Raw genomic sequence first — 70,695 nt, 5'->3', positions numbered from 1 at the left:
GCTCGACTTATTCCTGGTTTTTCTTAGCAGTCGATACAGAAGCATTGGAATTATTTGGGGCATGGGCCTTCCACACATCTACACTTCCTCTACATTCTCCCAGTCATAGAGTTTATAGAATCATAGAGTTGGAAGGGCCTTACAGACCATCTAGTCGAGCTCCCTGCCCAATGCAGGAACAGCCTAAAGCAGCCCTGACAAGTATTCGTCCAGCCGCTCCTTAAAGACTGCCAATGAGGAGGAACCCACCATATTCTTTTAACGTAAAGTTTTTCCTAATATCCAGCTGGTTCCTTCTCTCTTGTAGTTTAAACCATTCTTGTGAGTCCTATCCTCTGTTGCCAACAGGAACAGCTCCTTTCCCTCCCCTGACAGACTTTTAAATGCTTAAAGAGAGCAATCCTGTCTCCACTCAAGCTCCTTTTCTCCTAACTGAACATTCCCAGGTCCCTCCGTCTTTCCTCGTAGGGCTTGGTCTCCTGGACCCTGATCATCCTGGAGCAGAACTACAAGTGACAAAAGGCACAGGTTGGACACTTGTCAGCTTCCCTCAAGTTTTGGCGGGAAATGTAGGCATCCTAGTCTTGCAGCTTGGCTCTCCAACTGCTGCCCAACGGACTTTTCAACTGTCACTTGTCCAACATTCCGCCAAGCTGCCTACATTTCCCGCCAAAACTTGAGGGAAGCTGACAAGTGTCCAACCTGTGTCAGGCGTCACTTGTAGTTCTGCTCCTGGTTGCTCTTCTCAGCGCCCGTTCCAATTTGTCCACATCATTTTTGAAACGAGCCCTCCAGAACTGTGCACAGTACTCCAGGTGGGGCCTGACCGATGTGACATATAGCAGCACGATGACATCTTGTGATTTGGATGTTGGTATATTTTCTTCCCGACATGCCTTAAATAATCAGGATTTTTGACAGAGGGTCCTGTCATCGTCAGCAGCATCATAGCACCAACCTTTTTTGTTTATATTTGCACATGTGCTATATCGATAGAAGGGCTCTCCCCACTCTATACCCTGCCCTCTTCATCTCTTCTGATTTGCTGATTGGACTGTTGTCTTCCAGGCCTTGCTGTTCTGAATTTACTTCTGATTCCTGGATTGGTCATAGAACCAATAAATGGGCATGTACAAGATTCACTCTTTGACCCCAGAGAAAACAGAGAGCAGTAGAAAACAAGCAGTGCACATGCATAAGAATCGCCATTTGACCCCACAAAGAAAGTGACATCATATCACAATCACAAATAACAAGCACAGATTTTTTAAGATGGGAGAGAGGATAATGAACAGGCTCTCGGGAACATTTGAACTCAGTCAACTAGCAAGATGGCTTGAGTGAGGGGAGGGGGAAGCCTGTGTGCCTTGACCTCAGGGGAGGGGCTGGCCGCGGTTCAGGGTAAGATCCTCTCCTGAGCATACAAAAGTTCCAGATTCAATTGCTGGCATATCTCATTAAAAAGACCAAGCAGAAAATAAAGTGAAAAACTTCAGTCTCACACTCTGTTGAGCCGCTGCCGGTCTGAGTAGATAATACTGATGATCAGGGCTTTTTTTCTGGGAAAAGAGGTGGTGGAACTCAGTGGGTTGCCAGCACAGGGGGCAACTCCTGGCAGGAGGTGGTGCCCCTGGTACCACATGTGCGTGCCCAAAGTGGGCCAATGACATCACTTTGGGACAGCGGGAACAAGGGGGGAGTTTTTAAAAGTTTAAATCACCCTAGGCAAAAATGGTCATATGGCTGGTGGCCCTGCCCCCTGATCTCCAGACAGAGGGGAGTTTAGATTGCCCTCCACGCTGCAGCGCAGAGGGCAATCTAAACTCCCCTCTGTCTGGAGATTAGGGGGCGGGGCCACCAGCCATGTGACCATTTTCAAGAGGTTCTGGAACTCCATTCCACCGTGTTCCAGCTGAAAAAAAAGCCCTTGCTGATGATGGACCCGTGGCCTGATTCAGTATACAACAGGTTAATGTATGAGACCAGTAAAACTCCCCCTTTCCTCCTTCCCTCAAATGGAATAACTACTGCTAGATTTCAGCAAGAAACAAGTTGGAAGCTTAGCTGGGTGACCTTGGGTCAGTCACAGCTCTTCAGAGCTCTCTCAGCCCCACCCACCTCATAGGGTGATTGTTGTGGGGATAATAATGACATACTTTGTAAACCGCTCTGAGTAGATGTTTAGTTCTCCTGAATGGTGGCATATAAATTGAATGTTGTTGTTGTTGTTGTTGTTGGACGGACTCATGGTTAGGCATCCTAAGCAAAACCCTAGAAGTGACACCAGCCTCCTGCCATGGGGGGGGGGTGTATCTCCCCGACTCTGTATCTATCTGGAACTGGCCATCCTGCCCCACAGGTTTGTCTAGGCGGAATCGGTGGTGTAATATGTGAGCAGCTGTTTTATATGTTTTATAGATTATATTGTTACTGTTGAATTTCATTTATGCTGCCAAGTTTTACTATTGTATATTTTATACTGTTGTTATCTGCTCTGTGCCCGCTGGCAGGGAGAGCGGAATACAAATTTAAATCAATCAATCGGCAACTAGGCCAGCTGTGTCCTCGTTCCCAGCCATATTGCTTATGCAAATCTTGCACTAATCAGTGGCACATGACCGTGCAAACACTTTCCAAGTGTTGCTCAGGAGATGGAAAGGGGCTTTGCTGCCTTTGGGAGCAGAACAGATGTGAAGGAGGGGGAATATATTTTCTCTTCCCTGTGATCCGTCAAAAGGTATTGAGGCACCCAAGCAATTGGTGCTAATTGGCCAGAGAGCTTCCCCCTCGTCACCACCTCTCCACACACACAAATGAGCCGGGTATTGTGTGGCCGCAAACCCCATAAAGTGCAAGACATACCCTGCGAAGTCAAAGAGGCTCTTCTTCCTTTACGCCACGGAAGGAGTATGTAGAGAAACAAGCAAGAGCACCCTGAACAGACAGCAAAAGGCCGCTTTGAGGATTTAATTCAGCTGTGCATTTTTTAAAAGGAAGTGGGCTTCTCCCAACAAAACTGAGCAGAATATGCCAGAGTTCTCAGGTGGGAGAGGAGGACTATGGTTCAAATTATGATGCAAACATTAGTATGCATGTTCAGAATAAATTGCATTTTATAGGGGGGGGGAATTGCCAAGGGGAAATCGAAGATGGTAACACCCCCCACCTGATCAAAGCCATTTTAACCAAAAGATGCCAAAACTGACTGTTCAAGATGGTACATCTCGTGATCACAGCCCATGAAACTGCTGCAAAGGATGGAGATTTTTTAATTTAACCTTGTTAAACTTGTTAAGGTCGTATGTATCAGGAACATTTTAACAGTATGTTCATCTCAAATAGTGAAACAGCTTCTAATCCAGGTATGTACAGCTTCATAATACCATGCAGGCAAGACCACTATGGAAGCCCACCTCTCCCTCTGAGTTGGTCTTGCAGTCACATTCTATAAGCTTCTGCAGCTTTCCACTACAAGGGGAAGCGCTGATGACATGGTTCATCACAGTTCATTTTGCTTTCTCCGTTCCCAATTAGCCGAATTAGGATACTATTGGCCAGACTTGTATTATTCCTCGAGACGAAGTGTGCTTCAGGTATTGTAATGGAGCATCCCATACCAATGGAATGTCAGCATGCAATCTCTGTTCACAGGCAAACCACTGTTATCTAATCACCTGTACAGGACTTGTCGTAAGTCATTACTGCAACTGCTCTCCAAGATGCTGAGGTCTTCGTTTTCCATTCTTGCTGTATTATGTCTGAGTTTTGCAAACCCATCTGAAACATCACCACACGTTTAGGATGAGTTTGCCAGACATTTTCTCTTTGCCATTAAACGAGGAGGCAATACTGCAACTACTGAAAGCATGGAAGAAAGGCAGTCTTCTTACTTCTCAGTTCCTATTACAGCAACATTGTCATGCACTGGAATCTGTCAGAAAACCCAAATACTCTGAAGTCTCTGTGTTGGATCCAACCCATTTTTATGCCACCAAAAGAGGAAGACGGGTGTCCCCTGCAACCACCAAAAGGCTAGACTGGGATTCATAGGTTTGCATAAACAAAAGCCATGCAAGATGGCAGCTGTAGTAAGGAGGGGGATGAGGAAAGAATTAGTGGGAAAGGTGACTGGATCCAACCCTATGTGCTTTAAAGGTAGATATAAAATACAGACCTACGTACATCACCCTGAACTCCTTGCTGAAAAAATGGGATAAAAATCACAGTGACACACAGTTTTGGAGAGTGCGTTGTGTTTTAGCTTTTTAATATGTGTATATTTAGAAGTACATATGCATATTCACAATGGGGCAAGAAGCACTCCCCATTTTGGACTGAGAAAATGGCTTGCGGTGAGCTTTCAAACCCTTCTCCCCAGGTGGGTCCCAAGGGTTCCCATATAATGCTGGGAAACCAGAACTCCCAGTGTAGTGTGTAGTGAAGTCATAAGTGACGGCAGCAGGAAAGGAAGCAAAGACAGCTGGTGGGAAAAGGGGTCAGCGAAGGGCCCTACCTGGCACCCTTAACTAGGCAGGACAGTCAGTGGCAGAGTGCGGTGCTGTTAGACTGATCAGGCAAATCAACTGAAGCGATGCTGGTGGAATGGCTGCTTCAACACTCCCCTCATTAAAAGGAAGGCGAGTCGCATTTCAGTATGTCATTTTTCTATACACCATTTCAGCTGCTTAGGCTAGGTGAACTGCTTCACAAAATTAAGACGCTTGACAGAAAGCCCCGCCTACATCTTTCTGAAGGCAATAACCACGCAGCTTGTCCTTTCCTAGGAGCGTCAGCCATGTGGGAAAGTAACTTATTTTTCCAACCTTGGTGAGTTTACATACCACTCTTCTACACCTAGTACTCCAAATAATCCCTACAGCCTGAGTATCCCCAGGATAGTATCTTTCCATGATTGACGTGTTTCAGTTATGCAAGGGAGAAGTTCAGAAAAAGACCAGCGGTTGCATTTCTTTGCCATGTTTTCCGCTGAGTATTGTCTTCATGTGCTATGGCATACAAATTGTCTTGTACAAGGTTACCCAAGACAGTGGGATGGAGCATCTGTGTCCCTGTGCTGCAACATTTTCTGTGCACAGCTTTGATGAGAAGCACCAACACTAACGGCACATTGGTTTAATCTCCCATTCTGTTTCTCCACATTGCCTGCCTGAAATGGGAGATCCTCTCTCACATATTTTAGATATATGTGGCTTTAGCTATTGATCACTGCTTCTCTTGCTCTTCCTTGGGAAGTCCCCTGGGACTCTTTATAGCCTTGTTCACTTGGTATTGTTCAACAGGAATCCACAGCTTTGATGACATTTTGCAGCGTTTCTTCTCAACATCTTTTCCAGGCCACCACCTTCATCCAGCCTCCTTGGAGCAAGTCTTATGGGCAACGTATTGAATGTGTGAGAGAGGCTTAAGGCTTGCTACAATTTGCTTTCTTTTATTTTTTTCCCTAAAAAATAAAAGGGATACAAAACAAAAAAAGCAACAGGAATACAAATTACACTAAAGGAAAATTAAGATACCCATTACAAAGATTGTCTAGAGTACAATAACCATATATCATTTAAATATCATGTGCTGGTTTATTACAACCATTCTTGGAAATAATCAAACCATTTTTAATATTAACTATATTATATTATACTGTACCAAATTATGCTAATTATCAATCAAATTAATTAATATATGTTTCTATTTCAGAAAATTTGAAACTTAAAATAAACAACATTTCTATAATCTCTGTTAGTCAAGGCTCATGTCCTAATTTACATTGTTAGTTCATATCTTTTATTTCTCATCTTTATCTATAATAGGCAAAGTCATTTTCCCATTAGGCTTGCTGCAATTTGTGATAGCTGTCTGCTTGTAAATGGTAGGATCCTTGTGAAAGAACGAAGCTCTTGAATTGCCATATTAACATAGGCAACGTGATCTCATCGGCCCGCCTTGTGGAAATGCCAGGGGTGGACTCCAGGGGCTGGTTTACCTGATCAGTTGTTTAAACCAGGATATTTTTGTACATATAAAACTGGAAAAAATTAACACTATAAAATTAAGGTGATTGCTGTGACTGGCGAATTAGGAAAGGCAGTCAAGAAATAGACAGCATCTTGGATTTTTTAAGCGGCTAACTTTATTTTCAGAAACCACACAACGGTAATATCCAAGCCGAATGTAATGCCTCGTCTCAGAATCCAATCAGTTCTCATGAGTTTTTATATTTCTCTGCCCCACTCTCTGTGTTATAAATGCCCTAAACCCTCAGGAGTGTTTAGCTGGTGTTTCTTTCCACAAGAAATGTTTGGCAAGGCAATTATTGTCTTTCCCTTTGCAGAATGATTGGTTCCCCCATCTGCCTGTGCTGCCTCCCAGGCTAAGAGGAATCACGCAGCACAGCAGGGAGAGGCCTGTGTTATACTGCATCCCAATTTGCTACGCATTTTCACACCATTTGCTTCCCTTTCTCTCTCCTGTGCTGGCAAGACATTCGCTGCCCAGGGAGTCTTCAGTGACCAAGGAGTTGGATGCTCAGTCCAGAAAAGCTGCCTGTCGGGGGACCAGCTGGAGTTTTGCTCCAGGTGTTCCTATGGTTACCCAAAGGCCACAAGAACGAAGGGAGTCCCTGGCCGTCTGATTCATGGAGATTCCAAAGCCATACATCCATAGTTTTCTTACTGCAGTGCACACTCCAATAGGCTAGTGGAACGGAGAACGGGTCTGGCATTTGCCATCAACAGGGACACGGTAGCCCTCTTGTCATACTTGAATGGGAATAGAAAAAACTACAAGCATACATTAGGAATTGTAGAAACATTACTCCAGTTACTCCAGTAGCACATATAGGTAAAGGTAGTCCCCTGTGCAAGCACCGAGTCATTACTGACCCATGGGGGGACATCGCATCACGATGTTTTCTTAGCAGACTTTTTGTTACGAGGTGGTGCCTTCCCCAGTCATCTACACTTTACTCGCAGGAAACTGGGTACTCATTTTACCGATCTCGGATGGATGGAAGGCTGAGTCAACCTTGAGCCGGCTACTTGAACCTGGCTTCCGCTAGGATCAAAGGTTATGAGCAGAGCTTGGGCTGCAGTACTGCAGTTTACCACTCTGCACCACAGGGCTCCTAGTAGCACCTATAAGACAAATTTTGTTAGTAGCACCTATAAGACTAACAAAATTTGTGGGAGGGGTATGAGCTTCTGTGAGCCACAGCTCACTTCTTCAGATACCCTGCCACAAATTTTGTTAGCCTTATAGGTGCTACTGGACTCTTGCTCTTTTCTACTGCTACAGACAGACTAACCCAGCTAACCATCTTGATCTATTCAGAAGTGTGTTACTCTCCATTAAAATGTTTATTCATTCTAACTGGCTGGCAAAGGACACACGTTGCCACTTAATAGAACAACGCTAAACATATTTGATCAGGAATCAGTCTCAGGTTTTGAAGGAGTTTCTCCCAAGAACATATGCCTTTTTTCCTCAAACATAAAGAGAATTCTTGTGGACTCCAGTCCACAAAATTTTATGTCCCCCCCCCCCACACCCCCAACAGTGCAATCCTACAAATACTTCTCTGGGCATAAGCCCCATAAAATTGACTTGAATAAGGTTCCTGCTTAGGATTGCGCTGTAAACCTGTTCACCTTTATGGTGCCACAAGACCCCGTTTTTTTCCCCTAGCACATGCTAATATAGCTGTTGTTGTTTTTCCCCCTTCACCCCAGATATTGGTATGCTGCCTCTGCCCAGAAAGCAAGCCTTTCTTGCTTCTACATCCTCTACATTTCCTCATCTGCACAGGCTAGAAGAAAACTGGACCCATCCTCCCAGGGCTTTTTTTCTGGGAAAAGAGTTGGTGGAACTCAATGAAGTCACTTTGGGTCAGCTGGAACAAGGGGGGAGTTTTTTAAAGTTTAAATTGCCTCAATGAAAATGGTCACATGGTCGGTGGCCCCACCCCCTGATCTCCAGACAGAGGGGAGTTTAGATTGCCCTCCGCGCCACTTGGCACGGAGGGCAATCTAAACCCCTCTTTGTCTGGAGATCAGGGGGTGGGGCCACCAACCATGTGACCATTTTTAAGAGGTGCCAGAACTCTGTTCCACCGCGTTCCCACTTGAAAAAAACTCTGCATGCTCCTATCCAGCTAGCTCATTATCCAACTAAAAACTTCAAGAAAACAGAAAGGGCAATTAAGGCATTGTCCCTGCTTGTATCCCTCTCCTCAGTTTCAACAGCTGGGTAGGGGCCTACGTACTATCCAGCCTCAGAGTTGCTAAAAGCCCTTTCATCATTCTCTGAATCACATCAACACTGATTTCTTCTGACCTTTGAAGGCAACATAATAAACAAGCAAGACTTGAAGTGAATTGCCCTCCCCCTGAAAAGACCAGAGTTTTATGTTATTTGGCCAGTTAGAATCCTGTAATGGGCAGAAAGTTGGACTTTGATAGAAAATACCCAGGTCCAAATCTCTTCTCATCCATAAGGCTTGCTGCATATTCTTGGGCAAATCACTACCTCGGCTTAACTTATTTTGCACAATTGTTAGGAGGATAAAAAGAGATGATCATGGGTATACCACTCTGAGTTCCTTGAAGGAACAACACAATACAGATGTGTGCTCAGTGAATTGCAATAGTTCCGCTTATGGGCCCATTCTGACATTACCTCTAGGTGCACAGGAGCTGCTGAAATATGATTCTTTCCACTGAGAGAGAAAATGAGTGAGTGCAAGCTGAGTGGGGCTGGGCTCCAAAGGAACGTAAGCTGCTTGGAGTTCATTTCTGCTTTAAAGAAATACCTGGAGATTTTTGGGGAAAGGGGCCTGAGGGGTGGATGGTGCCTTTTGACACAGTTCCGGTGATGTCAGGGGGTGTGGCATATGCTAATGAGATATGCTAATGAGTTCCTGCCATTCTTTTTCTAGGAAATGACCCCTGCTTTCCAGTATCACTTAATCCTGACAACAAAGTGCTAAGTGAAACAGTTCCATGAGGTATTGGTAACCCTGGTTCTAGGCATGCATTCCCAATATTGTCATTTCTTGCATATGAGTGATATGTGAGGCTGCAACTGGAAGAGGTGGCAACTACTAGCTGGCTGCTTTTGTTAGGCTCAGGTACTGGAGCGTCCCAGGAAGCCTCTCTGGGTCACCTTCTGCTCTGTGGCTTCCTCTCGGGAGAACTGCAGCCACCTTCTTCTCAGCCCAATAGCTCCTTCTGAGGCCCTATTCCTCAACCATGGAAATCTTTTCTACATCTCCAACACAGTTGGGAGGCAGCCAACCTGCCCACAGCGGTGCCGCATCGTCTTCCGTTTGGTTGTATTTACTTCTGGCTGAGCCAATCCTGTTCCAGAGCTGCTGTCCAACTTCCCTGCCCCCTCTAACAATTGCACCCAGCACAACGCGTACTTTAACGCAACTGCTTTAGAGGAGGGGTTACTGTATCTGCCGTGACTTCAGATGTTACAGAGCAGCGCAGGAGGAATCACACGGCAGCAACTCCCCCAGCCGACTGTCACATTCAAAAGTTCTCCCCCTGCCACAACTTCAGAAGGACAAGCTTGTCCATGGGAGGCATTTAGACTTCCTAAGTATGGATTGTTACAGTTCTTCTGTATTTCTCTTTGGAAAACATGGTGGAACAAACCTTGATGAGGGATATGTTCTCCAGACCCCCAAGCTGGAGCTGTTTGTGTCTAGGTGGTGTTTCCGTTCACCTTTGTCTCACAGTCCTCCTAGTTTTGGCAGGCCAGGAGTGACAATCTAGCCAGTTCTCGGCGTCTTAACTTTTGACAGCCTGCAAAAGACTAGACAGTATGTAGAGATTTAAGCAGGGATCATGTCATAGAAAAAGAGCTGGAGGAACTCATTAGGATAATTTATTAGCATATGCCACGCCCCTTGCCATCGCTGGAAGTGTGTCATTGGCATAACTGATTTGCATATGCCACACCCCCTGGCATCACCTATCCTGGCCGTTTTGGACCCAATCCTGGCCATTCAGGGCCAAAATTGGGCCCAAAATGGCAAAAAGGGGCTGGAAATGGCTGAAAAGGGGCCCAAAATGGTCAGGATCGGGCCACTGCTGAGTGGGAGAGTGATCCACCACCTGTTAGAGGCCCAATCTGGGCCGTTTCAGCCCCAATCCAGGCTGAAACGGGCCCAAAATGGCTGAGAGTCATGTGACCTCCTTGGGGAACAGCTGAAACTGTGCATTCCCCCTTGAAATGAGCCCTGGATTGAAGTAATGCAACAGAGCAAGTGTGGCATAGTAGGTTAGAGTGTTTGATCATCATCTGGGAGACTTTGGCTATGAAGCTTACTGGGTAACCTTGAGCAACTCTAAGAGAGACAGATAGACCGACCTCACAGGAGCACTTACAAGACTAACAAAATTTGGGGTAGGGTATGAGCTTTCATGAGTCACAGCTCACTTCTTCAGGTATCTGTGACTCATGAAAGCTCATACTAGACTCTTGCTCTTTTCTAGTGCTACAGACTATCACAGCTACCCATCTTGATCTACCTAACAGGGCTGTTGTGTGAATGAAGTGGGGAAGGAAGAACCATGTATGCTGCCTTGATTCCCTTGGAGGAAAAATAAGACAAAAACATACTCAACAGATTGAACAAAGGTGGCAGTCACAGCACCTGCGCAGCCCCTGCCCTCTGCGGTCTCTGGGTTCCAGTAGAAAAAACAAAGTAAAGCCCTTGCTGAGTAACCAGAGGATTGCTTGGCTGTACTGGGCAAGAAGCACAAACGGCTTAGGCTCCTGTCTGAAAAGTGTAATTAATCTCATAATAAATACTCAAGTCTCTCTCCATCCCACACAAAACACCTCATGCCTGGCTACTTAAAAACATCACCAGCACTGTGTTGCTTCAGTGACATACAGCACAAAACATCTCAAGACTTTCTGGAATACCCGGGTAGGAGTAGAAAATTATGTACCTCCAGATGAGTCGAGAGATCTCATTTTTAAAATGCCAAAGGCTTTTTTTGGTGGTTGCCAAGCAAGGAAGTCCTCAGGAATTATCTCATTCTTCCCCCGCTGCGGAGGCGTTGTAGTCAGAGACCAAGCTAGAGGCCCAAATCTAAAACATCATGTTGCCTCTGGAAAAACCTCTGGCTAGCTCAACAAACCACAGGGAGGAGGTTGAATAAGCCAACCTAATAAGCAACCAGAAGAAGCATCACTTCATGGATGGTCCCCCTGCCCTCGTCACATATCAGGATGACACAAATTTGGGCACCTTGTTACTCAGAGATACCGACTGTGCTCAGACATAGCGGGTCTGTGAATACTTGAACCTCCTATCCAGGGCTTTTTTTTCTGGGAAAAGAGGTGGTGGAACTCAGGGCCGCACAATGACGTCACTTTGGACTTTGGTCAGCTGGAACAAGGGGGCAGTTTTTTAAAGTTTAAATCTCTGTCAGCGAAAATGGTCACATAGCTGTGTCCCCACCCCCTGATCTCCAGACAGAGGGGAGTTTAGATTGCCCTCCACGCCGGCAATACTCCCCTCTGTCTGGAGATCAGGCGGCGAGGCCACCGGCCATGTGAGCATTTTCAAGAGGTGCTGGAACTCCGTTCCACCGCATTCCCACTGGAAAAAAAGCCCTGCTCCTATCCATTATTTAGGCCCTTTTACAACAATCTAAAGTAGCCTTAACATGCAGCCACCCGGTTTTGTAGCAATATCCATCCAATACCTGTTTTGGTGGTTAACACAACCGCAGTGTCTATGCGTAAATACTATTGCTACCTGATTTGCTATCCCAGGGCCACTTTATTGCAGAGCTGATGGCCTGATACAGAACCTGAACTCCAATTCTCTCTTAACTCTTGGTTCAGATTTGACAGCAATTTAACAGAAAAGCCATTAGGCAGTGCTTTTCATTTTCCTAGAAACATCCCAGAGTCCATTGCTAATGTATCAGGTGGCGTTTAATTTGGTGAGAAAGAATTCCAAAATAATAGTTTGTGGGAGGGGGAGGAATGTTTGGGAAAGGGGGGGGAAGTGGCTTAGGCTTTTAACATCAAAAGAAAAATTATAGTTGGAAGCTCTGACAATGCTTGGAAGCTGTGGCCAAAGTTTGCAACTCTAACACTACAATCCTCAACAGAGTTACTCCAGACTAAGCCCACTGATTTCAATGAACTTAGACTGGAGTAACTCTGCTTAGGATTGCACTGTAAAACATGATTTACCAAAGAGAGCAAATGCTTATTTGGAAAGAGCCTTACAAGTGCCTTACAAGAGCCCCACACATGGTACGTTTCTGCTTCAAACTGTCTCTTTAACAGGAATTGGCAACCTGAAATGTATGCACACATTTGCATGTGTGCATATAAGCCCCAATGAACACAGTGGGATTTATATCTGAATAAACCTGAATAAAATTTGGGCTGCAAGGACAATATTTTACTCATGGAATAAACCCTAGCACTGTTAGCTACTTTAAGAAACATGTTCACCCACTATGTATTTACACGTATACCCCAACCTTTTACACACACACACACACCTTCCATTCCTCTCCTTTAGTAAGAGGTGCATAATGCCTTTCCCCAAATCCACGCCATCCCCTGTATCATTGTATTTTCAAACAAAGACCATAATTAGTTCTTTTCTGTTTAAAAGATTCTTTTCTGTTTTAGGAACTTGGAAACTTTGGTTTATGCCTCCAGCCATTAGTAGTACTCTATTTAGACCATTAGACTGCAAATGCAAGTTTAAAAGCCCCTGCTGTAATGAGGAAGGAAGGGTGCTCAGACTTCATATCATTCACATTTGTGGTCAACAGATGTTTGTTTCTACTTCCTAAGGATATCTGGAATTTAATATTTGATAAGGTGGTGTCAGCAGCCCTGAATGAGGTTCATTGTGCATGTATGACAATTCTTGATAGATAGCTGTTTTAGTCTATAGCAGCAAAATAAATTAGGACTCCAGTGTTAATTTCAGGAAGGTGGAGGATTGCCAACTTTTGATCCGGTCCGTCAGCTGTCCCTGTCATATCAGTTTGATTTGCGCCAATCATCTGGTGATGTTATTTCGCTCCATGGAAATCTTCAGGTGGCCGTTTCTGCACATTAAATGTCTCTGATTTTCCTGGCCAGCTGACAATGCTCATCGGAAGTGATGAAGAGTTCTGATTTATGAAAATATATGCTGAAGTTAAGTTCTGTCCATTTTTAAGGTGTGTGTGGATGCTCATTTTATTTCTGTTTGAACACATCTCTTGCCATCCAAGAATCAGGTCTGACTAAGAAGTCTGTTGACAGAATATATCAGCCTGAGTTTGTAACACATCCTAGGATTTTCTTAATTTAAAAACGGCGGTTTTTCACACATCTGTAAACTCCAGAAAATCATGCAAAACTCACGGCACAAAGTGTCTTCCTAGCGCAATTTCCCATCATGATCCGGTTTAATGGTGAGATTTCTGACGTCATCGCGCTAGGAAGACGCTTCATGCTGTGAGTTTTGCGCGATTTTCCGGAACATTACGGGGGCGTGTGAAAACGTCCAATCTAAACTTAAGGTGACCAAGGAAGTAGAATTATCTGTGTCACCATATTTTGCTTTCTGTTGTATGATGTACTAGTTAAAGCGTCAAATTAGGATCTGGAAGACCCACCTCCCATTCTCCACTCTTCCCTGTAATCTCGTACAGTGACCATGCAAGCTTACGTACTCTTAGCTTTACTTATCTCCAGGGCTTTTTTCCTAGGAAAAGAGGTGGTGGAACTCAGGACCGCACAATGGGTCAGCTGGAACAAGGGGGGAGTTTTTTTAAAGTTTAAATCGCCCTCGGCAAAAAAGGTCACATGGCTGGTGGCCCCGCCCCCTGTTCTCCAGACAGAGGGCGATCTAAACTCCCCTCTGTCTGGAGATCAGGGGGCGGGGCCACTGGCCATGTGACCATTTTCAAGAGGTGCTGGAACTCCGTTCCACCGTGTTCCAGCTGAAAAAAAGCCCTGCTTATCTCACAATGTTGTTGTGAGGATAAAATGGAGGAAAGCAGAATGACAGAAGCCTCTTTGGGAAGAAAACCCAGGTATAAATGAAGTAAATAAAATAAACCACCCATTTAAAATGTGCAGGTCTTTCAGGTAGTTGGGTCATGATGCTGAGATTATGTCAGAAAAGAAAGGCCTAAACGGTTTAAGAAGCAATAGAAAAGATGTCCACGATATCAATCATAAAGAATCTGGTCGGACGAAGCCATCATATCCTGTGCTTCCCCCACCCCAAACCCACATTAGACTCGGAGCCAAAGTATGCACGCACAAGCGCGCGTGTGCACACACACAGGCACAATGTAGGTTTGATCGCATTCATTAGCACCTGGTGCCAGCGGTCAACATGGAATGCTGTAACACTTTCCTCCTTATGTTCCAACACTGGCCCCATTCATGAATGTTAACAGAAGGCTCAAACAATGACAAGCGTGCCACATGTTCCCAGACCACAGCCAGCAATTATAAACTCAATATTAGGAGGAAGGAAGAGTGATCCGAGAATCTCATCTGTCAGAAAGTTTCTTTTTTCCTTCCTCAGCAGTACTGTAATGTTAACCTGTTACTTTTTATTAACATACTCATTTGTTATAAGCCTAAAAATTGTCATGCTCAATCAAACCAAGATCAACAGAATGGTGGACTAGATGGGCCAGCCAGATAGCTCCTGATTCACATCAGCCAATGGTCTTCACTCATTTATTCATAGCATTTGCCCTTGAGAGGTATACTGTCTCTGTACATAGAAGTTCCATTAAGCTATCATCGCCAATAGCGACCAGTCAATCTACCCTTCATTAACTGAATTTCAGATAAAATTCTCTTAAGAAGCTAGCACTGCGGAATACAACTTGCACCACTTCTGACTCAAAAGTCTTAAATGCCCAAGACAATAAAACAAGAAAGTGTCCATTTCCATCCTGAAATTTGATTTAACTTTTCTCCCCACTCCACTTACAACTTTATCCCCTCTTCCATTTAATCCTCACAAGAAGCCTGTGAGATAGGTTAGGCTGAGTGCCTGATTTGCTCAGAATCCCAGCACCCTCGTTCTCCCAGACCCTAGTCTGGCTCTCTGCAATTGAGTGAAGCTACATAAAAATAAAACTATAGACATACTATTACGACTGCAAGCCTAAGAACACTTTCCCAGGAGTAAGCCCCATCGAATGAGACTTACTTCTGAGCAGACTTAACATTGCTCTCATTACCTCAGCTATCCCTTAAAAGGTATTATTCCATATAGGTGGATTAATAAGAGGGATAATGATTTGACTTAAAGCCACAACTGAGTTCAAGGGGGAGAGCCTAGTCAGTATTCTCCAGCTCACATCTTACCCCTACATTTTACTCCTTCCAACTCCTTTTCCCCCAATAGTTAATCCACACAACCCCCACTTCCGAAAAGGAAAAAAAAAGTTTTTAATGTGCGAACGGCTTAAAAATATTAATAATCGAAATCCCTCCTTAACAGGTCGGCGATCTTTATTATCTCCGGATGGCTCTATCTTATGGGTAGGGCTTTTTTTCAGCTGGAACACTGTGGAACAGAGTTCTTGCACCTCTTGAAAATGGTCACATGGCCAGTGACCCCCGCCCCCTGATCTCGAGAGATCTCTGTCTGGAGATCAGGGGGCGGGGCCACCAGCCATATGACCATTTTCGCTGACAGAGATTTAAACTTTAAAAAACTTCCCCCTTGTTCCAGCTGACCCAAAGTGAGGTAATTGTGTGGTCCAGGAAGCTGAGTTCCACCACCTCTTTTCTCATAAAAAAAGCCCTGCTTATGGGGAATGATCAAGATGGGTCTGTAGCAGATGTTTGTCTGTAGCAGTAGGAAAGAGCAAGAGTCCAGGAGTACCTATAAGACTGACAAAATTTGTGGGAGGGGATGAGCTTTCGTGAGCCACAGCTCATTTCCTCAGAAGAAGTTAGTCTTCTAAGTGCCACTGGACTCTTGCTCTTTTCTACTGCTCTGAGGAAAGGTTTATGACGGCAACAACAGCATTCGGTGACGCCCCGCTGGACGACAAGCCCGGCCAAGCGACGTTCTCTAGGTCAACACTCCGAATTAAAGCGGAGCACTTTCTCTCAAAGCTCACCCCGTGTATGAAAGGAAGGCTCCGCCTCCCAAAGCCCAGACCCTCAAACGTCTCTCAACTTCAGCCCAACTTCGCGCTCCGCCAACACGAGCGCGGCACTTATTCGGCAATGGGTTTTCCAGGAGGCGCGAAGGGCGCGCAGTAGGAACGTGGCCCCCTTCCCCTCAGGGCTGAGCCGCCCCAGAAATTCATGCCCTCGCCGACCCAACTCCTTCAAAGCGAGTCGTCGGGGCCGCCGCCGCCGGAGACAATAGCGGCCGCCCGGCTCTGCTTTCTCGCCCCCCCCTCGGCCCGCTCCCAGTCCCCGCCCCCTGGCTTCTCATTGGCCGGTGGGAATTTGGGGAGCCCCGGAGCTGGGCGTGGGCAGGCGGAGCCGGCTGCGCGCGCGTCGCATTGTGTGCGCCAGCAGCGGAGCTCGGGGTCGGCGAGGCGCGCGCTTGCTCCTGGCGCGGGGTAGCGGGCGAGGAGCCGCGCGCGTGCACGCGCGCTCCCGGGGCCTCGCGCCTTGTGCAGGCACAACGCTGGCTCCGCTACAGGCAAGTCAGAGGCGGCGGCGGAGGAGGAAGAGGCGGAGGGAGCCCAGCCGGCGCCATGGAGGAGCTGAGCAGCGTGGGAGAGCAGGTCTTCGCCGCCGAGTGCATCCTCAGCAAGCGGCTCCGCAAGGTGGGCGGGCGGCCAGGCTGGCTGGCCGGCCGGGACGAGCCTGCCCGCAGCCCGGCAGCCGCCCGGCTCCTCGCTAACGCGCCTCTTTCTTTCCCTTTCCCCGCAGGGCAAGCTGGAGTATCTGGTGAAGTGGCGCGGCTGGTCCTCCAAGTGAGTCCGGACAATGAAGCCAGCAGCTGAGCGGCCGCCAGCCGTTGAGCTGGAGGGGCGGGGGGGGGTCCAGGGGCGTGGCTTGGGGGCTGCCGGGTCCGGGGCGAGCGGAGAGTTTGGGGGGACGGGGCGGAGGAGCTGGGCGCGGGAGGGGGCGGCGGCGGGCTCTCGCACTTCGGGGGCGCTGCAACTTTCGTGCCTGTGGCGCTGCTCTGCGCCGGGGAGGGGGGGAGGTAGGGAGAGCGGCGCTGCCTCCCCCTGGACTTCCTTTTGTTTACCAGCAATTTGTGGTTGCCCTCCTCTTCCCTCCCCCCCCAACTCTTTCCCCTCTGCAGTTTGCCTCCCTTCCCATGTGTTGCATGTTTTGTCCTCCTCCTGCTAAACAGACTGCCCATGCCCCTTTGGAGGAGGGGGCACCGGGGGAGCAGCAGCAGCAGCAGCTCGGAGTGTGCCCTGAAGCTCCCCAGCCTCCAGCCCCTGTTGTCTGCGGAGTCCCTCCTGAAACCTGAGATGCCAATTGACGCGTGGTGGGGCGGGGGCGTAAGCCTAAGAGGGGGGAACCTTCTCTGTTTACTCCTCTTGCCAGCTGCCCCTGCACATCAATGGCTTGTCCTTTGCTTCCTTGCCTTCTCCCTTAGTCCCCCAAACACAAGTCTTGGCAAGGTGAAAAGAGCAAGAGTCCAGGAGCACCTAGAAGACTTAACAAAATTTGGGGGTAGGGGGATGAGCTTTAGCGAGCCACAGCTCACTTCTTCCAATACCGAGGTTATCGGTCATTTTCAAGGCATCAGTTACCTAGCCCAGGCTTTGCATCTATCCAGTAAATAATCTGATTGCTTCTCTTGTCCGTTAAGCAAAGGGAACCTGCCCTGTTGCGTGCTGTTAAATTCCGTCTAAAAGATTTACGGTTCTAAAATTCTGTCTCCCAGATCGTTTTTAATCAAATGTAAAAATGAAGCGTAGTCGTTGAAATAGTCTGTCAGTATAACCGACAGTCGCTCCAAATAGTGCTCAGGAATTATCTAGAAAATGAAAAGATTCAAGTCCAGTAGCTGTTTAAAGGCCAACAAGATTTTCAAGGTATAAGCTTTCAAAAGTCAAAGCTCACTTTGCGTATATGTGCTACTGAACTCTGATCTTGGTGTTCATTGTAGACGGGCTACTCACCTCAAACTAGGTAATAAAACTACTTTTTGCATTAGTTGTGGCATATTTGGGGAAGGAGACATCAGTAGTAACCATGTAGTTCTTAATGCAATTTAATTTACCAGCTACTTACTTTACGCAATTAGTTCTTGCAGTCACCTGTTACTTTTTTCCAGGCATAACAGCTGGGAACCCGAAGAGAATATTCTCGATCCCAGACTTCTGCTTGCCTTTCAGAAGAAGTGAGTAAACAATATATACTGGTGGGAGGTTCCTTCAGGTTGGCCAGCTGGGATTATGGAAACATAATAGCTCATTGTATGTTTGTTGTTTCCCCGCTAAACTGTAGCCTTTTCTTAGTTCGCTATCATAAAGGTTTTAAGAGGTTGTAATTGGCTTGAACGTAATTGTGCACGGTGGCTTTTCACACAGGGCTTCTGTCTTGCTGTCCCCAATTGGGTACTGTACATTTCGGCTACAATTAAAATACCTTTCCCAATTTTTCTTGCATTAGCAATATTCTCATAAGTGACTGTGCGAGAGGCTAGTGTGATATGAAAAAGTACCTAATGCGTAGTCAACCACTGCCTGTCATTAATAGGACACAATGCATACTTCAACTTGTAGGAGTAAAATGAGAACTTATGGGAAGGTATACAAGCTTAAATCATGGCCTGTTACTAGGTGGATTGTAGTAGCCACTGCAGCCAGTGCATAACAAGGATATCACTCAAAGAGCTGTAGAGCCATCCTCAGCCAAAGAGAGCCAGTTTGGTGTAGTGGTTAAGAGTGCGGGATTCTAATCTGAAGAGCCGGGTTTGATTCCCCGCTCCTCCACTTGAAGCCAGCTGAGCTGGGTGACCTTGGGCTAGTCACAGCTCTCAGAGGTCTCTCAGCCCCACCCACCTCACAGGGTGTTTGTTGTGAGGATAATAACAACATACTTTTTAAACCACTCTGAGTGGGCATTAAGTTGTCCTGAAGGGCGGTATATAAATCGAATGTTGTTGTTGTTGTTGTTGTTGTTGGTAAGATCTAGATTCTAGAGCAGATTGCGGAGATCTCCAAAAGGACCTCTCTAGACATGACCAGTTAAGCAACAGAATACTGCATATATACGAAAACAAAAAACCTGATTACACATATATCAGGTTCAAAAACTATCAGAAAAGAGATGCAGGTCCATTGGAAATCTTAGTGTCTTGCAACAGTAGAAGCCACCACAATATTAAAAAATGACGCACGCCTAAACATGCAGAAGGGAACTTGAGCAGGTATAAGTCTTTTCAGGACTGGCCTACCTGCTCTTGGAGGCAGAGGGAGAAATATATATACCTGTCTCCTCTTCCCCCCCCCCATTCCTGTAGAATCAAATCACATTTTTACTCAGCATGCCTAGCATTCTTCACAAGCTTGGAGTTCAAGATGTAAGGAAATATATCCCTACATAGTACCTTCTTCTGATGGGGTCCAGAAATGGCCTCTGCTCATTTGAACAGCTTTCCACGTTTGAGTGGATTTCTGCCAGTTGGGGTGGCTCTAGTTTCTTGCATGATTTTTTCCAGCTCTCAGAACTGCTTTCCCAAACACAAAATCATTTTGAAGGGAAGTGATTTTCTAACTAAATGGTTTCCGTTTTTTGAATATTTAACTGTTACTGAGCTACACCCTCCTAAACATCTGCAATTTCTTACTTTAACAGATATAATAATAACATAATTTGTTCTGTTTAGCTAGCCATTCATAAATCTTGTTTAGTGATTGCTTAACGTACACCCTATAATGCTGTAGATATTTAGACAAATTCTATAGACCTTACTGTAGCTCTTTACCTCTATTTTGCTACTAGCTTTGGTATTGTTGTATTGTTATTGTTGAAATAAAAAAAAGAATTTAAAAAAAAAAGAATTACTTTCCTCTTCTGAAAGAGGGAAGATAGTGGGAGATGCCTTTAAAGCTTCTATAAGCAGCCCTTCCCATCTGTATGCCGTTTCCAAAATTAAAGGTTCCACTTGCTGCCTCTTTTTTTCTCTTGAGGGCCTGATCCTACTGGTCATGTAGCCCCATCAGTTGGCTGTCTAGCTAGGTAGCCCTCACCCACCCACCGCTGCATTCCAGTGAAATGTTCATATGATTGCATTTAAGAATACTAGGAGTCGCTCTGGTTGTTAGAACACAAAATAGAGAAAGTAAAGTAACAAATTATTATGGAATCAATCATCCCTGTGAAAACTGTGTTATGATTCCTTAGAAGAAAGATGACAGTGGCGTAGTAAAGACTTACATAAGTCATGCTTCGTATGAAAAAGCAAATTGCCAAAAACGATCTGTTCTCAAAATCATGTTCTTCTTAAACTGATAATCACCTGATGTCTGAATACAGAATCCGGAGCTTAAGTTGTCTCCGTCTCTCTGTCTGGTGCCCTTCATATACTTTTCTGGAGATTGGTGGTGATTAACTTGGGTTTGAGACACTACAGATGCTGGAAACAAACAAAGGGAGCAGTAAAAAAAAATAAGACTAATTGAAAGTGAGCTGCTTTGTTTAGAGCATGTACATCTGACTGACTTTTGTGTTGTCGTCTTCTCTTTTCAGAGAACATGAGAAAGAGGTCCAAAATCGGAAGAAGGGAAAGAGACCGAGAGGCAGGCCCAGGAAAAATGTTGTGAGTAAGGGGACTGCGGGGGCGCAGATGGAAATCAAGGTATAATGCAGGCATGGCTAGCAGGGGGAGTGCTTGCTTTTTCTTTATATGTACACTTTCTGCAGATAGGCTCAGACTCCATATTGAGACAAAAGTGTAGGTTAAAGGCAAGGCCAGTGTGCTTGATCCTGCTCCATTTGTTGTTCCGTACATGATCATGTTATGCATCTTTTGTTATGCATCTTTGGTTATGCATGTTATGCATCTATGATATTACGCATCATATTTGAGCTGTGTACTGGAGCCAGCATGGCAAACTTGCTTGGTTACCTGAAGTGATTTTTTTTTCCTTCATAGGCAACCGCTGAAGTAAATAATCATAAACCTGATTGAACCAGCTGAAAACTTTCTTGTTAAAGAAACGGAAATAGTTTTTGAGATTCAAAAAATAAAAGGATGTCCAGATAGAGTATACTCTGGTTATACTGTTGTTCCAAACTTAAAATAATGTTGCCTTATAATAAAAAGGAGCTCTTTAGTAGCAGAACACTAATGCTGCGCTATAAGTTATGTAAGTTATGTTAACTGAAATGTCTTCGTTTACTGTGGGTTTTATTTTTATTTTTTATTTTAGTTTATTTATTTGTTCATAGTCTGCCTTTCTTACTGAGAACCCAAGGTGGATTACACAGCACAAGTGAATACAATATAATCAACAGCTAGGACATTCACTGAGCAAAATCCAATATGATCCACAGTTAAGAGGTTTTATGAACAGATACAGTAGAAAATTTGAAAACAAGCATAAAGCCAAAACCCAGAGTTTGAACCTTTCTGATCACTGTCATAGATGCAGAGGAATTAGCCGTGTTAGTCTGTGGTAGCAAAATCAAAAAGAGTCCAGTAGCACCTTTAAGACTAACCAATTTTATTGTAGCATAAGCTTTCGAGAATCAAGTTCTCTTCATCAGATGCCTGATACAGAGACTGGTAAAAAAAAAAATGGTCTCTGTATCAGGCATCTGACGAAGAGAACTTGATTCTCGAAAGCTTATGCTACAATAAAATTGGTTAGTCTTAAAGGTGCTACTGGACTCTTTTTGATTCTGATCACTGTGTAATCCTAAGGAGAGTTATACCCTTCTAAGCCCTTTATTGAATTACTTTCTTCACAGTCTACCTTTTTTGCAGAAATTTAAGATGGTTTACAGAAATTCACTTCATTTGACTTAGAGGAGGCTAACTCTGCTTAGTTCTCTGCTGTGACTGTTCTCCAGAATCCTTCCCTGCTACTGAAGAACCAGATCTTTTATTAGAGTTGCCTCACTCTTTGTTTTTAACTTTCATTTCCGAAGGAACCTGAGGCACCACCAAAGAGCAAATCCAGCAGTTCTTCTTCATCAACTTCCTCTTCATCTTCCTCTTCTGATGAAGAGGATGAAAGTGACATCGATACAAAGAGAGGTCAGCGTAGCCGAGAGAGTCACCCTGTGCCACAAAAGAAAGCTCAGATTCTGGTTGCCAAACCTGACAACAAGGACTCTGTTAGGAAGAAGCGAGGGCGGAAGCCGTTGCCTCCAGAGCAGAAGGTAGCCAAGAGGACCGTCAACCTAACAAAGGTGCTGAAAACTAACCGGAAAGAAATAGGGGGTGGAGGAGGTGGAGCCAAGCTGGTGGGCAAGATGCAACCCCAACACAGTGCCCAGAGCTCGGGCATCGCCATGCTGAAGTCCCACATGAAAGAAGCCCAAGGTGCGTTCGGTGGGTTTTGTTCTGGAGCATCTTCTACCGACAACCTCGCCAGTATTATGAAAGGGAACTCGCCTGGAAGCCCGAACTGTGGCATCAGTTGGCAGAGCTCCATTGTCCATTATATGAGCAGGATGTCACAGAACCAGAGTTCGCCGGATCCTTCAGCGGTGGGGCGGCTGACCCTCAAGTCAGCCACGTCCTGCAAGAGTAGCTTAGGACTGGATTTAAAACTGAAGAACCAGAAAAGTGCCGGAGATCTGGAGTTGACTGTACAAGGGTCCAAAGTGACCAAGAGGCTTAGTGGCGGTGTTCTAGGGGAACAAAAAACAGGGTTTGGCGCTGGTGCTCAGAATTTGCACAATGGCAACAAGGTTTCTGCCAGCTCTCCCAGCAGCCAGCTAGTTTCCAATCAGGAACTCAATCTCCAAGCTTTAAATCTACAGAGTGTGAAAAATGGACCAAATTCCACTGGTGGGAGCATCCTTCCTCGGCATGCTTGTGGAACTGTGGCCAAAAGTGCTGGTGGCACTGTAGCTATGAGCACAGGTGTGGCCAAGGGCAGTGGGCCAGCCATCGGACCTAACGCTGCAAATTCAGATACAGATGCTCACAAAAACGAGAAGCCGGCACAAAGAACAGCTACGAGTGAGAAAGATGCGACAACGAAAAGCACTGCCCCAAGTGCCCAGGAGGGATGCGCCACAGCAGAAAATCACAAAACGGCAGCTCTGTCAGAAATGAGCACAGGAGAAGAGGAAACTAGTTCTGATTCTGAGAGAGATTCTGCTTCTTTCCCCGGAGCAGGCCAGAATTTGTCTGTCTCCATCCAGACTAGCCAGGATTGGAAGCCCACTCGTAGTCTTATCGAACATGTCTTTGTCACAGACGTGACAGCTAACCTGATCACAGTGACAGTCAAGGAATCCCCCACCAGTGTTGGCTTTTTTAATCTTAGACATTATTGAAACGAGGGTGGGTCATATTGTTCCCCTTCCACTTTTCTCACTGACTCTGTCTGACTGTGGCTTTGGATGCCAGAAGTGGGGGGACCTAACCTGGCTGCTCTCATCCTTAATAAGCTCTGTCCTAGTATTCAGTGAACCTACAATGAGAGAGTGTGTAGTGGTTGGCTGCGAGAGCTTTTGGCTTCGGCCAGTCTAACTGTCGAAGCTCTGTAGAGAGTTCTTGGGAGCCAGCTTGTTACGCAGCTGCCGCAAAAGGGGGGCAAGGTTGAGGATTCTTTCTCACAAGGATTGGCATTAGTTGAAATTAACTAATATCGAGGAGGCTGGGAGGAGGCTCATAGCCAAGATGCTTGGATTTCTTAGCTTTATGGGTTGAATTGGCAGAAAACTCAATATCCAGCTATCTGCTAAGTTGGAAAGGGATTCTGAGGACAAACGTCTATTACATTGTGCTGTCCAGGAAAAATTACTCCTCCACCAGCTATCACTATCTGAATTTTTTTTTTAACTTGGGACGGTGACAACCAGTCTAAACGTGAATAATAATCTTAACATCTAGGTGACAAAAGGACCCTGTGAAATGAGAACATTGTTTATATTTCCTTGAGTCTGCCTTGCTTTGGAAGCTATAGGGGATAGTACAGAAAAAGCCGCTGCCAGCTTTGGTTGGCTGGGCCTAAAAACTGTAGGTGTTTTTAGGCCCCCCCCCCCCACATACACACACAAAACCTTTGCATGCATGCTCCCTGATCCTTAATATAATAACTGAATCTTGGAGAAAAGAGGGGCTGGTGAGAATCTGAAGAGAAGAGGATAAGAGAATACCACTGCTGTATGCTGACCAAACTTAAATTGAGGACTTTCAGTATTTCGAGAACAGAGCCTCCCTCATACTAACTCTTTGCCACACACTCTTGCTTGCGAGTTAATCACAAAAATCCTGCACTGATACTCTGATAAAAGATTCTGTTTTTCTTCCTTGAAGTGTGCAACCGTATCTGGGTACTGTATGCCTCGGTCTTGTATTGTGAGTTCAGTGTGACATCAGGTTCACCTTGGTGGCATTACATACTTATTTTTCATTTCATTTCAAATGTTTCATTTGGGTCAGCCAACATATTCCAGGTCTCGACTAGCACTAAGCAGCAAAGCTAGCTGTGTCAGGTTCTTTTACTATATTTTGGAGGACCCCAGAACGTTCTTTTCTTGCTAACTTACCATGGCTTTGGTATGCTCCTTGCGTGGGTCCCCAACCCACAATATACCCACAAGACAACTCTGTGCTACCTCATAGGTACCTAGAGCCTAGAAACATCCGCTGGTGGGCTCTGAAGGTAGTACCTCTGTTACACCCGCATCTTCTTTGGAGGTGGATTATTGGAGAAAGGAATAGTACAGGACTGGGAGGGGTGCATTGGAAGTGACTATGTTTCCCTGAGCTCTGTTTTATCATTCCCTCTAGCAGATGCCTTGTTCATTTACATTGGTGCTCTATTAGAAGCTGCAGCATAGTTTAAGAACAGGGAGTGTCCAGATTATTCATAGGGAAAAGCCTTCAAACCTGAATAATCAAGGGACACGTGACCAAGTTTCAGTATAGTAGTGTAACTTTTGCAGTCTAGGGCATATTGTCCTGGAATTACTTCTATAAACAAATATTTCAGTGCCAAGAGGTGTTGTGTGCTGGGTCAGTTTATCTGTCCTGAACAGTTTGGTTGTGCTTACTGGTTAACGCATATCATTCTACCCAAAGACTGTGGCTTGCTAACTTTCGAACTATTCTCATTGGATCCTGTTTGAAATCAGCAGTTGGATCTATTGGTATGTCCTATACTCTTTGGAATTAATGTGATAGTAGCACCAACAAAGAGGAGAGGAGAGGCTGCGAACCATGGATAAGATGTTGCTTCCATTTATGTTAGTTGGAGTAACTACTACTTAAATAGATATCCACCTCAGCCTGTGATTTTGACTTGGCTTACTTAGAAGAAAATTCCATTGAAACTAAATTGGATTTGCGTCTAAGTGGTTGTGTTTACAATTGGGGTGCTAGTTTTTAATAACACACTGGGCATTTAAGAATAGTTTGGATAAAAATTCTGGCTGTGACTGTCCTGCGGGACTGTGGAATTGGGTGGTGGAAGCAGATTATACTTTCGGTTCCCTAAAGTGTTGATGCATTGGCTCCTGTTTGCAGGAGCTGAAAAGACAGACTCGGCATTTTTAATGAGAACTTGCTGCAACTCCTCACACTGCTTAGCACACTGCTGATGACATGCCTCCTTTTTGGCAGCCTTAACAACATGGTAACATCAAGGAACCATGGCCAGATCTTGCTTATATGTAGACGCCCATGCCATTTGTGCTGACGCCTGTAAATGTGACAGTCCGCTTCTTAAAGACATCCTTGTAAATTGACTCAAATGTAGCAGAACATTTAATTCTGAATGCAGGTACACTTTAGGAGGATCTGTGTTCATGTTCGTTGTTCTCCAGTTGTCCTTGTTCTCTGTGTACCCTCCCCTTTAGTTCTTGCTACTCCTAGGAGAAAGAATAGCTGCTTCAGAGGACATAAATTCCTGTTACAAAGTTTACCTGGGATAAAAGTCCTCCAGGGCCATGCGGTCTAAGCAAAGGATCAACCTTTCTCTGGGTGCCAAAATAACAACATTATGTTGACGCTTCTAGCTTGTTTGTTTAAGCCAAGGCAGTTTTCTATTTGGGATACTAGGTAATGGACATCCTTCACTTCCTTCACTTCTAAGATGATCTTCTTAAGACTGCTCCAGTTCATGCTTGGAGTTCAAGATCCAGCAAAAACATTTTTTTTTTAAAGTTTGGTAGAGTTGGCAAGTCCTACTTGTGTAGTAAAGTGTTTGGGGAACTTTGATCACTGCTGTTTCCCTGCTTTGGCTGTGCATTAGATGTTTACCGTGTATTTGGCCTTTATGAATCCAAACCTTTCTAACGTTTTCAGTGTGCCTTTTGGAACAGTGAGTTTGTTGTCAGCGGTTCCATGTTTTTACCACAACGGAGTGAGTCTTGAAGTCCTTCTGAAGAGACAGGTTTCTGAAGTTGAGTAAGAGGAAAGACTTCATAATATGCTGGTGCTTATGCTAAATTGGCTTGTTCGGCTAATAGAGCTGACAGCTGTCTGTTAGAGACATGCAACCCTTTCTGCTTTGTTGAGGCCAGCGTCTTTTCTCAAGGAAACAAGGCCTTGTGCTGCTGGACTGGTTTCTCATGAATTAATGGGATTTGTTGTTGGGTAGAGGTAAGAGATCCATTCATAACAACTGAGAATTCAAGAGTGGGTACTAGCTTTTCCTCTGCCAGAAACCCCACCATCATAAATAAAATCTCTTGGGCTCTTTTATTTTGTGTGTGTTTGTGCGTATCTTGTTATGATGAGCTTTGCAGTGTTTCATTTAATATATTTCACTTTTGTCCAGGTACATTATTTGTTTCTTACCTACCAGACCCCATTGCAGCAATTTCTAAATATATTACTTTTCCACCTGTAATTTTATTGTACAGGACATCGATATTATTCAGGAGCTTTCCTGCCTTTTTCAAGTATGCTTTTTAGTCAATACCATTAGAGACAAGCTTGATATTTTCCCTGCTCCCTTGGAAAACGGAAGAGTCTGTAGCTCTTTCCCCTAGACGTTCTAACGCTGTGCCTTTCTGTTTAACCAGCTATTTCAATTCCAAAGTCTATAGGTCTTGAAAATATCTTACTAACTAGTAAGGTGAACCACTTTCTGACAACCGAGTTGACATTGGTGCTTTAATGCTTGATGTATAAAACTGAGTGGAAGATTAAAGAGAAAAAAATGAAGCTAGCATCTCCTAGCCTAACTGTGCATATCAGTTCACAGCTGAAATTTAAAAATCTGTTCTGGGCAGATGGTTTAAATGGACGCTTAACCATGCTTACTAATTAATAAAATTAGTATTCAAAGTCTACCTTTATATATTTTTCTTAAGTTTGCTGCTATGTGTTTTGAGTGTTTTAGTTGTGTGGCAAACAATTGTCTAAAATTCTGTTGCAACTCTGCTCAATTTTTGAAGAGGTTTTTTGGGGGGGTTGTTTTGTAACTAAATAGTGCAGCAGTATTTGTATATCAAATGGATATTTTTTTTGTCTTGGAATAATTTAGTGGCTCTTTTACATTGATGGGAAGAAATACTAAATTTAATCCACATCCACAGAATTAATATGTACTGTATCAAAAAATACAAAGAAACCAGATTTACTTTATATTGTGTTTTGTTCTGATACTCTAATAATTTTCTGTGCATTCAGTTTTGAGCAAGAAAAATGGCTTTCACAAGAAGGGAAACTTGTGCAAATTGGTTCAGTGCTTCTTGTAATGTGTGTCAATCACTGTGTGTTTAATTTTTAAAAAGCCAAATAGTTCCTGTATGACATTTTCTAATTGCTTTAACTAGAGCTGTTTCTTTGCTTTTATGCTAAGAGAACAAAAGTTGGAGATGTTATTACCCTGGGAAAGCTTAGGTTCTTTGTTAGAGTGGGACAGCCTTTCCAGCCAGAATATTAAATAAGGCTGAAAGCAATGTCTGCCTATTGATCTCCGCTGTGGGTTCACTGCTGCGTTTGGGGTTTGTTTGTTTGACCCTGGCTGGCTGGCTGGCTTGCTTCTCTTGTGTGATGTCTATCTTCTAGTGTTTCTTGGCTATTAACACTAGTTTAAACTTCAGCTTTCTAGACTGTTTAATTTATTTTGCAGGTTTGGTAAAAAGAAAAATCTCCTAGAAGATGGTATGCAGGACAATTTTTGTATAACTTTCAATTCATGGTTTTTAGTATTCAATAAATATTTTTTTAACTTTTCATTACACTGTGTGGCCTGTGCTACTGCCCTCCTCTTATTCTGAACACTGTGGTTTACTGTCAAATTGATCTGCAGCATTACAAGGACAACAAGAGTTCCACTAACCCTGAAGCCAGTTTCAGAAAGAACGTAATATCCTTTGCTTTACTAGAAATACATGAGGGAAAAGAAACATTGGAGTCCTTCAATCTACCAGGGAACATCTTGAGCATAAAGATTATCCTTGTGTACATTGTCTTGTTCATGATATCTTACATCTGTTAATGGCTCTATCCAGGGAAATGAGGGAGAAACACATGGGCCCCCTTACAAAATGGCTGTTTCCTCCAGGAGATCAGTGGGTGGGGCCACCGGACATGAGAGGTGCCGGAACTCCTTTCCACTGCGTTCCTGCTGAAAAAAAGCCCTGGCTCTATCAGCTGGCACAGTCCTTTTTCACAGTCCATTCTAGCAGTTAACTTACACAGGTAATAGAACTAGAGTGAGCTTTGTCTGCCAGCTGTTTTGATTCCCAGTTGCATGTGTCTGATGAATTGGGGAGGGGGTGCTAAGACTGAAAAATTTCATCAGGGCTTTATTTACATGGGTTATAGTTTAATTCTGGTAGGCTTTAACACTCGTACAAAGCCTTATTGGAGTTAATATTCTCAAAGAGGGTACAAAGAGAGAGAGGCTGCTGCATTCGCTTAAATAAATTGCTGTAACTTGGTCAGCAAGCAAGCTAAGTGAGAGAACGGCATCTAGAAGGCCTTCCGGCCATTTTAAAAATGGACTTTAACCTTGGAACTACTATGATTATTTTCAAAATTGGCGTGTCACCTTTCTGCCCAGAGAGCTACCTTAATAATATCTTTTTAAAAATACATATAAAAACAAAAAATACATACTAAAACACACACAATGGTGATTAAACTGTAAAGGGGACAATCATCAAGGGAATGCCAGATGAAAGAAAAAAAGCCTTCACTCACTGGCAGAAGACAAAACAGTAGGGGGATGAATGTCCCTGGAGAGAGAGTTCCACGGTTTGGGGGCAATAAGTTTTTTTTTAAAAAAGTCCACTTCGGTTGCTGCCTGCCTAATATCAGAAGGTGAGGAGTAGCTAGTCCCTCAGCTGCACTGGTCCAAAACTATAAAAGATTTGCAAAGGGTCGGCACTGCTGCCTGGCATGTAGAATTGTGCGTTTGGGATGAGCAGTAGAGGGGCTAGGTGAGCAAGATGAACAAGATGTTATGAGAAAACTGATCTCTCTTGAGAGAGAGGTTCAGCCATCAAGCAAATTAAAATGTTTTCTTTGAAAAATCAGACTTAAAACTCCAGAAAGATTGTATGTATATTCCTATTCTTTGTAACACTCCTAAATAGCTGCATACTCTTTGAGGACTGTAAGCCAGTGTGGTCTAGGAGTCATAGTACAGGTCTAGGTCAGAGGAAACTTGAGTTCAAATTCTGATTTGTCATGAAACCCACTTTGTGACACTGGGCCAGTCATTCTTTTGCACCCTAACGTACCACACCGGATCATTGTTACGAGCCTAAAACAAGAGAAGGGCCGTGTATGCCACCCTGAGCTTTCTGGAGAAACAATTGCTGATTCCACACACGTCTGATAATAATGCACTTTCAACGCACTTTATCAATCGTTTGAGGTGGATTTTTTTGTTCCACACACAAAAAAATCCGTTCCAAATGATCTATAAAGAGGATTGAGAGTGCATTATCCAACGTGTGCGGAATCACTCATTAGGAATGTACTAAACAAATAACATTCTTCAAATAGTAAAGCTTACGCCATGTTACAGACAGGCAGAGAATTTATGTCATTCATATTACTAGAGCTGGCAGGTGCCTTGCATAACTGCATTCCATCTAGGGATGACGCACGCTGGCTGGGGCAAGATTTTTTTTTCCCCTGTGACAAAATTGCAATGTGAGTTCTGGGAAATATTTCTACTTGCAAGAAAGCTGTATGGCTCTCAGGTAACCAATGAGTAACAAACAGCAGTTGCAATACTAAGCAATCATGATCATGGGCTAGAGGCAGAAGGGCTTTAGCAAGCAGAAAGTTTCCAAGAGGATGTATACACTGGTCCTGAAGCCAGCTATGGATGGCTGGGTTGGAACACCTTATTCTGAGACATTCAGCATTGACAGAAGCAGGGCTGACATTATTCCCCATTTGGTGCTGGAGAACATGCAGTTTCCTCTTTCTATACTCCTCCTAGGTTTCTGTCCCACTCCCAGTGAAACTCTAGTAAGCCCATTGTGTGGCTGCTGCCCCTTTCAAAGCAACTTGATCATATCACAGCAAAAACACAGGGGTGGGGGCACATGATGGCTACAGAGACCTGCTGCACTCATAAGAAGACAAATTTAATTAAAGAAGAATTGGTGAAACTAGAGAACTCGGCTGCTTTGCTCTGCTATGGTTACTATATGGCTGAGTAAGAAATGAAGTCCAAAGGTCTGTAGAACAATTAAAGATATTTTGCTCAGTAAGGACTAATTCAGTAGCAACAGATTTCTCTCTGTAAGTGATGGATGTATTTCTGTTAACACACACACACACACACACACGCAAATTAGGAGCTTGGAGAAATTTTAAATACTGTATCCGAATTATATTTGGCACATTTTTAGAACAATGTTACTACTGCTCTTTTATACATTTATTGTTCCAATTAACAATAGTAAAGGTGTATATTTTTCCTGCCCTTAGCAAGGCTCCCTTCATTTTGCAAGAAGAGAGACAAGAGAAAACAGAGGAAGAATAGCCCGAGAAGGAAAAGGATCCAGTAAAGTAACTTTTGTTGCATCGTGCAACAGTGAAAACCTATATCTAAAAGCCTCCATTTTGTGTGAATAGATGGAAGCAAAATACTATATAAGAAATGTTTATATAATTTGAGGAGAAAACTGTGGTGGGGGGCAGGAGCCCTGAAGCCGGACTTTGGTTAAGGGGAATGCTTCTGGGCCATAGTGGTTTCTATGCAGCACTTTGTGAAGCAGCCCTGCTGCTCTTCCACCTTTAGTATCCTGACAGTACAGGGTTTTGCTTGGCCCCCTGGGGTAGTAAACTGCCCCCCAGCAAAAAAATGTTTGCCTAAAGCGCCCCTGGTGGCTAAAGTGGGTCCTGCTGCTAAAGACCAGCTTGTACACCCGTTTAGGAAAGTCTCTGCGTGGTGGAGTCATTCTGCCTCCGGCCCAAATTCAGGCTAAAGGTGTGCCGGAAGCCCCCTCTTGGGGCAAAAGCGGGTAAAGTCAGCAAGGAGCTGGTTCGTCTTGTTAACAGATGTTAACCTCGTTTGCACAAAGATTCTTCAACTGATAGGTTGGAAGCCACTGATCCGCGGTTATGGAACAATGTAGTTTGCGAATGCCGCCATCCTCTCCCTGGGTACATAGAAAAGTCAACGTTTGGGATTATCGCCCTCTTTGGAGACCAATGAACAGCTGGAGCAGAGTCCCTGCAGGAAACGGTGAGGAGCAGGGGGCTGGAGCTTTACTTCTTCTCCATTAGGCAATCCGATTTTATTGCAGCCTCCTAGTGCTTGGGAGGGTGGAGGTCGCAAGGTGATGTCTTCCTCAAATCTGCCTCGTGGCGAGTTGTGGTCAGGGCCGTCTTAACCCATGGCCGGGCCCCTAGGCTTTCAGGCATTTCGGGCCCCCTCCGGCACTTCAGTCTTTCACCCCACTACAGCTGCCAGACTGGCCCTGGTGTGGTAGGCACTAGACCACAGTACATAGCCCTATCTCCACTCTGCTTCGGCACAAAGTGCCTTTGACCATTGGAGCCCTAGGGCGCAGGTAACAGTGCCTCGGCAAAATAATTGACGGCCCCCTCGTCCCTGAGGAGCCCCTAGTCAGCCTTATGAATAATATGACCCTGGTCGTGGTCTCATGACTTGGGTTTGACTCTTAAGCCGTTCCGTGGAACTGTCAGGAAGGCCTCCCAAGGGGGGTGCTGGCGGAAACCCAATGCGTGCCAACGGGCCCCGGGTTCGAGCGAGGTTCTGAACACCCTGAACGGCAAACAAGGTCATCCTCTTGGGAAAAGGTGCCCGGGCTTCCGGTGCTCTGCGCAAAGATGGGCGCCTCGCGTTGGAAAAGGGCCCAGCTAGACAAAAGCAACTTGAGCTTCCGAGATGCTTTTGGAACCAGGGGATTCCGGTGAGATCCAGACGGCACAGCGTGGTGCCTTATAAGACTAGGGAAAGAAAGGGATCCATCCTGTCACTGATTTTGACTCAAGGCTCAACGGCGCCAATGGCACAGCTCCAAGGCAAAGGTCAATAATACTCTGAAATGGGTGGTGGTGTGGGGGGGTCTTCTCTACAATAAATGGGTCGGTTCTTTGCAGAGCAGCGTTTGCACTTTGAGATTCGCACCACCTGAGTCGATTTCGCTGCAGTCAGCAAAAGTTGTTTGTGCGTCGCCGTGCCTATAGATGGAAGCCAAATCTAAACTCACTCTAAAAAACACCTCCTTGTGATTTGCAAGAATTTCCTGCTAGGGACTCGCCACCTAATCCGAAGTAGGCCGTCTCTCCCAAATACGGAGTGAGGCACCTCCACTGCGTATGAACTGAAACTCAAATCTGCCGCTGGGATTGGTTACATGTGGTCAGACTTTCATTAATTAATTAAATGAGCTTTCGTGTCCTCCTCGCGCCGTCGCTTTCGGCGTTTCTCTCGTTTCATACGGTGGTTAGGGGGGCACATTTACTCCGAAAAATGGGCGCAAAGGAACGCGGGCATCACACTTCGAACTGCTTCCTTTGTCCGGTTTAGGGACGGGCTGCGTCCCATCAGGGTTTGATCGCCCCCTTGCTCTCTCTGCCGCCTGCCATCTCTTCTTTCCTCCCTCCTTCCCTCAAAGAAGTGTTAACACTGACAAAACTTCCCCTCCTCCTTTCTCTCTCCGGAGTCCCCGCGTTACTTGCGCTCCTTGTAAACCCCACAGCACACACATCTGGAAGAGCGAGTCTGCTTCCACCAACGCAGAAGAACCCTAGAGCGCTGCTATAGCTCTGCCTTCTGTTTTTTTATTCTTCATGGGCGGAGAAGCTTGCGTCCTACGCGTACAATTCGAAGAAGGCTTCGCTTGGATTGGTTTCGAGTTTTCCACCGAGCAGTAAAGGGAATCAAGACGGGAGGTGTGTGCAGTAATAATATCTTAGCTCGGGTGATTACACATTTTAAGACATTTAGGGCTTTAGACTGATTATTGCCCATATCCCTCTTCCCCCTTCCCCCTTCTTCCCTTCTCATCCTGCGCCCAAACTAAAGATAGTTGTTGGATAAAATTCCCGACAAGGAAGAAAGTGGTTGCTCCTGCCCTCGCTTTTCACCCCTCCTGGAGCCTTGAACGTGGGAACTTCGAAACTAACGCCTCTGAAAAAGAACAAAGGGAAGTTGAAGTTCAGCTCATGCAATGCCTGCTCATCCCTCTGCAGCATTTGTTTATTCACAGTGTGCCCTTCCATACGTTCAAGGCGGTTTACAAAAGAAGTTAAAAATCCAATACGTGAAACCAACTTAAGCCACCGCAACAAAACTCGTTAAGATAAACTCGCCCCGGTTAAAAGAACATATCTCACGACATCAGCGTCTGACCAAGGGAGTTCTGCCACTCCAAAGTTCACTCCCTGGAAATCTAGTTGGTCTCTATGGCGTTTCTGGACCCGAATCTTGATCTTCTACTACAGACAAAGGACGTCAGCATAGCAAGCCCTAGGGCCAGAAACCCACGGGAATAAAGAAGGGCTGCGGCCGTTCCCCTTCTAGATTCCGGGGGAGTATCTCGAGTATAATTCCAGAGCCTTGCGACCACGGAAGAAGCCTTCGCTGTCCCGGTCCTGCTTCTAGGTGCGGCGGATCTACTCAGACAATGAAGCGAGGGTTGCTTTGCAGAATGCAACAGGTGCAGTTGTGAGACACAACTTGCCTGTGTGGATGAAATCGGACTCCACTGATCCCCCTTCCGTAGCGGAGACCATCAAGCTTTACAGATGAGAGGCTATCAAGACAAACCTAATCACATTTTCTACACCCAATGATTTCAGTGGAGTCCTGAAGCCGTTGCATGCTGGTCACTGGCGGAGTAACAGTGACGCCATTCTAATGGTATCTGAAGAAGTGAGCTGTGACTCAGGAAAGCTCATCCCCTACCACAAATTTTGTTAGTCTGATAGGTGCTACTGGACTCTTGCTCTTTTCTACTGCTACAGAGACTAACACGGCGACCCATCTTGATCTAGGATTGCACTGCCAGTGATACACGCACAATTAACACGTTTCCCGGGGTCTCTCTGGCATCCATGCGGAATCAAGACCGGGGAGACCGTTGTGTCTCCATGCATCAGTTTTATGCCTCTAGACACCAGAGAACCGTCCCGGCACCATGCAGGCGATCCCACCTCTTCAAGTCCAAGAAGACCCAGCGGAAACTGTCTTCGGCAGGCTACAGAATTCCCTTTCTGCTCACCCTCTCCTTTCTTCTCCGAAAGAGAGGAGGCTTTCGGACAACCCTCTGTTCTGGGATATCCATTAGATGTTGGAGAATCCCCCTCGGACCAAAGGGCGGGCGGGGGAGTCCGCAAGAATTCTGCAACTCAGACCCTGGCGGGGAAAGCCAGAAACTGACACAGCCGCCTTCTCTTTCCCTATCAATATCAGCCGCTCCTCTAGAGCAAGGAGTCATTAGGAAAGGGGGGAGGGGAAGTCGATGCTTTTCTGTGCGGAGGCTTAAGCCCTGGAATTGTTTTTTTCCATGTTGAGACTAGACTAGACTAGACTAGACTAGACTAGACTAGAATAGAATAGAATAGAATAGAATAGAATAGAATAGAATAGAATAGAATAGAATAGAATAGAATAGAATAGAATTCATCACTATGTTGCCTTCCATATTATCTGTTGCTTTAAATATGTACTCCTGTGTACTATCTGTGCTTCATGTTGTCTAATGTCAGTCCTAGAACTGATTATGTTCTGTATCAGCATTTCTTCAACTCTGTATTGGATCTCTTGCTAATGCTATGTCTTTGTAAACTTGTATTTATTCATCCTATGTCGTTGTTTATGGAAATGTCCTTGCTACTGATTGCAGTAATCTCACACTTTGTCATCCGCCTTGAGTCTCAGTGAGAAAGGCGGACTATAAATGACATAAATAAGTAAATAAAATAAATAAGAGCGAAGTGCTCGGTGAAGGAGCAGACTCAGTCTACTCCACCCTTTAAAAAAAAACTCGAGGGTTTTTAGGTTGGCTCTTGCCAACTTCCCCCTAAAAACCTCCTGCGACAGAAAGGGAAGGACTTTTTAAAATAAGCATCTCAGCCCGAATCCCCTAACCAATGTCTCCTTTTCTCCGACCCTCTAGTTCCACGTAAGTCTTAGCAAGTGTTTTTCCCCCCACGGGCCTGGTGGATGAGACGGTTTATAAACGGGAGGCGCAAGGGGTGTGCTCCTTTCGGAGGGCAGTGGCTGTTTCCCTGCAAGACCACGCAGCCCAACCAGTGTTTCTGGCCTTGCTAATTGCTCGACTGATGACACACAACAGAAGGAAAACGCGCCATAACAACAATAATTAAACAAGGCGCAGCGTCTGGGGAAGGGAGAAGTTCCAGCCAAAACATGCCTTTCTGCAGAGACAAAACTCTTTCACTTCTTCACCTCCTTCAGCCTCAGAGTTTCAGAGGTCTAGTCTGTCGAGCGACCTGAAGTGGCTCGGATGCGCGGCTGGATGGGGAAGGCGTGGGAGGGAAAATCCCGGGATAAATGGGAAGGGGAGAATTTATATTTGTTGGGCCGGCCCGCCCCCTTCTCTATTCCTTTCTTTAAAAGAGAAGAAAAAAGGTCAGTCGCCGAAACTGCCGTGGCTTCCCAGGGCCGCGTGGTCTTCCAAGCAGCTGCCGTTCCCGCCGAAGCTTCTTTCTGACCTCTCTTCAGGCTACGGTTCCAAAACCTCGCCGCTACCCGTTTTAGAGATTTCCCACCCACTTGATCACACGGTTGTTACTTGCAACACACTTTACCCATAGTGTGCCAGCCGCAGGTGGACGCGAGTTATTCCATGGGCCGCAGCAAGAGAGGATTGGGTTCAATCCTTGGCTAACCTTTACGGTTACCAAGAGTCACACTGGGCAGAGCAAGTGATTTTTAAGAGGTGCTTTATTCCCCGCCCTCCCCCATCGGTTTAACAGGTTCTTATAAACTCTGTTGATAGGGGCATGGGCTGCTGCCCAGTCTTGCTGGTTTCCATTTGCCCAGTCCCGGAATTAGAAGCTAAACGTTAAGAGCAGAGGAGCTGGAACAGAACACAACACATTTTCAATAAAGCACTTCCCCCCCCCCTTAGATGCAAGAAATGCATGCTTTATAGATAGGCTAGAAGAGGGGTTGAAAGGGTTTTCTTGAAGCTTTGCTTCCCCGGATTCAGGCTTGCCTGAATGTTTGTAGTTTTCATTCGGAAGCAAAATGCAGCCAGAGGTTACCGGGCAGATTTTGAAAGGGACAGCAGAGTGTACTGCAGTCTGGGTTAGAGTGGGAGGTCGCTGGCAGATAACTTCGGCCGTGTTCCTTTTGCTTTTTCTGTGTTTTTGTTACTTAGCAAACCACAACATTTTCTAAAGGGGGGGGGGGCAGGACCCTGACCAGGTCGAAGATAAGCTTAAACAATGCTTAATGTCTGTGTTTAGAGCACCCGGGGTGATCCCACTGGGTACCATTCAAGAGCTTCATTCACAAGGCAGCTAAATGCAGCCCTGGGATGCCATACCCATTTGGCCCCCATTGAGGCCAATAGGACCCATCCTATTGCTTTTCTGCTTAACTGCCTGGTTGGGTAGGCTGGAGCTCCCCTCCCCTCCCACAACTGCATTTCCTACAGAAATAAGGCCTAGATTGATTCATGCAATTTAATGTTCATGGGAAGACATCTCCACCTGATGATGCCCCTAAAACTAGGATTAACTTCTCGTTTATTCAGGCCTGTTTTTCATCCCAGAGCTTTATATGTTGGAGGGATTCTGAGTTGGGGACACGTGGCAAAAGAAAAATAGGCCAAGAACAATGGGAATGGCAAAGCAATAAAACGAACTCTGCAGCCCGGATGCCAATTTACCTAAAGGTCTGGGAAGAGACTGTTACATAGTCTGCAGTGGGGTCTCCCTTGATATAAGCCATTTTAGTTCCCCCAACTTCAACTAGACTTAAAATGGCTTTGATCTCAGTAATTCCTCTGAATTGATCACAGTTGCATTGGGAGAGAGATTTCTTCCAGTCAGGCAGCCCACAGCAACCCTTTTCCTTGATGGCACCATCTCAGTCAGGCAACGCACCCGGCACACAGTCCCCTCTAAGACGTCAAGTGGAGCTGCTGAGTTAGCAAGTGAATCTAGGACCACCTTCCACTTCTTTGCCCCTCAGAGAGCAACAAACACAAAACAAACGCCAAATCTCTATTTACAAAGTAATATATATATATTTCAATTCACATAAAAAGCAGGTATTGCAATAGACATTCAACATTGGCAGAAGACACCTACTTAAGCTTCACTTTCGAGACTGTTAGGCCAAATGATTATAGGTTTTCTTTACAAATCTTGAAGAGAATTAAATAACTCACACACGCACATACATTCAATATATGTAACTATGTACATACACATATACACCCACATGTATGTCCAGGTTTTATATACCAATCGGTGTGTCTGGAAACACACATCAGTGGTGGCATATACCACTCTTGACACCTGAGGAGGGAAGAACACCACTTAGGATTTGTTCCAACCAAAAAAAAAAATGTTTCTCCTAGCCTATAGCTCTCCTCTGCCCCCCAGCCTCTGTAAAGGGCTATGGAGCCCGCGTCAACATACATGAGCTGACACACAACCCCCACCACCATCTTGCAGGTTTATGAAAGGAGCTGAGCACATTTGCAGTTAATTCTTTGAACTGACTGAAGTTAAAACGCTGACATTTTTTCTAGAGAAGGAAACAAGAAGCTAACTTCATACAGTCTAAACAAACAAACAAAAAACACACCCCATATATAGCTGGTTGGAAATGGGCGGGGAGGGGGGAGTATCAAGCAAACATAGGGAGGAAAGGTTTTCCATTTGATTCCAGGAAAAGCAAACGCTCTTTTCTGCACCCACCTGCTTATCTCCACCCCCCCTTCTAATGCCACATGTGCTTCCATCCCCTGTGCCGTCCCCAAGTGAGAAAATGCTTTAAAAGGCTCCAGAGAGCGAGTAGGCCATTCAAAGGAAGATGGAGAAGGCCACTCATCCTCCTGCCGGGCCCTTAGGGGCTGCTAGGCAGATTTGTGCTTTTTGAACCAACAAGAGATGCTTAAATCAATATCTGTTGGGACACCACAGCACCTGCTATACATAAATGAAAACAGCCCCCAACCCTCCCCCCCCATTCTGCACTTCCCCTCCTAATGCAGGGGGTTAATGCAAGTCTAGGAAAAGAAACGTATATTGTCCTGAAGTGGAACAAAGACAAAAAAAAGATGGTCTAAAATACTTCTGATGCCCTATTGCTTTCATAAAAGAAGCAGGAAAGGGGTTACATAGCACTGGCGGGAAAGAACTGCTTCATTTTTAACATGCTGCAGAAACTTTTGTGGGGGGGGGGGTACTTAGTCCAAGAAAGAAAACAAGTCTGCTTTGAAACTGGTCTTGCCTTGCTGATTAACTGGCTATTAAAAAGGAGTTGTTTGTTTTCTCTGCGTCTCTGATTGGAAACCTCCAATTATGAGGGAGATACATTATGCAACACTTTTTAAAGATTTGTCCAGAGCTGGAAAAGAACTATAATCCTTGGGGTGGGGGGGGGGGGGCGGGGAGCAGAATCCACTTTCAGTATAACAGCAGGAACACCTAAAATATGAGTCGTGAAACTTTTCTGGCATGTAAGGAATGTAAACAGATTATCTTTTTGGAGTGAGCAGGGATGGACTTAAGGGGGAAAAACTCAGACTAAGTTAAACTTAAATGATCAGTTCTCTCTCCCCTCCCCATTCCTCTCCCCTCGACAATTGTATTAAAGTGCATGACAGCGGCTACTCCTCTTCCGAATCTTAAAACATACAAGTTCCCTTCTCCCTTGCAAGAAAAGGTCATTCAAGTTAATACTTCTTTGCTGAAACATGTTTCAACTGTTTTTAATGGACATTTTAAGCCAACAACTTTTTTTTTGTCTCTTGAACTGGAGCAAAACAAAAGAAAGACAATACTGTAAAGTCAAGTGCTTCTTTCAGCTGTCCAGCTAGAACAGTTGGGTATACAGCACACTTGATTGTACAAAGCAATACCTTATAATATAATAATCAAGAAACTGGAGACTTTTTAAAGGACCCCAGATGAACACAATATCCCCTATTTGCCAACAACATCATCTTTGAGGGAAGGGAGGAGAAATAATTGAATAAAAAAATTAAATCAAGACATTATAATTAGCTAATAAGGTTATTTGCTATCTACACCTGCTCTTGCAGTTGAGGCAAGAGATACATCAGTTCTTTGTTTGACCTTCTCCAAGAGCCTTAAATTAAAAAAAACGTAGAGTTGAAATATATATATATGTATATAGATATATATATATGTATTTTTCTTTAAATAACATATTTACATCTAATAGAAAATATAACTCTAGAGATAATCTTTTCAACCAAAATTGAAATTGGTAGTGAAGGGGAAGGAATAAAAGAATAATTAAGGACAGATTTTTTTCAATCCTGTCCAGGAAAAAAAATCCAAAATCAATGAAGCTCTGCCAAACCCTTTAAATGCCTCCTCTTCTTCAAGGGGGTTCATCGCTTTTCCTTGAAGAATCCTTGGTCTGTGCTGCTTTCCTTAATGGTAACTGTTAAGAAATTTGATGTCACGTCAGTCACAACCACTTTCTCCAAGTTGTTGAGAGAGGGGCTCCAAGCTTCTTCTTCAGGGTCCCCCAAAATCCTGGAGACTGGGATGCGAGCAATGAGGGAAGGCCTGCCAGCCTGGGTCCCAAGCCCCTCTCGGTATAAACTGCCTTGGGTTGCAGAGCTGTGTAAGATCTTAGAGGCGCCCAGTTCCAAACCACTTTGCCCCTTTGGATCCAGAAAATCGGCCCTGTGCTTGGTTAGTCTAGGAGGGTAAGGATCAGGCGCTCCCAGCTTCAAGCCACCTTCTACTCTGGGGCTCGAAACAGTACTGGGCAATTCAGGCTCCCGTCTCCGGGCTAACTGGATGACACTGTGTCCCGCACTGAACTTGGCTGCCCCAGGGTTTGCAGCCTCCTCCAGCTTCCTGGCCTTCAGGTAATCCACCACCACCTTGTCCCCTGGTTCCACTGGCTTCCTCTTGGAGGCGACATCAGCAGTCTCGGGCAGGTCTTTGTAAAGCTCTTTCCTGGGCTTTGGGCCTCGTTTTTTTAAGGATGCTTCAGATCGCTCCTCTTCAGCCCCAACCCTGTTTTCCTGGATTGTCTCCACTCGGGAGGGGCTGGTGGTCAATGTGGTTGAGCTGCTTTGAGGGGGCAGGGGGATCTGTCTCAGTCCTTCCCTCGCCCGGGAAGTGGAACCCAGTTCCTGGGGGGACCTTCCCGGATAAGGCACCCGGATTCCTCTAGCAGAGTCACTACGGAATTCATAGGTTTTAGCTTTGGCTTTTGCCTGGGCCTGAAAAACAGATAAAATTATCACAGGAATTAAATAACTTGCCACAAGCATTTCATCATTGCAATCTTGCTGGGTATTTCTCATGCACCTTATAGACACTGCATGAAGAATCACTTCATCTTTAGAATAGAATGCCCCCCTCCCCTCCACAAACACACACACTTTTCTCCTTCCCTTACCTTTAACAAGAAGGTTTTCGGTTTGGGACCTCGTTTCTTAGGACCATAAAGTTCCATTTCTCTTTCCCTATATTTGTATGGTATTTTAAGAGGGAAAAAATAAAATAATATCAGTTTAGTATGGTTCCAAGACAAAGTGCTATGCCTGTGCTAAACAGGATGAATGTGTTTCCCAATAGCATACCTTTCCTCAAAAGCTGCAAGCAGACGAGCATCTAGAATGTTTTCCTCAGGTTCCCAAGTGCTGTACCTAACAAATGGAGGAGGAGGAAAAAGGAAGAAAGCCGCTGAATTTTTAAATGTATTTTCTTTCTTCCAGAATGTGGTGACGGCAGGACACCTAAAAGATCATCTAGTCCATCCCTCCACCTAGGACAATGCTTTATTATACTGCAAAATAATTTAAGACCAGAACAGTTATTGGACTGCAAGGGTAGTGTGGACAGTCACTTACTTCTGAGACCAGCCCTTCCATTTCACCAGATACTCCATACGACCCTGCAGATGCCAAGAGAAGAGAAGTCAGCAGCATGCTGGGGGGGGGGGCGATGCATGCAAACAATGATTTGCCTGCTACAGCATGCATGCAACCCAAACAAAGGTGCCTCTAAAGTCGTGTGTCCGAAATTACGCCACACAAAATGCATATGTAAGGTGCAAGGGAGGAGAAGAAAAATCCATGCATGGAAAAAAAAGGGGGCGGTGCTGCAAAATATGCTAAAACGTGCATGCAGAGGGAGGGGGAAATGCGTGCAGCGAAATATGCAGGCAGCCCCAACGTCCATGCATTTTTTTGTAAAGCCAGCAGCAGCCTCGGAGGGGGGCGATCTGCGCAGCGCCAGCAGAAAGGGGGAGCGGCCGGCTCCGAAGGGCTGCTGCAGAAAGGGGGAGCCAGGCAGGAGCCGAGCACCAGCCGAGCGCCGCTGGCTGGCGGGCCTGGCGCGGGCCTGCGGGTCGGGCTGCCGAGCGCACAAAGCCCGGCCGCGCTGCCGGCCGCGGGAGGCGAGGCGGAGGCACCTACTTTGCGGATGCGTCTCTTCAGCAAGGCCTCGGCCGCGAACACCCGCTCGCCCACGGCGGAGAGCTCCATGTTTACTCGGCCGCTGGCAGCAGAAAAGCGGCGGCGGCGGCGGCGGCGGCAGCCAGCGCAGCCCAGACCATAATACTCCGCTCGCTGACGTCAGCCCTCGCCCTCCCCCGCCCGCCCGCGCCTCCCCTCCCCTCGCTCCGCACTTGTTGCTGCTGCTGCTGCTGCTGCCGCCGCCGCCCAAGCCGGCCTGCTCGCGCCTCGCCTCGCAGGGGCGGGCGGGGAGGCGGGCGGGCGGCCCAGGCTGGGGCTCTGGCTGGGCCCGGGCTCTTCCCCGCGCGGCCCTTCCAGCTGTACCCGCCTCCCTGCGACGTGAGCCGCGTTTCAATCGCCAAGAGGCGGAGCAGGGAGACCGAAGGAGGGGGCGGGGAAGCAGCAGCCGAGCAGGGAGCCGGAGGCGCGCGGGGGGGACGGGGGACCCTCAGCTGTCTGCTTGTGCGCGGGGCGGGAGGGGAGGGCGCCAAGCAGCGCAGCCCGGGCCCCCCTCCCTCCCTCCCGGCCCCTCTCCAGTCCTCTGCCCCCTCCACGCTCCGGCTACGAAATGACATTAAAATCAAGGCCTTTCGAGGCGCCGGAGGGGCCCGGCGCTTTTGGTGGCTCGCCGCCCCCCTTGCAGACTCTTCCGCCCGGCCCCAGCCGGACGAACCCCGCCTCTCCCCCCTGCACAGAACCCCTCCTGCAGCGATGCGCCGGGGCGGGTAATAAGCGGTCGGGGAAGGGACGTGCCCCGGCCGACGGAGGCGGCCTCTCAAGTTTTCTCGCGGCCGGGCTCGCTGGAAGGCTTTGGAAACCTCCCTTCTTGCGCTGCCGCCCCAGGCTGGAAGGGTCTGGCCAGCTCGGAGCCCTCCCGGGCGCGCTCGCCTTCCCTCGCCCGCGGAAAGTGCATTTTCCTCGCGGGAGGAGGCCGGACCGGCGCGGTTCTGTGCCAGCCCCAGCCCCTGCCCTTCGCACGCTGGCTACACGCGCCCGGCTCCGGCACACGCCGCGTCCCCTGAGAAGCTGGGCAGAGAAACGAGCTTTTGCGAGCCCGCCTCCACAATGGGCTGTCCAAGTCGAATTCCGTCCGCGGCCCTGGAGGAGGCGGAGGCGCCCCCATCTTGCCAGCCCCGGGCGCCCGCGCCCCTCCGGGCGATCCAAACGCAGCCGGGCCTTTTCCAGGCAGCTCTGGGTCTGCTCCAATGCCTTGGAGCCGCGGCTTCCTGGGACGTTCTGACGAACCAGGAAGCCCGTGAGAGCGAGCAGCAAGTCCGGCGAGGAAGGTTAACACGCGGCGCCCTTTCCGTTTTATTACAACTTATTGAGCGAAACTGGCTGAACTTTGACTTCGGCATATTTTCTGCATGACACGCGCGCGTGCACACAAGAGTACACTTTTTTTATGAATGACGCTGTACGGTTGCTCCTAACAAATGTTAGATTTGCAGGGAAAGTAACGTAAACGTTGCTGTTCCTTATTCCCGGTCTTTATTGACCTTTCTGTTCACTAAATTGAAAGACAGCCGAGCAATGATGAAACTACGCCGGAGCTCCTAATCTTGAGGTCCGGCTAGGTAGGAGCAACTTTCAGGGCCGTCGGTGATTTAAAATAAACGCCGACGGGGTCCCAGGGGCGCCGGTACCGGGCAGAGATTCTAAGAACATTTCGAGGGAGGGAAGCTCCTTTGACACCATTGGAGGCTGGGCCTTCTGAACTTAGCGATGAGGTATGGAAATGCTAGTCGTGGTGGGAGGCTGATGAAGAGAACGATCCGTGCCCGATCCACAACACGCTTAAGCCCGAGTATTTCGGTCACTAAAACGGGCGTTTCTGATCAAGCGGAGAAGGGGGGGGCGGATCTCCTTCTAGAAAGACAGACAAACCGACTCATTTACTTTAAGTCTGTCGATTGGTGATTGTCCTGTTGCGATAAATTGCAATAAATTGCAATAAATGCATCAATTAGTAGATTCAAAGATTAGCTCGTCAATGAGGAGATTCATAAACTAGCTAGTCAAAGTTTTATGTGATAAGATCGTAGATATTTCAAAGTCTACTTCACTCTCAGACAGACAGACCTACTCACCCACCCTAGCGTCTTGTTACCGGTTAATAAGATGTATGCGACTATAGACTGGGGCGAGGTTATCTATAGATTACCTGGAAATCACCTGGTCGGACAATAGCCGCCAATTATTTCTTCCCTTTTAGAAGTCACTTAGCCCTGGACGACAAAGTCGTTCTTCGCAGCCAGCAATACAGCTGTTTCTGCTTAAGTTTAAATAGTTTCCAACAGTTTGAGTAGTGAAAATAAAGCCGATCTCAAGAGCCCATAATGCGAGGCTCTGGTTTCCTAGCTCCAGCTACCTCTGGGCTTAACTTTTCGCAAGTTTGCTCAAAGGGGAGCCGGTGAGAAGGTGAGGCTGGTCACATACCCAGGGCTTCAGGTGATTCTGGGATCTAGTGATCTTAGCAAGGCGATCTGTAAACCAAGTGACCGCGTGTGTCAAGACAAACAGCAGCTAAGAAGTTTTCATAGAGCTATAACGACAGACACACCCAGTATTGGGGTCCCCTGTTACTGGATTCTCTGACATGTTCTCTCTTAAGCCCCCACCCTCAGCTCCTTTAAATCACTAATGACTCTTTAAGAGTTCGGTTGTTTGCTTTAACCTAGTATTTCTCTGCATTTCATCCCTCAGTGACTTTACTGCCACTTTACTCTAGTTTAACTATGTTTACTTTTTCGACGCTGAAAGGACCCCGAGATTCAGGCACTGTGGGAAGAGGGGAAAGAGACAGAAAGAAACCTTTTTCTGATTCACGAATTTAAACACACGCATACAAACCTGGCAAAATCTAGGCAAAAAGTAGGGCATCGAAGTGAAAATTCTACATCAGTCTGGAATATTTTACAGCAAAGTTGCAGTTCCTCTGTGCGGTCGGGATTGAGGGCAGATTTATTAAAATGCTAAAGGGATAGGGCTCCTAGCACAGTGCTCAGGTTAAAGGTAATGCTGGCAGCGTCCGATGGAAGAACCAGAGTTGTGCTCGTCAGGTGCTACAGCAGCAGCGATGGGAGAGGTATCCGTTTATCCCAAATGAGAAAGAGCATCCGAAAATGTCCTAAGTGCCGCCTCAGCAAAGTCATCGCCGTGGATCTGAGCAGTTCCCCTCTGAATGGTAAACTGCAGCGATTGAAAGGAATGTATAAGACAAATAAGTAAACATCTACTTTGTGGTCCAGATGCTGGAATAAAAATGTGTAAGCCTCTTCTTTAGTTCTTCAGTAGGTGCCAAGACCAATAATATTCAAAGTGCCTTCAAACAATATATGGGGACCCGGTGGACTTCTTATACGTTCCTCACCTGTAAAGAAGTATGACTGTTAAAATCGGAGATCGAATCTCTAGTACAGAACCTGAGTCTACAATACAATTTTCTCCGGAGCTTTGCCTCTCATAGGACTCTTAACTGCCCGCCCCCGCCCCATTCCTAGCAAGGGAGGCATGCTGCCTTTGGGGGAACCCCGAAGCAATTCCTTGTGCCTAGCCACGGTCCCTGTGGCCCCCCAAACCGGTTAGAGGCTGGCCGATTTCCCGTCCCTTTAGACAGCAGGGTTGCCGAATCAGCAGCACTTCAATGTAACTGCGCCTCCGCTCGGATAAATAAGGTAAAGGCATTCTCTTCCACCTAGGTTGTCTCCATCTGGCTGCAATTTTGACTGTCTCGGAGCGAGTGCGTGCGCCTGTGTGAAAGTGGGAATAAAACGGGCTCTAGTATTGCCATTTTATGAAGAAGAAAAAATGGCAGCAGTTCCATTTAGGATCGTTAGCAGCGTGATAAATTAGCTTTCTCTCTGGCTGGTCCCCCTCCCTCCTTCCCCCTCTTTGTGTGCGTGTGTTTATTTAATGGAATACGGGCTGAGAAACACCTGTTCCTTTCGGGCATAGCCCCCCCTTGCCCTCTCTTGAGTTTGAAGCTGAAATCCAGGACTAGAAGGACTTCCTTGGGGACCTTTGAGCGATGGAGCTGGGGAGGGGGCTATCCTCTCCTCCTTAAACTGGGGAGAGGGAGAGATAATCACCTAGGGATGATGATGATAGCGCTTATATACTGCTATTCTAGACAGATTAGTGCTTCACCCAGAGCTGTGAACAAGTTAGTGTTATTATTATCCCCACAATGGAGTTGATGAGCTGGGGCTGACCCAAGGCCACCTACTGAGCTCATGGCAGTAGTGGGATTCGAACCAGTAGAGTGCTGATTCGCAGAGGAACCACTTAACCACTGTGCTACAGCCAGCCCAAATGTTTCCAAGATCCAGCTCTGGGTGCTTATTTCCAAACGGGAATCGCCCTTCAGTCGCCTGCGAGTTACCTTCTTTCCAACCACTATCGCCCGCCTGCGCCTGGGGGCGTCGATCTAACATTGTTGCAAGATCCGGGTCCCATCGCCCCTTCCAAATCAACTAGATTTCCAAGATCGTGAAGGCGCTACCGGACCCAGATCTTGCCTGCAGGCCGACACGGCCGCCCACCTGAAACTAATATTGCTGCAATACCAGAACCAGCCCTGCGGGAGGCGGGAGGAAATCGCCCAGTGCAGGGCTGGAAAGAGGGGGCGGGGCGGAGTGTCAATCATCCGCGGCGGCTCGCGATCCCGGCCTGCTTTGATTTCTTTCTTTGGTGACAGCCGCTCGGCTGTGCCTGTTCGGTGCGCCTGCGCGCCTCGAGCGGATGGAGGGAATGAGCGCCGGCTCGCGGCTTGTGCGTGGCAGCCGCTCGGTGTGCGGCTAGGAGAGCCGCCGGCTAAGCAGAGCGCCTTCTGCGTTTCAGAGCGGAGCTGTCTGAAGACACGCAGTACGCATATACTGCTGCGTCTACTGCCACAAACGGCTTCCGCGATGCCTTTTAAAAACAATACCACCGTATGCTGCTAGGAAATTACTTCGTCACCTAATAATTTTAATCAGGCTGATGGAGAGTCTTGTGTAACCCGAAAATTTGCCCACAACAGGGCAACAGAAATTTGTATAGATCTAGAGAAGTTAGCCGTGAGAGTCCGTAGTTGCAAAATAGTAAAAAGTCTAGTAGCTCATTTAAGACTAACCAACTTTATTGTAGCATAAGTTTTCGAGAACCACAGCTCTCTTCGTCAGATGCATCTGATGAAGAGAACTGTGGCTCTCGAAAGCTTATGCTGCGATAAAGTTGGTTAGTCTTAAAGGTGCTACTGGATTCTTTACTATTTAGAATTTTAAAAATATTTTTTATATTTTTGAACTGAAGGTCTTGAGGAGTAGGATGGTCTTGGAACATTTCTGCTTGCTTCGAGATCACTGGACAAACTGCACGATTCAAAATCGCTGGTGGTTGGAGGTTCAGCCAAGAGATATGGGCCCTTCATTGAGGAAGGGACATCTGCCTTCTTTCCAGACTCAGAGACAAACCCTCAATCAGATTATTCTCTGCCCCTCATTATGCCAGTGTAGTCGTTTGGATTTGCACTGAAATTCCGTGGTGATAAGATGTTGAAACGGAGGTGTATTTCTCTGCCTGGGAATGTGCCTGAGGGTTGCAAGCATCGAAATTATGCGTATGAAAACAATTTGGTGGTTGGGCGCTTGTCTGCACACGGGCGAGCTTCCATGGCCCAGCGCAGCCATGCTTAGAACAGCACTTAGAACAGGGTGCTGTACAGAACATATTCTCAGCATGCATTCATGAGCTGGAAAGGGGGCAATCAATCTGATCAGAGGGTCGAAGCGCCTACTCTTTCAGGCAAGGGTGCTTTAGAGGTTTTAGTTGGAAGCGTCGGAAGGTTTTTAGTTGTTTTTTTAAGGCGACTGAGGGGTAACGTGAGAAACAGCTACAAAATCAGGCGCAGTGCAAGAGACATTTTTCTCCATCTGCCCGGATAGTAAAACTCTGAGTCACTTTATGAAACTGGTTGGCAACAGATTCAAGACAGCCACAAGGAAGCGCTACTCCTTCTCACAGAGGGTGGCTGACCTGTGGAACTCACTGCCACAAAAATGGCGGTGGACACCGATTAATTGCAAAAGAGGGTTGGATACACTCTTATAAGGCACTGGCGGTTCTAGCCTTAGCTACTAGCCATAACAGCCGAATGCGGCTTCCAGTTTCCCGGGAATTCTGCCTCTGACAGTCAGGTGCCAGGGAGCGGCGCTGTCGTCATGTGATGTTTGATGCTCAAGTTAATGGGCCGTTGGTGCGATCCGTTCATGTTCTTTTGCGACCTAGAGTTCTGGAGTGAGTTGATTCCAACCACAGCCCAATCCTAAACACATTTATTCCGAAGGAAGCCTCATTGATCATAGCGGGGCTTCTTTCCGAATAAATACTCATACGGCTGTCGGGATAAGCATGCCAGTCAGAGTGCACTAGACATGCGTGTGCCAGTCCTGGTGCCGGGTCAAGCCTGTGGTAAGGTCGTAACAGGATGTTGCTGAAAGGTCAGGTGAATCGTCAAGCACAAACGCTCCCGTTAAGGTCTAGTTTACCAGAACTGCTTATCCCACGCCATCCTCTCTCACTCTCCCGAAGGGTAGTTAAAAGGTGGCTCACACCCTTATTCCCTGCACGCTGATGACCCAGCGAGACCCACACGTCTCTGCTTGGTGGGGGCAGGAGCCGAGGAGAGGCAGCCATCGAGTTTGAGCTCGATCTTCTCTTGGCACCGGGGCAGGCCTCGTCGGTAGGAAACGCTGCAGAGTGCGGAGCTCGCAAAGGGGCGAGGGCGCGGCGTGGGGGGGCGGCGGTTCTCAGTGCCTCCTGTGGAGCCTTCAGGAGCGCGGAGCGGCTAAACCAATAAATACGGCGCGCGTCTCTCCGCCTGTCAGCCGCTCTGTCGAAGCCAGCGCGCCAAGGCTGGGGTTGTGTGTGTGTGTGTGTCGTGTTGTGCAAGTGACAGGGAAGGCGGCACGTGGACGGGCAGCCGCGGCTTCCTGCCTGGGGCAAAGGTGGCCCGCACATGTCACCTTGCCTGTGTCACCCTTCCCATGCCAGCGAAAGGCCCCGGGTGCGAACAGGGGCTCCGCAGAGAAGCCAGGGCAGCGGCTGGCAGACCGACGCAGGTTCCTTTTCCTGGAATCCCTTCGAGGGCCTCTCCTCTTTCCATAATCACTTCTGCCTCTGCCCTTATCACCGCCGTCAAGCCCCCGCCCCCATATTCCAGCCCCCAGGGTCTCCTCTTTTATCTTAGAATTTCTCCTAAAAGGGCAGACTAATGGGAACAAAGCTATGAAACAGAGTGGTGTAAGGGATGGACTAGGATCTGGGAGACCTGAGTTCGAATCCTCACTCTACCTTAGAAGGTGACTAGGCTTATCACTTTCTCCATCCATCCATCCATTTATTTATTTGAGTTCTGTGCCTCCTTACCAGGGTCCTGCTGGAGGTAGCTTATTATTAAAGCAGTAAAATATCAATATAAAACCATTGTGTAATCCGCCTTGAATCTCAGTGAGAAAGGCGGGCTATAAATAAACGCATCAATACATAAATAAAGTCATTGGAAACATGCCCAGGGGCACAAAAAAGATAGAACAAGCCATAAAACACACCTGAAGGAGATCATTAAACAAGTTGAAAATATTCCTCAAAGGAGATAACATGGAGGAATGGAAAATAACAGTAAACCGATTTGGGTCGCCCTGGCGGAGAAAATAAATAATGTGCGGTGGCTCCTGCCTTGCTTGTCTCCCAAATCGGGCCCCCAAAGACCATCACTGATGTCCTTCGACGGGTTTGAAAAGCTACTAGTGCAATTCTCAGCCGAGTTCCACCCTCCCAAACCCACTGACTGCAAGGGAAGGCTGTGTGACTCTGTTGGTTGTTTGTTCGTTGTGCTGACAAACCGCAGCAGATTCAGGGCCACCCTTCAGGGGGTTTCATGGCGAGAGACCTTCAGAGGTGGTTTGGGAGGGCTTTCCTCTGCACAGCTCCCCGGGACTTCCTTGGCAGTCTCGTCTCCGGGTACCGACAAGGACCCAGACGACGGCATTGTATAACTATGCCAATCCGGCAGGGAGGTACCCCAGACTTCCCTGAGATTTAATCCGAAGTAAGTTAGCCGGCGGAGGAGTTTTTAGGGCCCGAGAAGCGGAGCCCAAGTTAGATGAGACCAAGCGGCAAGAAGTCCGGAACTCGCCCGCCCCCTTACCTAGAGAGGCAGCAGAGGGACACAAGCGAGGAGAGGGGGGGGGAGGCAGAGGGGTCCGGCCTGCCCCGCTTCTCCACCCGCAGCGGGTTCGCAAGCGCCAGGGACTGGCAGCCCCGCCCGTCCACTTTCCGACCCTCGCAGGGCATCTGCGCCCGACTGCTCTGCATCCCAGCAGAAATATTGGGCTTCCCACGACTCCGAGGCTGGAGGAGACGCATTTCGGACTCTTTACATTGCATAACGTTTGAGCTCGGTGGAACCTTCTCCAGAGAGGCCTCGGTATTCTTGGGCGGCTGTTGGCGCTAATTCGGGGTCGAAATATTCGCCCAAATGTGGCGAATACGCCCACCCCGCGTTTGCCTGGGACGCGAAACTCCCCGGATTGCCAAGCCGCAAGACTCGGACTCCGCGAGCCGCCCTGGCGGCGGGCGGCGGTACAGAATCGCGGCCAAAGATGCCGCTTCCTCTCCCCCTCCCGCCCCCGGCTGAGTCAGGGCCGGTTCTGGGCGGCAGGTCCAAACCCGCCGTTCCTTAGCCGCCCTCCCGTGGGCCGCCCTCCTCCCCGGCAATACCGACAGGCCGTAGCAGGTGGCGGGTTGGTGCCTGGCTTGCGGCACGGCCGCTGCAGCTCAGGCTCCGCGGAGAGCAGCGCCGGGGGATCCCTCGCCTGGCGGCCGATCCGGGCAAGACCCAGCAGGGGCTGCTCAATCCCATCATCGCGCTTGGCTGCCCCGGAGGGGGAAGAATGAAGCGGCCAGGAGGGAGCCCCGGGGACTTGGGAGGGGGAATGGAGGGCGAGGGGACCGGTTAAGGAGGGCTGAGCCGGGGGGCGGGGCGCTGCGGCCAATCGGAGCCTCCCTCACGTCCGGGGGGCCAAGGGGACCACCCCACGCCCGGCAGGGGGCAAGCTTTTGAGAAGCCGGCTCTCTGCAAGGCACGGGAGGGGTTGGGAAGAGGTCTGGGCAGGCAGGGTGGGGGACCTTTCCAAGGGAGCCCCACGGAGAGCCGCCACAGCCTGGGATCTGGGGAGGAAGTGGCGACTAACTGCCTTATGCTTGGATCCACTGAGGCAGTTACTCAGAATTGCTAGATATCACAGCGACCTTGTTAATTTCGGAGGCACGGGGACTAAGAGAAAGTCTGTTGGTGGATCCATTTCGGATTATTATCCACAGGAGAGAAATGAAAAGGCAGAGAGATAGTGCGATGTAGTGGTTAGTGTGCCCGACTGGGACCTGGGAGACATGGACTCAGAACCAATAAACAACAACAACAACAACAACAACAACAACACAGATTAGTGTCCCATTCTGAGCAGTGAACAAAGTCAAAGTATCTTACCCAAGGCAACCATCTGAGTTCATGGCAATAGTGGGATTCGAACCAGCAGAGCGCTGATTTGCAGCACAACCACTTAATCACTATGCTGCAGCAACTCTACCACAAAGTCCGCTGGCTGACCTTGGTCAGTCTCTCAGTCTCCGGGACCGCGTTATCTGTATGCCCCAAAGGGGAGAGGAGAACCATGTAGGCCGCTCTAAGCTCCCCAGAGGAAAGACAGGATTTTTTAATCGTCATTAGACAGATACATCCCAACTACTTCTGTTGCATTAAATGCGGGATTTAGACTGCAATGCTAAGAACACTGATCTGGGAGCAGAAGCCCGTTGAATACGTTGGGAACTTCTTCCCTCACTTCTATAGTATCGGGCTGCCAGTAAATGTTTATAATCCGGGTTCAATCGCTTGTGGTTTGTGCGTCTTTACAGGGGAATCCAGATCGCTCCCTCTGCTCTATTAATCAGCAAAAGGGCGGCCATAAATTGCCTGGCACATTAACCGGTGCGCTTTCTCTCCGCCGCATCTATTAAATGGAAATCTCCATGTCATAACACATCCATGTGATAGGATTATCAAGCGCTTGGCCACTTGAGCGTGCAATAAAAATGGCAAAACAGGCACTGTATGACAGAACCGCTTCCAACCCGTGGATTCTGTTTGGAGGAGTTCCTTCACACACGCATATGAGATTTCACCTAAAGCCTCTCCGCTGAATACATAAACGTAGCTATTTAAAAACATTGTGATGGAGTTGATGTGTAATGATACCGAAAGAGCTCCGTGACGGCTGTGAGTCATCCCTTGATGGGGCATTCATCCCGTCCTGGTTGCGCTGAGTCTTAACACATTTGGGAAGAAATGAATCTCGCCCATTTCAATGGAACTTACTTCCTAGCAAGCTACTCAGATCTCAGCTCTGTTGCAGAGAAGCTCGGCCTCTCTGCCGTCCTAAAGATACCGATCTGCACTTTCACACTGAAGGACAACCGTTTATCCCAACGAGCTACATTTTAGGATGGAGACGCTCAAAAGAGAGCAGTTAAGCGGCGATTGAAATATTGCTCAGGAACGGCTTTCTTTGTCAGCCATTCTTTCAGGGAGCCCAGGGAGGCTGCGAGCCAGCGAGCGTCACCCTATATACTCAACGGACGCGCATGGATTTGAACCCGGGTGTAATGCTTCAGCCGCTGCACCGGACCGCCCAGGCAGCCCCGATCGCTCGATCCCCTCTGCCCTCTCCCCTGGCGACAGGAATGCAACGACAGCTAAAAAAAATGCAGGCGACGCGCGCGGCTTTTGTTTTGTCTTGTTTCTAATTATACACACACACACACATATTCTTCCTAAGATGCTGCCGTTCTTATTGTTGCCGTTCGATCGCTGATCTGTTTCTACAGAGTGCGCCACCCACCCTGCCCCGCCTAGCCATTGCAAAACGCTTGCAATGGCTGAGCAGGGCAGGACGCGGGCAGAAGGAGACGGAGGGCCTGGAAAGAGAGCGGAGGCAGCTCTGCTTCTGCGCGAGGGAGGCGCTGGGCCAATAGGCAGGAGCTGGCCGGCCATTGGCTGGCTGAGGACAGGCGACCGCGGCTGCTCGTTTCTGTTGCTATTGCTTTTCTCTCCCTCTCCCTCGCTCTCGAGCGCACCTGGCGAGCACGCCCTCTTTTCTTCTGCATTTATTCTTTTCTTCTGCATTGGCGCCCTGGCTGTCCTAGGCGCCCCCCCCCTTCAGCGTTCATAACCCCGAACGCCCAGTTGCAATGAGCCCCTTGCAGCTGGGCTAGGAGCGGGGCCGCGCGGCCCGGAGTAGGCCGCAAGCCGCTCTTTGATCCCAGGCCGGATGAGAAAACGTGGCCCGTGCGGGGGCTCTGGTTGGTCGGCGATTTTGCTCTAGAGGACCGGGCGACGTTTCCTCTCCTGCTAGCAACGCGGGTCTACGGGGCAGCCCAAGATCGGCGCAACCCGCCAGCTTTCGAGGGGGTCTTGACCGCGTGTAGGAAAGCAGCGCTGCTGCGCTTTGACGTTTCGCTCCAGGAGCGCGATGCTCCCTTTTGCGTTTAGTTGCTGGTTAGGTGGGAAAGACTGTCTCGTGTGGAAAGGGGGGAAAGTGTAACTGGGAAGAGCAGACAGGAGAGCTCAGTCCTCGGCACATCTCGCCCCACCCATCCATTTGCAGTTAAACTCAAGGCGATTCCTGCCCCGCCCCCCTTCTCTAGTGGTCCCTTCCCCAGCCTAGAGCAAGCCTCCCCTTCTGTTCATTGAGGCTCACTTCCGCTTGGGGTGCAAGGAATTGGGATTGGGGTGCAAGGAAGTGTGTAAAGGATTCCCTATTCAAACATGCTTAAACAGCTTCTGAGATCGTCTGCATGATAATAATATAATAATAGTAACATTCGATTTATATGCCGCCCTTCAGGACAACTTAATGCCCACTCAGAGCGGTTTACAAAGTATGTTATTATCCTCACAACAATCACCCTGTGAGGTGGATGGGGCTGAGAGAGCTCCAGAGAACTGTGGCTAGCCCAAGGTCACCCAGCTGGCTTCAAGCGGAGGAGTGGGGAATCAAACCCCGCTCTCCCGATTAGAGTCCCGCCGCTCTTAACCACTACACCCAACTGGCTGTCTAGCACGATGCGACTCATCCCACTGAGTTAGATTGTACCTGGCTGTACTTGTCCCTTCCAAAGATCTCTTTGTTCGGCAAAGGGAAAGGGGGAGAGGGACCCTGAGGCGGGGTGGATTACTTAAACAGCTCTCTGAAGGAACCAATCCCAATGGCTCCGTTCAAAAAACAAACACACCAGATTTCTTTTAAAGAAGTGGACCGTTTCCGAGTAGGCCTTGAATTTCCAGTATTAGAGAAGGTCATTTGAAATCTGTGCATTTTGTTACAGATATATGTTTCGGCATTACAAAATGAATAGAATGCAGTTTAGTGCCGGGAGCGAGACTCGCCTTGGAAAGATCACACCGCGACAGTGTCTGTTGTGTTTCCCACGCAAGAATCTGAGGTTACAAACTCAGAAATCCTTATAAAAACGTTATCGCCTCAAACACGCGGGCAAATTCCCTGGTCCACAAAACTAGTTAATCCGGAGGACGGACCCCTTTAACTCCTTTGATTTCTACGGGCTCCGATTCCAAAGCTCGAAGGGAACCGCTGAGTGACTTTCTCGAACTGCCACTTGCTGCTTAACCAACTGCAATATTGCTATAAATTCCGGCATTATGTATGGTATGGAAGCCTTCGAAGGTCTCCTATAAAGTCATATTGAAAGGAAGAAAGGGAGGGAAACTTCAGTCAAGGATCCCAGGCAGGGGAGCAATAGACAGAGGCAGGGGCTGCTTTTAATAACTCAGTCGCAAGACTTGACAGGGATCCCTGGCGTCACGTGTGAAAGGTCTACAGGCTCAGGCGGACACAGCTGTGCTCAGTTTCCTTTCCCAGGCTTGTGTAAGATTTGTCCCGCCCGCCGGCTTTTGAAGTGCACCCTGCCTGAGACTGTTGCGCCTTCTCCCTGGTCTTCTGTGAAAGAGGAAACCGCCAACGGTTCTGCGGTTGGGGTCTTTTTCTTGCTTTGAAAGGGGAAGGAAGGGCTGCCGGCGATCGGAGAAGCTGGAGAGGACGCTGTGATCCCCCATGGAAGGGGATTCTCGAGGTCATTTCATGAGGACTAGCGACCTCCGGCATTTTTGAAGCACCCTGCCCCCATCTTCTGGCCATCTTCTGGGCATGGAGCAAGGGCCACTGGGTGTGTTATGGGGGAAGGGGAGGTAGTTGTGAATTTCCTGCATTGAGGATTGGATTAGATGACCCAGGACGCCCCTTCCAAAGCTATTATTCTATGAAATAGAAATCCGGTTTTAGGTGGGCTGCTTTTCCCCACATTTCCACTGCAGACCCAGGTATATTGTGGGTGTTCTAACCAATGTTTTATAACTGTGGATGATCACTCTGCGAGCCAATGTGGTGGTTAGAGTTAGTGGTGTAGCGGCTAGAGTCGGATTAGGACGTGGGGGACCCAGGTTCGAGTCCCCACTCTGCCACGGAGACTTACTTACCTTGGGCAGGTCACACACACTCAGCTTCATCCACTTCACAGGGTTGTTGTAAGGATAAAATAAAGGAGAGGAGAATGATGTAAGCTGTTTTAGGTTCCCATTGGGGAGAGAGGCAAGGTGGAAATGACGCAAATGATTCATTAACATGGAGTACAAAAGTGAGACGTGTGCTTTGTTTCAAAACAGCCCTAGAATCTAGTTTCTGCACAGAAAGGCCTAGACGGGTTAAACCCATCTGGAAATCTTATATTCTGTTCCAGAATTTATTTTCACACATACACACACCCCATACATACTATTTTCGGGGGGGGGGGGGGGGTTGTGCCCTAGCCGTTAAATGGAGAGCTGCCAGGCAAAAAGAAGGGGGCTATGGAAGCCCTGTTTGTTAATCCCAGATGTGCAAGAATTTGCTGTAGTCCACAGGGGGGAAAGCACCCTGGACATGCTCAGGAGCTGAGGAACACTCTTCTTCGAGGATGGCCTTGGGGAAAAGATCACAGGAAAGAGGTTGCGTTTGGCTTGGCCTCGGGTCCAAGATGCAGTCTCCCAGTCCTCGAATTTCAGGAGCCGTTTGATCCAGATGTCGGGGCTTCGAGATCAGACAGTAGCCGCTTGTGATCTCTGTCCTGTATCAGCAATTGTTCGTGGAAAGAGGCAAACTGCTATTCCCCACCACACACACACACACAAGCTGCTCCATCTTATTGTTTATGGCTATTCTGATATTGACAGCAGGTTCGATGGGCCCTGGTTGGTACTGGAATGAGAGACCTCCAAGGAAGTCCAGGGCTGAGGTGGCAAACCACCTCTGAACGTTTGGTGCCTTGAAACCCCTTCGGGGTCGCCAGAAGTCGCCTGTGATTGGATAGAACTTTCCACCTCCACCAGAGACTAAGAGCGGAACCACAAGTGACAAAAGGCACAGATTGGACACTTGTCAGCTTCCCTCAAGTTTTGATGGGAAATGTAGGCGTCCTGGTCTCGCAGCTTCGCTCTCTGACTGCTGTCCAATGGACTTTTCAACTGTCACTTGTCCAACATTCCGCCAAGCTGCCTACATTTCCCATCAAACCTTGAGGGAAGCTGACAAGTGTCCAATCTGTGCCTTTTGCCACTTGTAGTTCTGCTCTAAGTTAGTCCTGGATCAAGGGAAAGCCAAGGGGAGAATCTGCTCCCTTTCTCTGCCTGCCCCCATCTCCTATCCTTACCTCGAGCGTGATTCCTCCACCCGTTTCCGGTCTATCCTGCGACCAGCTCTTTGCTCCTCATAAACCCTCGTGGCTCTAGATGAACCAGTCCAGTCGCTCTGATTAGAGCTGTTCTCAGTGTATTTCTACCCAGAGCTACTTTGGTCCAAACACACTAGTGTCACCGGACTCCCCTCAGACCAGCGGTCCATGCAGCCCAGCATCTTCTTTTACACAGCAGGCAACCAGTCGCCCTGGAGGGCCAACGAGCTTTCTCTGGTGTTGCTTCCATCATTGCAATTCAGAGATTTGCTGCCTCTGCACATGGAAATTCTTTTTAGTCATCAGTGGCTAGCGGCCATCCACGGAACTATCCTCGCTCTTATTAAATTTTGTATCATCCAGTCTGATGAAGAGTACTGTTGGGCTGGAAAGCTTGCACCACATTTAGTGTCGGTTTGGTGCTTAGTCTTGTTTTCTTTTCTTCATTTATACCTCACCCTTCTCCCCATTCGGGACTTAAAGCTCCTCACATCATTCTCTTCTTCATTTTAGCCTCGCAACACCCTTGTTAGGTAGCGTTGGGATTTTAGCAAGTGTTTCCATTTCAGTCATGAAAGAGTTAATCTGTGTTACTTAATTAATAAACTTATTTGCATGTAACCACTTAGGCTTCGAAGTTGGATTCCCACCGCAGAAATGGGAATCTCTAAGCATAATGAAGTAGAACTGGGATTTTCTATTGGGCAACTTGTTTATTGGGGGGCAAGTAAGTGATGCTGTATACTGAAGTTTTATTGCTCTTTGGCTCAGTTGCTTTCTTACTCTCTCTCAGTTACTTTTCTTGGACTGGGTCTTCCCTTCTTCTTAGATGGTCCTTGAAGCGCCCTAATCTTTGACCTTCCGGATCCGCGGAAGGTCCCGAATCTGCCAGAGACCGGCACGTTCCTCGGGTTGCTGAGAAGAGCGTGGCACCGCCCTCGGGTTCCCCCTTCTTCGCCTCGTCTCTGCAGCTGAACTATAATCCCTCTTTTAATTTTTAAATATGTGCTCATTTTGGCATAGGAAAACCCCTCCTATGGATCTCATAGGAATAAATGCTCGCCGAAGCGAATCTGTAAAGGGGCAGATGCTTTGCACATGCTCAGAAACACTCCGTTGTTCCCCCCTCCAGGCAACGGAGGGGCCCTGAGCTGTGTGATGCTCAATGGACAGTTGGCACCGAAGGACAGCGCAGGCGGCGAAAGCGCAGGCGCTGAATGGAGAGGAAGCCCCGCCAGGCGCCCCGAGTTACACTTTAAGCAGACCTCTGGGCAGTGCCGTCCAGCGCCTCTCTGTTTTTGCGATGAACGGAGACCGGCTCCCTCCAGGGACCCACCCTTGGACATTCCCGGGAAGAGCTTCAGACTCAGACTTGCTGACTTGGCGGCGCCTCCTGCGGAACTCTCTGGGCGCTGCCTTCCGATCTTGCGGCGATCTTCCCCGGAAGCCCGGTTCCCCTTCTTGCAGGGCGGGGGCCTGTGGACGCCCTCTCCCTCCTCCCACTGCGGGGTCCCGGCGGGGCAGACAAGGGCTGGAGTCACAATTGCGAGGCTGCTGCGGAAAGACGTCGAACCCTGCAGTGGAAAAATACTGGTGTGGAAGAAACCTCCGGTTGGAAGACCGCTCGGTGGCAGGCGGTGCGCGACCGAACCGCTAACCGCTGTTTCCCGCAGGCCAAGGGCCAGGCGGAGGGGGAAAGAGACTGGGAAGTCCTTTCGCCCCGTTTTTTCCATGCCTGGAAGGATCTACCGGTAATTCCCGAGGGGCAGCCGCCAGTGTTGGCCTATATTCTGACTCAGGGAAGCTAGAAGACACTCGCCCCTGGATTAGTACGGCCTTTCCCGTCTACAGACCGTGCAGACTAGCAACCAAGCCGCGCCAGAAAGCGCGCTGCCCCATTGCACTCGCACCACTGCAGCATGGCGAGAATTCTTTCTCCCCATGCAAACCCCCTTTACCACAAAGCAAGCCTGCCAGGGGAAAGGGTTCGGGCTGAACCCCTCCCTGTCAGGCTCACCCACCCCTGTAGGTGAGAGAGTTTGGTTTTCCAGGGCAGCGCCCCAAAGGGCTACCCCCAGGAAAAGTTTGACCTCAGGAAAAGTTCGACCTCATCACTCCTCTGATTGTAGAAATTGGCTCCCAGTTTCTCAAGGGATGGGAGATTATCGACCGCCCGTCCCACTCCACAGGCACATGAACAAACGTTGAGTTTTAACCTCGTTGGCATTCTTAGTAGAGTCTCCCACTAATGTATTATTTGTACACTCTGTAATATTCATGATAAAGGGAGATGCTAATGCCACTCCACCCCATCACCTCGGCACATCTTCCCTCCTTTGTTTTAGCCTCATCACAACAGCCCTGCGAGGTATGCAGGATGAAAGAGAGTTATTGACCCAAGGTCATCCCCCCTCCCCAAGCTTCCACGGCAGAGTGGGGATTCGAACCTGCGTCTCTCAGAGTCTAGTCCGCTACGCTCTAGGGGTTGAGAGACCTGCCTGGCTGCTTGTGGGGAGAGAGTTCAATTTAGGCATGTTGCCACTCCATCCGTCAGTGTTTTCACGTCCCCAGCCATCAGCTCCCAAAATCAATATTGGTCAGTGTCCACTATTTACAGGATCCAGCTGCTAGTCCTCAAGAGCTGAGCAGTCGTCCCCGTGAGAGCCGGACCTTCAAGGGAGGGGAGTAACTGGGAAAGAAGAGAAGGGAACGCAGCCAGGCAGTTTATCAAGCAGGCGGCATCTCTTCCAGTAGTCTCTCTTTTCACCCTTTCGACCCCCTGGGGGTGATGGTAAAAGCACAGGCAGTTTGCCTTCCTGTGCTTAAAAGCGAACAGGGAGCACAATTTCTAGCGTACGCCCCTCTTACATGCTCTGCCCGGGTCAAAGCAAGAATGCCCCAGCCTAACAGTACGATTTTAAACATAGTTACATCCTTCCACATCTGTTGAAGTTAATAGGCTTAGGAAGGCGTAGCTGGGTTTAGGACTGCACTTTGAGTGTGTTCGCTGAGAAATCAGGCTCAGTCAGCTCAAAGGGGCAGCGCAGGACTGCACGCTCTTGGAAGGCAGTAAAGTCCCATTAATTCCGGGACAGGATGCAGAGCTCCGAAGTACCAACGGACAATGGAACAGGCGAGGCGAGGCAGCTTTACCACTGAAATCCATAGGACATACTTCCAGGTAACTTTGTTTAGGATGGGGCTCCTACTAGCCGTAGAGTCTGCTCTAGTGACGTTCTGCTGTAAGCACGTCAGTCGGAAGTAAGTCACTTTCAACGGAATTTAGTTCCAGGTCACCGAACAGGATCGAAGCTATTCTCTGCAGCGGCCCAGCCTTGCGTATTGAATCCCCACCTGAAATCAATGAGTACACTCCAAAGCTAAATGCTTCCAGGACTGTCTATTCAGTTACTGGGCTTCCATGTTTCAATCCTCTCCAAGCAGGTTTCATATAACCTATTCCTAGGTATTTTCCCCGAGCTATTTATGTGAGATGTTCAACCGAGGTATGTTTAGGGATTGCACCTTGCTTAAGGAGAAGTGCCAAGGCGCTCTACGGGTCTTATTTCCCCATAAGGTGTTTAGAATTGAGGTGCTGGGGCCGCCCATTTCCTTTGCTTGCATGGATTGGAAAGAAGGCTTGAGTGAAAGCAAATTCCATCTCCGCGATTATTTTTTTAAAAGAGTGTGTGTGTGTTCTTTAAATCTAGGATGCCATCGCGTTTGAAATAATGTGCACACTTCTGCCCACCCCCCCAACCTTAGCACTGGAAAAGATGTGGGACATTTCCCCCTCCCCCCCTCCAAGGATTAAGGGTCTGGAGCACGGTTCTGGGGGGGGGGGAGACGGGCTGCAACACTTCCCTGGGAGTAAATCCAATTGAATAAACTTGGATTTACCTCCAAGTAGAACTTTTAAGATCGCTTTTTAAAGGTGGGAGGAGGGGACATAATAGATGTTTATTAAATTATATATGATGCAGAGCAAGCGGACAGAGAGAACTTTCTCTCCCTTCTATAATATTAGACCCTGGAGCCCTTAAATGTAAAGGGAAGGAGTCACACCCAGCCTGGATGCGCACTGCACCTCTTTCATGATTTTTGCAACTGATTTGCATTTACATGGCCCTCCCTGCAACCTCTCACCCCTTCTATATCTCTGGCCAGTTTCTTCATTCCCTCCATGCATCTGAGGAAGAGCGCTGTGGTTCTCTAAAGCTTATGCTATAATAAAGTGGGTTAGTCTTAAAGGTGCTACTGGACCTTTTACTATTTTGCAACTACAGACTAACAAGGGGAACTCCTCTGGATCTTTGAAATCCCGGTTTCTCCTCCCTTGAGAACATGTTAGGCACTTTCCGCGTCATTTTTCCTTTGTTCAAAGTTACAGCCTCAGGAGCCAAGTTTGCCGGAACGCTTTTAACGTGACTGTTCCAGGAGATCGCCTCCCACAGAGAGAAGACCAACTTCTTGAAATGCCAAGGATTCTTTCTGACGTCGACCCAAGAGGGCGTTTCCTGGACCCCTTCGAACTTCTGCAGAAGTTCTGGAGTTTGGTCTCTGACAGGCTGGAGAGTTGCTTGTCTCTCTCTTTCGGCGCCACAGCAAAAGGGGGGAGGGTTAAGAAGAGGCCAGTATATGAAATTTTAATATTCATAAAGTCCTCAGAAAATCCTGAGCAGGGGAGAAGGAAAATATTACGTTTGCCTAGAACGTGGTGTGTGGTGTGTCTGGGCTCGCATCTCCGTGCCTGTGTGTGTGTGTGGGGGGGGTACACACACAACTTTCCAACAAATTTAGGGAGCGATTTCCGAAGGAATCAACAACTCCACCCCGGCACTAGAGCTGCAGCGGGATCTCCCAGTGGGATCTGCTTCCCACTACAAATAGGCATCTGACGAAGAGAGCTGTGGTTCTCGAAAGCTTATGCCACAGTAAAGTTGTTAGTCTTAAAGGTGCTAGTGGACTCTTTTCGATTTTGCCACTACAAATACTGAGGCTCCTGCAGAAAGACCAGTAGATAATAACATTGATGAATCGCCACCAGTACGTCCCACCCACCCCATACGTTTTTAATATTTGCCAGAGAAACATTTTTCAGTGACAAGCACAGAGGCGCTCCTTTTCACTTCTTTTGGATGGGAACCCGGGCTGGGTGGAGGTTGGGAGCTCAGTATTGGAACTGGCCCTCGGAAACCCGATCCTTCCCGATAGGATTCCCCCCAATCGCCCCCAAAGCCCGAATCTCTAAACTGAAAATCGCAGCCGAGCAGTGGCATTTTTTTTACCCCTCCAGCTACTTCGATTCTTTAACAGTACACGCTTAAGAACACTTTCCTGGTAGTAAACCCCATCAAACTGACTTGAGTAGGATTCTGAGTAAACGTGCTTAGGGCGGCAGTGTAACTCGCCTTGCTTTTGCTTAAGTTTGGAATGAAGCTACTTGGGTGAGAGGGAAGATCCAGCTTCTTTCCGAGGTAATTCATTCAAGGTAGTTATCGCAGACCCAGATGAGTTCCTCCTCCTCACCCTTATTTGCTCAGTCATGCGGGCATAGACTCCGTAAAAACCCGCAGAGTCAAAACTCATGGGGAAATGTGTGCAGACAACAGTGTTTAGAAACTAAGCAAAGTTTCCGCAGTTCCGATCTTTTTTCTGCAAGGAACTCACCAGGTGTACTCAGACAAGACAGGATCCCGCCGCTCTTTGTCAGCATTATGGGGATAATCATACTGTCCTGCCTTGCAGGACTGTTGTAAGGATCAGGAAAAATGTGCATGAGGCGCTTTGGACTGTGAAAGCGTTATACAAATGCTAGAGACTGTTAAGATGCTGTACAAAAGGCCGAGGTCTTGAGGGTCTCTGTCCACCTTAACAGAAGCCCTGCGCACTCTCCTTTCTGCGCGACAGCATGTTGGGTAGACAGCAGTAAGTGACCCCCCCACCCCCCACCCCAAGCAGGTTTTAATTTGAGAAGGAGAGAGAATAAGTTGTAGCTAAAGCTGTGTTGGCACCTTTGGAAGTCCTGCTGTTTAACCCGGAATTGATAAAACCCTGCTTGGCTAGGAAAAGGCACTCTGTACAGGCTCAGTGGACTGCTTCAGGACCTGCGTTGATCTCAGTACCAATTGTGGTGCTGAAAACCGATCCCACCTACTTCTTCTTCTTTTAAGAACTGCTATTTTAATAGGCGTCCGGGCCAAAAGGATCCCCTGATGAGCCGCTTCAAGTTCGACGTGGCCTTTCATTTGGAATCAGTTTTTAGTGACATTTTCAAAGTTCCCAAAGTATGAGAAAGGTGCTCCATTCCCGACCACCCACCCGCAGCTTTTGGGGGGAGAGGACCTCTGATCCCTTTAAAAAGGGGGAAGGAAACCCTCCTCTCTCCCGTGCCCCAAGACTTCCGAAGTGGGGCGAGGGGCGCTGCGTCGCTTGCGTGGCGTGGCGTGGCAAGGAATAATTCCAGGTACACTCCATAGGTGGCACCGTGCTACTGGAAATGGCCTCTCTGCGGGCGAGGCAAGCAGCCAGAGCGGCTGAAACTTCCGCGCTTGTCTTGACGCGGCGAATGGCACCGACCCTAACTCCACCTAGCCGCGTACCTCTTTGGGCTGCCCACGGTCCGACGTGCTTCTGGGGAGCAGGAGCCATCGCCCGGCCGGACGGAATGGTCCTTGCTTGAGCCTTGGCATCAGATCTCGAACAGATCCGAGAGAGAGATCTGACCGCCCCTGCAGACTGACTGGAATTCACCGCGTTGCAGGAGACTTACTCCCAAGAAGGTGTGCGCCGGAGCGCAGCCTGTGATGTGAGTCCCCCACCACGGTGGACCTTTTCTACAAGGAAGATATGGATCCCACTGATGGCAGCGGGCTGCTGGGAAAGCGTGTTAAGATTACTAGCTTGAACCAAAATGGGAAACAGTCCAGCAGCACCTTTAAGAAAACCAACTTTATTGCAGCTTTCGAGAACCACAGCTCTCTTCGTCAGATGCACAGCTCTCTTCGTCTCCTCTGGATCTATAGCCTGAACCAGAGTCAAAGGACCAGGACCTTTCACGCCAGCGGTTCTAGTCACATTTTTCTGGGTTTCTCTCGGGTCCTCCCAAGACCCTTTAAGACTGGAAAATAGGCGAACCGGGTTTAACCAGACTTTTGTGTGGTACTTCTTTGCTGCCCCCTTTTTCATCTCGCAGAGAATTCAGTTCTCAGAACTATTTTTGGTTTTGTATTGATACATTCCAAGTTTGCGTAGTTTGGGGGGGGAGGGGCAATAACGTTTTAAAAAATCATACTCCAAGCCTTGATCTACCGTTTCGAGGGGTGGGGGTCGAGTTCTGGGGGTCAGGAATCGGGAGGCAGGATTAAGTAATAGGTTTTTCCCCTGGCCAGAGATCTTTTCTGCACTAAGTAGTCCCACGTGGAGCAGGCAGAAGACACCTCTCCCTTTCCTAACACCAACAGAGACTCTAGGCAGAACAGGTTGGGTTGCTCTAAGTTCCAAGAGGCTTGTGGCTGAACCGGCCACTCCCTGGACAGAAATACGCCGAGGATTAGGGAAACTGGTAGGAAGAGGTTTGGGCAAGTCCTAATTTGGGGGTGGGGGGATCGGGGACTTGGGAGTGAACCTGTGCATTGTGGACGAGGCCGGGAACAGAAGGACAGATGGGGGGGGGGATACAAAGCCGCCTATCCGGAATCGGACGAGATTTCCACAGGGGTGCTGATATCCTTTAGCCCAAACTTGGCTCCTTCCGTCACTGTAAAAGCTTGAAGGATCGGAGTCTCCCCGACATGTAGGAGGACGCGAACCTGATGCCTTGCGCGTACCAGGAGCTGTACACGAGCACAGAAGTCGAATAGTATCCTCCCAGGGGCAATCCAGACAGCAGCGTCGCGGAAAGCTTAACCCCCCCTCCTTCGGGGAGTCCCAAAAACCCTCCTTCCAAGTCAATGAGGGTCTCAAAGAAGCATCCCGAAGGAGCCTTGCTAAGGAATCAGGCACGCTCCCTCCCACCGCCTTCCTTACACGCAGGCGCGCTCTCGCTCGCTCGCTCTCTCACACACACACAGAGGCATGACAGTCTGCCAATTCTCATCTCCCTCCCGCCTGGAAGGAGACGTTGCTATTTCAGCCACGGGATCCGCAAACTCGCACAGGAAAATCCTTGTGAGATAAAATTGCTTCGCTCGGGGGAGGCGGCGGCGGCGGCGGCGGCGGCGGCTTTATCGGCGGCTCTGGGCGCAGCAAGGACGTCGCGCACAAAACACCTTTTGTTCCCGGCCGCCGCAGCCCCCACCCAAGTCGCTGATTGTGCCTAGAAACACAAATGTGTGTGTTTGCAAACCGGGGCGAACTCCCCGAGCCCAGCCAGGGCGGTGCAGACGACCGCTCCCCGCCCCTCGCCATCCCACCTCCCTGGGCCGGATCCATTTTGTCTCAGTGGCTGAGCCATATTCGTTGGAGAATTGTTTATCTTCCCCGCTGGGCTCTGGAAAGAGCCAGCAAAATCCAGTTGTGTCTAAGCGAGGGCGGGGGAGGAGCGCCTGGGCTGCACCAGAATTGTTTCACGCACATGCACACACACATGCACACACGCACCCCGCTCAGTCTGGGTCCCCACTCCCTTGGCTGGGGCGAAAGAACCCTGCCGAGAAGAGGGAGGGGGCCCGTCGTGTATTTCAATGGAAGCACACGCACACGCACACGCACACACACCCCATCTCTGGCACATCAGCCCGCTGACGTCAGCGCGAGGGGAGGGGGAGGATGTATAAATCGGGATCTGACAGCTGCAAGGAGGTGTGACTGCAGCTCCTCGCCCCTCCGCATCGGCCTGTGAGTCGCGTCGGAACCAACCCTTCCTCTTACAATGGAGTCTGGCTGACACACACGCATCAGCTCCGGGTTAATGTGAGCCAAGTAGGACCGCGAGCACCAGGGCTTCGCCCCTCACTCTCCAGCACAGAACACGAAGGGGAAACGAGTGCCTCTGAGCGTGTGTCGAGTGCTTTTCTCGCTCCCTTCTCCTCCAACCATCTACGGAAGGGCTTCTCTAAAGCTGCAACCCGTGGCCCGTTCCATTGAGAAATGCACCCCACACACACACACACACACACACCAAACCTAGCCAAGACAGGGAGGGGAGGGGAAGAGCTGTCAGCAACCTTCCCCCGGCATTTGGAAGCGGGAGGGGTTGCCTCCTTCTCCAAGAGCTCAGGTGACTGCAGCAGAAATGGGCCCTCAGCTGCAGCCCTCCCCCCTCCCAGCCCCCTTCTCGTGTGGGAAGCAGAATTACGCTTTTGCAAAAGCCATTATTACTGCGTGCAAGAGAATCTCTCCCGCCCCAATAAACAAGCGGAGGATTTTGCAGCAGCCTGCGGGAAAAAAATGGTAACAACATCTGTGTCTGTCTTGGCCTTACAGAGGCTGCGGCAGAGAAAGCAGCAGCAGCAGCAGCCTTGCCTTTCCCTTCCCCTCCCCTCCCCTCCTCTGCCCGGGCACGGGCTGCACCCGGCCTCTGGCGGCTGCTGTTCCCCGCTCTGGCATCGATCGCCTTTAACTCGTCTTGCGGGGCGGGCGGGAGGGGGGGGGGAGGCAAAAGCGCAGAAAGAGAGAGAGCGAGAACAAGGTAGATACTGTATTTAGGTTCATGCCCTTATATGGTGATGAACGCGGCGCCCTGCAGACTAGCTGCACCATATAAGGAAGCGGCGCGAGAGCCTCGGGTGAGCTGTTGAGACCTGATTGGTCGGCACGTCTCTCGGCAACCGGGCCTCAGTGGTGGAAACGAGCCTGCGAGTCCCCCTCCCTTCCTCTCTTCGCCCTCACCCCCAAAGTTGGGAAGAGCAAAAATGGTGGCCCCGTGGAAAGAAGCCGGGGAGGCCCTGCGTGGGCCCAGGCCTCCCCTCTCCAAGCCCCGCCCGCCCGCCTGCTTGCTTGCAGCCGAGGCTTCCGCGCCAGGGGCCAATTTGGCCCTGAGTGGATAATGGTTCCCTCTCCCCACCCGTGGCAGCAGCAGCCGCAGCAGCAACACCAATTTTATTTCTCCTCCTCTGCTTCTTCGCTCATCTTTCCACCCCTCCCCCGCTTTCTCTCGCAGCTCCCTGGCCTGGAAATCAGAAAGAGCATAATAATCATTGCAATTAGCTCCGGGAGAAAAATATATATATATATATATAATAAAGGAGAGAGAGAGGGAGCCCCCGTGAAGTGGAGCAAATGTAGCCTGGAAGGCAAAATGCGTGTGTGTGTGTGAGGGGGTGGGTGGGTTTGAATGGATGGCTAGATGGACGTAGGTGGGCATGACTGATAGTGATACACGTGAGTGATGGATGGCTGTGTGGATGCCGTGAATTGATGGATGGGTCGAAGGGAAAGGGGAGAGGGGCCGAGACGGGCGAGTGCAACAGAGGAAGGGAAAGATCCGGGTGGGTGGATAGTTTTTTTGGGGGGGATAAAGAGATAGTGGGGGGGGGGCTGGTTAGCTGGCGTGGACTTCAGGCGCTGCTAGTAAACTTGCGTATTCTGGCTGCTCCTAATGCAAAGAACAAGAGCCGTGTCCCTCAACGTCACGCCCGTTTGCCGCGGCCCTGCAGCCGGGCCCTCTAGGTATGACGCACCTGCACCTGTTTAGTTCATTCACCTGCATGGGGGGGGGCAGGCATACCAAACCTCAGGCGTATACCCTAAACTGCAGCACCTGGTGACGACCGGGCCTTGGCACAAAGAAGGTACTTCTTGGCTTTAGGGGGTTCAAAGGAGTCAAAATCCTCCATCCGGCCTCAGAACTCTCAGGAGGCCATGGAATGGAAGAAGAGCAACCCGGAACCGACTTCTTTGGAAGAGACCGGGGAGCTTGAAGCATGGGAAGGCATTTTCACCGTTCACTTGGCAGGCACCGCCGCAGTCTCCAGTGAGCCTTATGGGCGCCCTGGCAGGCGATTCAGTCCAGTAGCTCGGGGAAGCGAGAGGCTGGGCAAGAACAGCCTTAAGAATTAGGTGGAAGTCCAGGGGGGACCTTGAAGATGCCGAGGCATACCTGAGGGAGGTACCCCTGTGAGATGATGTGGATAGAAAGGAGAGAGGGAGAATTCGAGGGCTTTAAGGTGTGCGAAGCTAAACCGGATCGGGGCGGCATAGTCTGAGCTTTGGAAGGCACCGTCGGCTTCATGGGCACAGGAGTTGATGGTAGACGCCACACGCAGAGAGAGGCACAACATGGGTGGAGGTGCCGCGGAGGATAAACCAGTTATGCAAGGGGAAAGAGGAAGGCGAGAGGACGCATCCTCAGACTGGAAGCCAAGCCGTCTCTACGGGATCACAGGGCGCTTTTTTGGGTTGGTGGGAACAACCTGGCGCTTCTCTTCTGGAATCTCCGCCTAAGAGGAGGACCTGAAATGCGGCGAGCGACGGCGCTTTAGGCAACTCTCGGCTGGCCGAAGAGCCCGTCAAGTGGGTCAGTACGTCTCCCAGGTGCCGCCGCCGTTCAGTTCTGCCGTTCCCAGGGAGACGCTCGGCCCAGTTAGCAAGGCAAAAATAGACTTCCGTGGGTAGGAACCCTCTGAAATCTCAGCTTCTCGCTCCACTCCCTGGGGCGTCGAGCTGAGTAGTAGCAAACCAGTTGCCGGTGCCACCCTCACCCCCATGTCGCCGGGTAGGGAGCTGCAAAGACGCCTGGAGGCGAGAGTCCCTTGCTGAGCGATCCCGACTGGGCCTCCTCCTCGCTGGGCTTGACTTCCTCTCGTCGCAGCTCCCAATGTAGGTCACTGAATGAGATTTGCAGGCTGGGATCGAAACGGCTCGCCTGACAGCGCCACAACCGCCTGCCTGCCTGCCTGCCTGCCTCTGGGCCGAGCCTGCTCCCCCCCTCCCCCATGGCGCTGTCCAGGTGTGCTGGGGGCCTGGAGGCCCAGTCAGCTGCAAGCTGGAGCCTCCTGCTCCCTAGCTGTGCCAGCTGCCCCATCCTTCCTGGCGGGCCCCCTAGGTAGGCCACCGCAGCTGGGGCCTCGAGCTGGGCAGCAGGTGCAGCAGGGCAGAGGAGAAGCGCATCTGGCCGGAGCCCTTGCGGGCAGGAAACACCGGGTGGCCCTGGGAGAGAATCCCAAGAGGCCGCCTGTAGTGCCTGGGCCGGGTGGAGGACCCTGCTGAGTCTGGCACGGAAAGGGCAGGCTCTGCAACCAGGGGCCAAGGCTTCGGGGTAGCCCTTCTCCTCACGTTATTTCGGGATCCCCTTCTGCTCGGAGTATTCCAGCTGGGGGGAAACCAGCAACTCTGTGCGTCCCAGACCGACTGAAGCTGTCTTTCAAATGCGCCCCCAAATTCATAATCTGTTCTCCAGTCACTTCGCCCTCTCAGTGTTGCTGGTTTTCAGCCTCTCTCTGCAAGAGGTGCTAGCAACCGAGCCTCGTGTTGGTCGGAGTCTGTCGCTGAGGCTCTCCCAGACCCAAAAAGAATAGAATCATAGAATCATAGAGTTGGAGGGGGCCATACAGACCATCTAGTCCAACCCCCTGCCCAGTGCAGGATGAGCCTAAAGCATCTCTGACAAGTATTCATCCAGCCTCTTCTTGAAAACTGCCAGTGAGGGGGAGCTCACCACCTCCCTAGGCAGCTGATTCCACTTTTGAACTACTCTGACCGTGAAAAAGTTCTTCCTAATATCCAGCTGGTACCTTTCTGCATGTAATTTAAGCCCATTGTTTCGGGTCCTACCCTCTGCTGCCAACTGGAACAGCTCTCTGCCCTCCTCCAAATGACAGCCTTTCAAATATTTAAAGAGAGCAATCATGTCCCCCCTTTAATCTCCTCTTCTCCAAACTAAACATTCCCAAGGCCCTCAGCATTTCCTCCTAGGGCTCAGGCTCCAGACCCCTGATCATCCTAGTCGCTCTCCTCTGCACCCTCTCAATTTTGGCCACATCCTTTTTGAAGTGAGGCCTCCAGAACTGCACGCAATACTCCAGGTGTGGCCTGACCAAGGCAGTATAGAGAGGGGCTATGACCTCCTGCGATTTCGACCCTATGGCCCCTTTGATACAACCCAGGATTGAATTAGCCTTTTTTGCCACTGCATCACACTGACTGCTCATATTTAGTTTACAGTCCACTCTTACCCCAAGATCCCTTTCACATGTACTACTGCCCAGAAGTGTATCCCCCATCCAGTATTTGTGCTTCCCATTTTTGTGGCCCAGATGTAATACTTTGCACTTGTCTTTGTTCAATTGCATCCTATTCACAGCTGCCCACTTCTCCAGAGTATTCAGGTCTTGTTGAATTTTAATAAGAAAGCCTTCAGCCCGCTTAAGCTATCCTTGCTTTTCCAAAAATCGTGCGATCATTTCAGAATGCACGAAAAAAGAAAAAGACTCCCCCCAGTTCCATGATGGAACACGAATTCTTGTGAATTCCAAAGGTGAGTCCTATCTGGCTCCAATAAGCGCGCCCGCCCAGAAAGGACGGCTGCAGAGAAGGCGAGTAAAATTCGGATCCAGTAGCGCACCCTCAAGACCAACTAGATTCCCAGGGCATGAGCTTCGGCGAGTCGGCGTTCTTCTTAGGATCCGAAAGAGAGAGAATGAATGGATCGTAATGTGAAGGTCAGATACAACATGC

The 70,695-nt window shown here is 48.6% G+C and overlaps 2 protein-coding genes across 2 annotated transcripts; one reads left to right on the top strand and one right to left on the bottom strand.

Annotated features, from left to right (window-relative positions):
* The first annotated feature begins 16,742 nt into the window (after positions 1-16,742).
* CBX2 (chromobox 2) lies at positions 16,743-28,333 on the top strand. Its single transcript, XM_054975229.1, has 5 exons — positions 16,743-16,817; positions 16,924-16,967; positions 18,290-18,355; positions 20,710-20,779; positions 22,114-28,333. Exons 1-5 carry the CDS (start codon positions 16,746-16,748, stop codon positions 23,473-23,475), a joined length of 1,614 nt encoding a protein of 537 aa, XP_054831204.1. The 5' UTR covers positions 16,743-16,745; the 3' UTR covers positions 23,476-28,333.
* A 9,501-nt stretch (positions 28,334-37,834) lies between these two features.
* On the bottom strand, positions 37,835-42,458 carry CBX8 (chromobox 8). Its single transcript, XM_054977669.1, has 5 exons — positions 42,214-42,458; positions 41,647-41,690; positions 41,377-41,442; positions 41,193-41,259; positions 37,835-41,013 (listed from the first exon to the last, which is right to left on the bottom strand). The coding sequence occupies exons 1-5, from the start codon at positions 42,280-42,282 to the stop codon at positions 40,165-40,167; spliced, it is 1,095 nt and encodes a 364-aa protein (XP_054833644.1). The 5' UTR covers positions 42,283-42,458; the 3' UTR covers positions 37,835-40,164.
* Between the last annotated feature and the right edge of the window lie 28,237 nt (positions 42,459-70,695).

The sequence above is a fragment of the Eublepharis macularius genome, chromosome 4 (genome assembly GCF_028583425.1).
Source record: "Eublepharis macularius isolate TG4126 chromosome 4, MPM_Emac_v1.0, whole genome shotgun sequence".
Lineage (NCBI taxonomy): Eukaryota > Metazoa > Chordata > Lepidosauria > Squamata > Eublepharidae > Eublepharis > Eublepharis macularius.
Note: the sequence above shows the minus strand (reverse complement) of the source record. Positions and strands in the feature narration are given on the sequence as shown.

Coding starts and splice junctions, on each gene's coding strand:
- CBX2 (XM_054975229.1), top strand. CDS start 16,746: ATGGAGGAGCTGAGCAGCGTGGGAGAGCAGGTCTTCGCCGCCGAGTGC. Junction 16,818..16,923: donor TCAGCAAGCGGCTCCGCAAG/GTGGGCGGGCGG, acceptor CTTTCCCCGCAG/GGCAAGCTGGAGTATCTGGT. Junction 20,780..22,113: donor GCAGGCCCAGGAAAAATGTT/GTGAGTAAGGGG, acceptor TCATTTCCGAAG/GAACCTGAGGCACCACCAAA.
- CBX8 (XM_054977669.1), bottom strand. CDS start 42,282: ATGGAGCTCTCCGCCGTGGGCGAGCGGGTGTTCGCGGCCGAGGCCTTG. Junction 41,691..42,213: donor TGAAGAGACGCATCCGCAAA/GTAGGTGCCTCC, acceptor TGGCATCTGCAG/GGTCGTATGGAGTATCTGGT. Junction 41,443..41,646: donor TGGAAGGGCTGGTCTCAGAA/GTAAGTGACTGT, acceptor TCCATTTGTTAG/GTACAGCACTTGGGAACCTG.